Source organism: Bos grunniens, chromosome 5 (genome assembly GCF_055505025.1).
Source record: "Bos grunniens cultivar Pamir isolate PY7600 chromosome 5, Bosgru_T2T1.0, whole genome shotgun sequence".
Lineage (NCBI taxonomy): Eukaryota > Metazoa > Chordata > Mammalia > Artiodactyla > Bovidae > Bos > Bos grunniens.
Window position 1 is genome coordinate 1,556,082 of NC_141169.1, and position 72,089 is coordinate 1,628,170.

At 39.2% G+C, this 72,089-nt stretch overlaps 1 protein-coding gene across 1 annotated transcript; it reads right to left on the minus strand.

Moving 5' to 3' along the window:
* Nucleotides 1-12,681: 12,681 nt before the first annotated feature.
* Nucleotides 12,682-47,648, minus strand: TSPAN8 (tetraspanin 8). The gene is made up of 8 exons (XM_086403699.1): nt 47,589-47,648; nt 38,674-38,736; nt 31,503-31,640; nt 26,759-26,833; nt 26,552-26,659; nt 19,466-19,600; nt 16,067-16,150; nt 12,682-12,965 (listed from the first exon to the last, which is right to left on the minus strand). The coding sequence occupies exons 1-8, from the start codon at nt 47,646-47,648 to the stop codon at nt 12,912-12,914; spliced, it is 717 nt and encodes a 238-aa protein (XP_086259825.1). The 3' UTR covers nt 12,682-12,911.
* Nucleotides 47,649-72,089: the final 24,441 nt, after the last annotated feature.

Genomic DNA, 72,089 nt, shown 5'->3' on the forward strand with positions numbered 1-72,089 from the left:
TGTTTAACCAGGACACACATTACTACCATTTAACCATAAAGATATAGGATAATTATATATAAGAGTAATCTGAGCATAAGGAAGTAACATGTCTGCTTTATATGTCTTGAATATTTTTGTTTCCAAGATATTTTTAGACTATATATGGCTGGATGCTGCCCAGGAAAGTTGGTTATTCCATCAGAGATTTTCTCTTTCTATCTAAGTATTTTTAGATCTTTAGATCTTTGGAAAGTACTTTCCAAAATCCAGAATTTTAACCACTGGGGGATAATTAATGAGGATAAAAATGGTATTGGGATTTTAGCCAGCATCACACAAAGCCAGACCCACAGCCTGAGAGCTCCAGCTTCCAGACCCATGAGACTGTGCTTTTCCCAGGTCACCGAGTCTTCATATCTTAATGCCCTTTATACACATTTGATACTCATTTTAATTCTTAGTACTTATTGGGCTTAGTTTTCTTTGACTTGCCTGTCTCTAGATAAGATTTTCTCTTTTGGTTATGAAAAAAAAAAGATTTGATTGCCAATTATTATAGCTTCCAGGTTTGAGCTTATTAATGATTTCTTGCATGTTTATGACATTCCTGACCATTTCCATTTGCTGTGACCCTAACCTGTTTTCCAAATTGCAATTTCTTCAGAGAACAACATGTTCTGTTGGAATCACTTGAAATAATGTCACAAATTACTCTTGGAGGTATCCTGAGCCAGGTGCAATGTCATGTTCACCTCAGTTTGTTATTGCTCTTGGCTTTGCCACAACTGAGGCTCAGTTCAGTTCAGTTCATTTTCATCGCTCAGTCGTGTCCAACTCTTTGTGACCCCATGAATCGCAGCATGCCAGGACTCCCTGTCCATCACCAACTCCCAGAGGTCACTCAGACTCACATCCATCGACTCAGTGATGCCATCCAGCCATCTCATCCTCTGTCGCCCCCTTTTCCTCCTGCCCCCAATCCCTCCCAGCATCAGAGTCTTTTCCAATGAGTCAGCTCTTCGCATGAGGTGGCCAAAGTACTGGAGTTTCAGCTTTAGCATCATTCCTTCCAAAGAAATCCCAGGGCTGATCTCCTTCAGAATGGACTGGTTGGATCTCCTTGCAGTCCAAGGGACTCTCAAGAGTCTTCTCAAACATCACAATTCAAAAGCCTCAATTCTTTGGCGCTCAGCTTTCTTCACAGTCCAACTCTCACATCCATACATGACCACAAGAAAAACCATAGCCTTGACTAGACGGACCTTTGTTGGCAAAGTAATGTCCCTGCTTTTGAATACGCTATCTAGGTTGGTCATAACTTTTTTCCAAGGAGTAAGCGTCTTTCAATTTCATGGCTGCAGTTATCATCTGCAATGATCTTGGAACCCAAAAAAATAAAGTCTGACACTGTTTCCACTGTTTCCCCATCTATTTCCCATGAAGTGATGGGACCAGATGCCATGATCTTCATTTTCTGAATGTTGAGCTTTAAGCCAACTTTTTCACTCTCCTCTTTCACTTTCATCAAGAGGCTTTTTAATTCCTCTTCACTTTGTGCCATAAGGGTGGTGTCATCTGCATATCTGAAGTTATTGATATTTCTCCCAGCAATCTTGATTCCAGCCTGTGCTTCATCCAGCCCAGTGTTTCTCATGATGTACTCTGCATATAAGTCAAATAAGCAGGTGACAATATACAGCCTTGACATACTCCTTTTCCCATTTGGAACCAGTCTGTTGTTCCATGTCCAATTCTAACTGTTACTTCATGACCTGCATACAGGTTCCTCAAGAGGCAGGTCAGGTGGTCTGGTATTTCCATCTCCTTCAGAATTTTCCAGTTTCTTGTGATCCACACAGTCAAAGGCTTTGGCATAGTCAATAAAGCAGAAATAGATGTTTTTCTGGAACTCTCTTGCTTTTTCGATGGTCCAGTGGATGTTGGCAATTTGATCTCTGGTTTCTCTGCCTTTTCTAAAACCAGCTTGAACATCTCAGATCATATTAAATAGACACAACTTATTCACATCTCACCTTACTGGCAAAGCTAACTGACGTTTCTTTCCATTTGATGCATGCTGTTTAACATCACGATGAGCTCTGGATTACATCCGTTTTCATTCACTGTCTGTCATTCCATGCAGCTCGATTCCTGGCCTATTATTCCTTCCTTGTTTTCTTGGTTCTGTAACTTAACATGATCACTGGATAGCAGTCTTGGAAAAAGATTTTGAGCAAATTTATCATTCTGTGGAGGAGCTGGTGTCAAAATCCATTTCAAAAATTCAGATCTTTGAAGATGAATTCCATGATGGCTCCAAACTTTCTTTGAAGTGTAAATAAGCTTCATAATCAAAACCAAAAATTGGTAAGTATTTAATGATAATGCTAGGTCTGCTTTTCTTATAATGATGATATTATAGCTACTAACACTTATTGAGTAGTAACTGTAGCATACATTCTAAATATTTTGTATGCATTGATTGCCTCATTTAATCTCATAATAGCCATCTCCTTGGTTTTCAGATGAGGCACAGAGAAAGTAAGTAACATGTTCAAAATAACTCAATGACTAGACATTGAAGCCATGATTGGAACTTGGACATACCTGATTCCAGATTCTATAGTTCTTAATCACCACCCATTGTTATAATAAAGAGGAGATCAAAGTGATCAACTAAACAAATCTTCTCAGGAAAGAGGACAAGATATTTTAATCTCCAGGTATCTTTTGGAATCAAGTTAATTGGTTGTAAGTCATAGGATCTGTCAACTTTCATTTATGTATGTGGCAACTTTAATGTTTTTAAAAATGCAAACACTGTATCTTCTTTCATTTAATAAACATTAGTTGGGTAAGCTTCTGTCAGGAGGTACCATGCTATGTGTGGCTAAGGCATAAAGTTAAAAGACACATTCATTGCCTCAGTTCAGCTCAGTTCAGTCACTCAGTCGTGTCCGAGTCTTTGCAACCCTATGAACCGCAGCATGCTAGGCCTCCCTGTCCATCACCGACTCCCGGAGGTCACTCAGACTCACGTCCATCGACTCAGTGATGCCATCCAGCCATCTCATCCTCTGCCGTCCCCTTCCCCTCCTGCCCCCAATCCCTCCCAGCATCAGAGTCTTTTCCAATGAGTCAACTCTTCGCATGAGGTGGCCAAAGTACTGGAGTTTCAGCTTTAGCATCATTCCTTCCAAAGAAATCCCAGGGCTGATCACCTTCAGAATGGACTGGTTGGATCTCCTTGCAGTCCAAGGGACTCTCAAGAGTCTTCTCCAACACCACAGTTCAAAAGCATCAATTCTTCGGTGCTCAGCCTTCTTCACAGTCCAACTCTCACATCCATACGTGACCACTGGAGAAACCATAGCCTTGACTAGATGGACCTTTGTTGGCAAAGTAATGTCTCTGCTTTTCAATATGCTGTCTAGGTTGGCTCAGTTGCTCCCTATAAAATAAAAGCAGCAGGCACAGAAACAGAACCTTGAAATACAAAGTGGTAAATGTTATGATGGGGGTGTTCACAAAGCATAAGGCTGAAGGAAAGGAGACCACTCCCATTTGGGTTTGTGATAATATGTCAACATACTCTGATGTTCAGTTGTTACCCTCAACAATGTAAATACTCTGGAAAGAATCTAAAACTCTGTTTCTTAAATAAATAAGTTTTCCAAGAGATATACTATAGTGTCATAATTTAAGAATGTGCACTGTGGAGCCACGGTAGCTGGATTTGAATCCTAGTTCCATTAATTTTAAGGAACTTACTAAACCTCCGTGTGGTTCAGTTTCCTTATCTATAAAATGAGGATAACAATTTAAATAATGAAATTGTTGTGAGAATTGAATGAGTTTTAAATAATATGTGTGAATTCTTTAGAGCAGCAGACCCCAATCTTTCTGGCACAAGGGACTGGTTTCATGGGAGACACTTTTTCCAGGGACCAAGTTGGGGTTTCCAGGGACCATGGTTTCAGGATGATTCAAGTGCATTACATTTATTGTGCACTTTATTTCTATTATTATTATTACATTAGCTCCACCTCAGGTCATCAGGCATCAGATTCCAGAGATTGGGGACACTTGCCTTAGAGCATTACCTAACGTATAATAAGCACTATATTATTAACTATTTTTATTATAATCATAAATAAAATTGATAAATATAAAAATCTTTATAAAGTAAAAATGGATAATTTTCTCCAAATGGACAGGTGCTATTAGTGACAATATATACTTCAGTTCAGCTCAGCTCAGTCATGTCCAACTCTTTGCGACCCCACGGACTACAACACACCAGGTGTCCCTGTCCATCAGCAATTCCTGGAGTTTACTCAAACTCATGTCCATTGAGTCGGTGATGCCATCCAACCATCTCATCCTCTGTCATCCTCATCTCCTCCCACCTTCAATCTTTCCCAGCATCAGGGTCTTTTCAAATGAGTCGGTTCTTTGCATCAGGTGGCCAAAGTATTGGAGTTTCAGCTTCAACATCAGTCTTTCCAATGAATATTCAGGACTAATTTCCTTTAGGATGGACTGGTTGGATCTCCTTGCAGTCCAAGGGACTCTTAAGAGTCTTCTGCAATACCACAGTCCAAAAGCATCAATTCTTCATCACTCAGCTTTCTTTACAGTCCAACACTCACATCCATACATGACTACTGGAAAAACCATAGCTTTGACTAGACAAACCTTTGATGGTAAAGTAATGTCTCTGCTTTTTAATATTGAGCCTTTTATATATTCTAGGTATCTTGCCAGGGTCTGGGGGACAAATTCAACTCTGTAACTTGGGAATACTCAATAAGCTTATAATAAAAAGAAAGCAAAAAAAAAAAACTAGGTAAGTGATATATAAATATAATATGCAATGGGAAAACACAGATGAATGGAAAAATTAATTCAGTCCTGATAGATCCAGAAATGCTTCGCTGACATTTGAGCCAGACCTTGGAAGGAATCTGTGGGCTTCCCTGATAGCTCAGTGGTAAAGAATCTGCCTGCAGTTCAGAAGACCCCTGTCAAATTCCTGGGTCACGAAGATGTGCTGGAGAAGGGAAAGGCTACCCACTTCAGTATTCTTGGACTTCCCTTGTGGCTCAGCTGGTAGAGAATCCGCCTGCAGTGTGGGAGGCCTGGGTTCGATCCATGGGTTAGGACGATCCCCTAGAAAAGGGAAAGGCTACCCACTCCAGTATTCTGGCCTGGAGAATTCCATGGCCTGTGTACTCCATGGGGTTGCAAAGAGTTGGACACGACTGAGCCACTTTCACTTCACTTCACTTTGGAAGGAATCCAACCAAAGGGTACTGAGGTCATTCCAGGATTAGGGAGCAGCGTGGCAAAGAAATGAAAGGATAACAGAAGAACGAAGTTGAAGGCTTATGGGCTGCTAATGAAGCAGTGTCTGGAGATGAGCAGGGAAAAGGAGAATTAGTTTTGACCAAAAGACTTGTAGTCATGTCCAAACTAGGAAGAGTACGATGGAACATGATAACATCTGCATTTTAGAAATATTCCTGTGGTGCAATGGGGAACGTATTTGAAGACAGTAAAAGGTAGAAAAATTCATCAAGAGATTACTGCGATGATCTTAGTGAGAAATGATGATGACTTCAACCAGGGCCATGACTAAGGAAAGGGGAAGAGAGAAGATAGAATAAAAGTGTCAACAAGGCACAGGGACCGATTGGACATGGTAGATAAAGAGATGCACCGTAGGATGTCTAGAAGCATCCCTGTTTTCTGCCCACTAGATGCCAGTAACACTCCCCTTCCACCCCAGTTGGGACAGCCAAAAAATGTCTTCAGGCATTTACGCCCTGACGGGCAAATGGCCTCCAATTAAGAACAACTGCTCTAAAGTCTTCTCTGTCTCTAAAACACAATGAGTATTTATCGAAAGAGAAAGAAACCAGGAAACTTTGTGTAATTTCACATGAAAATTTTAAATCTTACTTATACTTTCCACAATTCTCATACCCTTTATCAGAAAGTTCAGCACCCATGTGCTTGCTTTTTAAATCTCCTATTGCTATGGCAGTCTTCTCAGTCCAATCCTTGCCTTGCAAAGACTAGGTTTGTATCAGTAGAAACTACAATTCCCAAGTTCCCTTGCTTTCTGGCTTCCGGTAAGGTCAGCCAATGGAAGGCACTGACAGAAGGCTAGCGAGAGAAAGAGGAAAGAAACCAGGGCACTTCCCTCTTTCTCTGTTCTGACAGCAGCTGCTGAGTCACCTTCATGTCTCCTACCAGACAGTCTCTTTTCTATGTCCCTGCCATGGTTCCATCTTCCACCAGGTGGCCCAAGATTCTGGCTTCTGGTTACAATTTCTCCATCCCTCTAGTTCTACAAGTGGTAGCAATATCCTACTGTTCTGAGTCTCTAGTTTACCTTACCATCCCATTTGACTTCTTCTTCTATCGCCCACTTGTGCAGGCAGTTGCTATGCATTAAATTGTATGCCCCTTCAACCCCAAATTCATATGTTTGTACCCTAACCCTCAGGGTGGCTCTATTTGTAATAACAAAGTAATTAAGGTTAAATGAGGGCTTCCCAGGTGGCACTAGTGGTAAAGAACCTGCCTGCCAATGCAGGAGATATAAGAGAAACAGTTCCAAACCCTGGATTGGGAAGATCCCTTGGAGTAGGAAATGGCAACCCATTCCAGAATGCTTGCTGGAGAATCCCATGGACAGAGGAGCCTTGCAAGATACAGTCCATGTGGTTGCAAAGAGTCGGACGCGACTGGAGCACCTTAGTGTGCATGCACAATGTTAAATGAGATCATAAAGGTGAAGCCCAAATCTGATAGGATTAGTGTCCTTTGATGATGAAACACTAGAGAGCTCACTCTCTCTTGCTGTCATGTGAGAAAAAGTGAACAGGTGGCCAATTGCAAGCTAGAAGAGAGCTCTCACCAGGAAAAGCATCTGCCAAGAATTTGATCTTGAACTTCCAGAATTGTGAGACTATTAATTTCTGCTGTTTAAGTCACTCAGTCTATAGTATTTTGTTGTGACAGCCTGAGTTAACTAAAACAGCAGTTCCCATATTATGTGACTATTTCCATTGTTTGAAATAGCTGTGCCTAACCTGACTGATTATACAGTGGAAGTGAGAAATAGATTTAATGGACTAGATCTGATAGACAGAGTGCCTGATGAACTATGCACGGAGGTTCGTGACATTGTACAGGAGACAGGGATCAAGACCAGCCCCCAAAAAAAGAAATGCAAAAAAGCCAAATTGCTGTCTGAAGCTGTCTGTGAAATTTCAAAAATAGCTGTGAAAAGAAGGGACACGAAAAGCAAAGGAGAAAAGGAAAGATATACCCATTTGAATGCAGAGTTCCAAAGAATAACAAGGAGAGATAAGAAAGCCTTCCTTAGCGATTAATGCAAAGAAATGGAGGAAAACAATAGAATGGAAAAGACTAGAGATCTCTTCAAGAAAATTAGAGATACCAAGGGAACATTTCGTGCAAAGATGGGCTCAATAAAAGACAGAAATGGTATGGACCTAACAGAAGCAGAAGATAATAAGAAGAGGTGGTAAGAATACACAGAAGAACTATACAAAAAAAATAGATCTTCATGACCCAGATAATCACAATAGTGTGATCATTCACCTGGAATGTGAAGTCAAGTGGGCTTTAGAAAGCATCACTACAAATAAAACTAGTGGAGGTGATGGAATTCCAGTGGAGCTATTTCAAATCCTGAAAGATGATGCTGTGAAAGTGCTTCACTCAATATGCCAGCAAACTGGAAAACTCAGCAGTGGCCACAGGACTGGAAAAGGGCAGTTTTCATTCCAGTCCCAAAGAAAGGCAATGCCAAAGAATGCTCAAACTACTGCACAATTGCACTCATCTCACATACTAGTAAAGTAATGCTCAAAATTCTCCAAGCCAGGCTTCAGCAATACGTGATCCATGAACTTCCTGATGTTCAAGCCGGTTTTAGACAACGCAGAGGAACCAGAGATCAAATTGCCAACATCCGCTGGATTATGGAAAAAACAAGAGAGTTCCAGAAAAATATCTATTTCTGCTTTATTGACTATGCCAAAACCTTTGTGTGGATCACAAGAAACTGTGGAAAATTCTTCAAGAGATGGGAATACCAGACCACCTGACCTGCCTCTGAGAAAACTATATGCAGGTCAGGAAGCAACAGTTAGAACTGGACATGGAACAACAGACTGGTTCCAAATAAGAAAAGGAGTATGTCAAGGCTGTATATTGTCACCCTACTTATTTAACTTATATGCAGAGTACATCATGAGAAACACTGGGCTGGATGAAGCACAAGCTGGAATCAAGATTGCTGGGAGAAATATCAATAACCTCAGATATGCAGATGACACCTGCCACTTAAGAAAGAGATAAAAAATGCCTGACACTTGTAGCCTGTTTCCTCTGTTTGGAGACCCCTAGCCTTCCTGCCTGTTACCCTCTCAGCAACGAGAATAAACTAAAGTGACATGAAACAATACAGATGAATCTCACAAAATGTTGAGCAAAAGAAGCTAGAATGCAGACTTTACTTTCTATTTGTAGAAAGTTCAAGAAGGAGCAAAATAAATCGATGGTCATAGAAATTAGAAGAATGGTTACCTTTAGGGAGGTATTTGCTGAAGGGTAGTGATGTATTGATAAATGTTTAACAACCAGTACTCCAAAAGAATGCCCTGATCTTACAGAATTTCTGTGATGTAAATACTTAAGTACTCCCACAATGGTGGATTTCAAGGTACTAATGTGTTGTCACTGAGCACGAAGATGGGAAGAGATGTATATGTACATGTATAGATTTTGCTCTGACAAGTGAGTTGTCTACTACAAACTGGCACATACCAAGAGCATTGGGGTAAGTTGAACTTCTAAGGGTTGTGCTTAACTAAATGTTGGAAGTGTATTGAATAGCTAAGTTATTGAAACATTTACTACTAAATACTGATTACCTCTTATAGAGACACTAAAGAGATTTGGGATTAAAAATAAGTGATGCTTGGTGTCATCCTAAAATGTTCTAAGAAAACCAAGATTTTAGAAATTATTACTGGTATTTATGCTCACCAATCTATAAAATGCTAAAATAAAAGTCAGTTTTTGGTTGCTTGAGGGAAGTAGGAAGTATGTTCCCGGTAAAGAGGGAGACCTTTAAAAGGGAGGAATTCACTTAGATCTTTCAGTCTGAGACTTTTACAGTCTCAGCAAAGCAAAAAAGTCTATGATCAATTATGGTTATGTAAATCATCAGGCCAAGTTTATTGCAACAAGACCTATATTACAAACAAGTCTTAATTTGGTTATATTTGGTAAAAATGATGGTGATTTTAGGGAGAAAAAGATGTTTCAATGAATGTTAAATCCCAGTCGGTTAATGGAGGATAGTTCTATGTTGTTAGCATATATTAATGTAAAATTTAATTGCACTATTAAAGGACACTCTAGGGCTGTTTCTGAAGCTTATCTTAGTAATCTGTCTTTGGATGAAGATCAGATGCCTCATACATGACCTGCAATCAAGACTGGAAGAGGTAATTTAAGGAACTGTCTCCAACCTGGATGGGAGGACCTTTCTATCAGGTTCTCTTAACTAGCTCATGCCCAGTGAAACTGAAGGAAAATTGACTCTTGGGTTAACTCCCACTTCCAAAGGCCCCTAAGCTGGACTGGTCTATAGAGAGGCCTGTTGACGTCAATCTCACCTTAAAACAAAGCTCTAACAAAGGAAACTAAACTACACAAGGACGAGAAGATGACATCAGAAGTAGACAGCTTTCCCAAGATGCTGGTCTGACTTTTATGATCATTTATAATGTTTTCTTGATTCCTTGGACCTGTGCCTATCAATCAAATGTTTTCTATCATGGACACGATTCTATCCTAGTATAAACTCAATCCAATTGTTTGGTTGTGGCCAATTACATATGTCTAGTACTTACGGGATTACCTTGGTGGATTTCTGTTCTCTAGGGATACCCACTAGCAAATTTATTTTAGATGAATGTTCAGTCCTGTTCTATTTTCATGATATTATTAGATGGGATTCTCTCACCTGGCCAGTTAATAATACCTGCTCTGGGAATGCTGGCCATAGATTTAACTTTTCTCTTACAGTCATTTAAACTTATTTGGAGTGATGAGCTAAGTCTCAATAAAAAATCAACTTCTCATCTATTTAAAGGAAAACTCCCACAACTATGGGGAGAATCTACATAATTAACACCAGGCTATGGTCATTTAGGTTTAAAGGTTCCTCTATGTTGGGAATGGTTAAATCATACTAAAAATGGTCAACCTGGTAATTATGAGACAAGGCTGGGTGCTTTATGAACTATACCTATTATTACCCTTAGAGTGGTTGGTATGGAACTCAGTGGATTTGTGGCCCTAATTCATGGCCTTCACATCTACAGGGATGGATATGAAACTGTAGCCTGGGAATTTATGTAGCATGAATTTAAGGTCATACGTGTTAACAAATTAGAGGTAACGCTAACCAATTTACCACTGGTATGATCCCAATGGGTCAAAGTTCTGTATTCTACCCATATGACCACTTAGCAGCTTGTGTGTGTGTGCCTTCAATGGGGTTGGAGAATGTAATTGACCATATCTAAGCCTTAACAACTTTCATAAGATTTAAATGATAGTAACTGGGCTATTAGCCTATTGAATTCTGTCTCTGTAATGAGAAAGGCAGTGCTACGCATTGCAAGGCCCTTGACACCTTAGAGCATCTTGGGGAGCTTTTTGTGCTATCATTCAAACTGAGTGCTGTACTTTCATACCTTATAAATCCTTGAATGTAACACATTTGAACCACATGAAAAATCAGATTTCTGCTTTAAGTGACCCATTCCCTAGTCTTGATGATCTTTTAAAAAAACTGGTGTGGGAGGCTCATTGCTAAAATAGTTATTTTTAATTCCACTAGTGTTATTAACTATACCATTTGTATTTTGCTTGTTTCACAAGATTATTATTTCTTGTATTACCAAGTATATGACTGAGCCTCCAACAAAAATGATAACTAGACTTGAAGCAGTTGATCAAATGTATAGCTTGATATATGATCCATGATTGTAACAGTGTAACTCTAGGTATGAAAAGATGCAACGAGAAGGAATACTTTCCTGGACCATAACTAGAAGACAGGTGTCCAGAGATCTTTGACTATTAAGACCTAAGCCAGTAATAATACACTGAGTGTCTTATCAACAAAAACCTTCTTCAGAACTGGGAACGAGCCTTCCCAGAAACGCGGGACAAAATGGTCATGAAATGCCCCCCAAAGTATGGTCGGATTTATGACTACAAGGGAGCTGTGTCGACTAGAAATTGGCACTTGCAAGAGCATTGCCAACGACTGAACAACAAGCCTTTGCCATCTGCCTCTATGGAGACTGAACCCCAAGCTGCTATAGCTGCTGGCCTTCAACAACCCCCGAGGGAGTCAGGGTGGAGTGAGGCGCTCTGTGCTCCAGGGAATCTGGTGGGACAGGTCTTTAGATGGTTGGATGTTTTTAGGAACAGATTTTATGATCTCAATCCTTGCATCTCCTCATATCTAGAGAAGCACTAAATCCCTTCATGGTGATATCAGATCATCATGACTAACAGAAAGCCTTTTGTAAAATGAGTGCTTCATGGTACTGAACTCCCCCTTCATCAAAACCTTATAAATTATCTTTCCCCCACTGCCAATTTGGAGCAGTCTCTCAGAGCTATCTGAGATGCTGCCTCCTGGGCTGCAGTCCTCATTTTGTCCCAAATAAAACTTAATTCACAACTCTCAAGTTGTACATCTTTTTTTAGTTGACATGGTGAAAGCCAGCTTTAGCATGCCCCACAGTGAAGGGTAGCATGAAGGGCCTCTGGTGTGCTGGAGATGCTCTGTATCTTCATCTGGACAGTGCATACTATCCAGGTAGTGAATACTTGAGATTTGTATACTTTATTGTATATACGTACATGTGCGTGCAGGCTAAGTCATTTCAGTTGTGTCCAATTCTTTGAAACCCCATGGACTGCAGCCTGCCAGGCTCCTCTGTCCATTGGATTCTGCAGGCAAGCATACTGGAGAGGGTTTCCAGGCCTCCTCAAGGAGATGTTCCTGACCCAAGGATCTAACCCACATCTCTCATGTCTCCTGTATTGGCAGGTGGGTTCTTTACCACTAGCACCACCTGAGAAGCCCTTATTGTGTGGATATTATGCCTCAGTATAAAGTAAAATGCAAAAATGCTCATGAGAATTAAAAAGATAAAAGCACTTATAACTATGTCCCAGAGGAAAATCCACGGACATACCAGCAATTCACTGGCTGGAAAGGAAGCATCTTCTTGTCCTCAACAGAGAGAAAAACAGACCCCATTAGTAAACCCTGGCAAGACTGGCAAACTAATGGCAAGACGCCACTAGTAAACATAGACAAGACGTGGTGACTTTTCACTAGGCCGCTCTCAGTCTTCCAACATGAGCCTTAATTCAATCTTATCACCAATGGTTGATACATCTCATGAGAGAGTATTGCTTCTGAAAAGACTAGACACACAGCCCTGACTAACTATGGCCCTGTTACTCAGAGATTATTATTCCACTGGGTGGCTCCAGATGAATCCTTTAAGCTGTGTTCAGTACCACCTGAACACAATAATCAGACAGGATCGCACCAAAGAAAAGACTATTGCTTTTATTTTGGGGGAAAATGCACAGTCATATAATTTCCTTGTGTCTCTGAAACTTTAAATATGTTCAATATGACAGGAAGATCTCTGTGATCCAGCTAAATGACACATTTTAATAGGAAAGCTGCTCTTAACATGGCACTCATATATTTAAAGTAACAACTCCAAAGTAAAACTTGAAAGGGGTTTGATTGATGATGGCTTGACACATCCACAGTTTTATTTCTTCCTCATCTGGCAGTACAGGACAATTGAAAATATCAGACCAAGTACCTAGAAAATAGAATGACAGGAGGAACGTGGAATTTAAGGGATACACTAGAGATATTATAAATAAAAAGAACATTATTTATGAAAAAATTCTGGCTATTGACAATTCTAATATTATTAATCTAAGCCATCTCTCTTACTGGGAGTCTAACATTGAGAAAGCTTCTGAGTATTTTTTGTCTTCATCAGGGTTTTCAGCTGGCAGTCTGCCTCCATCTGGCCCTATTTGATCGTGCAGTAGCACTGCCTCTGGAGCAACCCAACCTTCTGAAACACACACACCCTTCTGTAGGTCATGGCCCTGAACTCCAGGGAACTCAGGCCTCCGGGACTAAAGACACCGACTGCTTCTATCATCTGGTTTAGATCATCCACGTCAAAATCGAGGAGTCTAGAATTTCTCTTGCCATATTTTTAGGCATCTCCAAGAAGAATGGGGAAAAAAAGTAACTTTTTTTCTTAAAAATCTTCTAAATCTAAAGGGAATAGCAACATCCAGGAATTTCCTTTAAAGTGAGAATGTACAGCTGAAAATCTGCGGCATAATTTCCATCTCATTAGGTGGTTCCCCCAAGAATAAGGGACCTCAAAACAGTGCCTAATTGGCTCTGAAGTTGGTGAGTGGCATGCTGTGGCTTTGCAGAAATGACAGAAAGGACCTGTGTGTACTGTTGATGGAAAGTTTTGGCTCCACCAGCCTCCTCCAAGGAGAGGCAGAGAAAGGGTGAGACACCATTTATGCTGAGTCATGTCCAGTGCTCCCCCTGTACTAAGATGTCCTGCTCACTATTCCTTTCCTGGAAATGCCCTCCAGATGAGAACTTATGCCCAATATTTTTTTCCTACCAAAAAAAAAAAATATATATATATATATATACATATATATATCAACACCAATTCTCTGGAAGGATAACAACTTTCATTCAGAAAGTTCTAAAAGTCATCCTTTTAGAATGACTTGAGAAAATGTTACAATTTAGTCTTTTGCTTTGCTCCCAAGCCTTAAATCTGGGAGACCAGTACCAGGAAAGAAGAAAATGTCCAAAACAGTGGGATGAGGCAGCTATCACTTTTTGCTGTTGCAAACTTGAAATAGAAGCCCACCATGCATCAGCAAACTAGACAGTTAATATCACACTTTCCTGCATTTTACTGCCTCTGAAGAGAAAACGTATCATTGTTCACAAAAACAGGTAATAATTAGGAGATTCATCCTACAGTAATATACACTAAGACTCAGAATAATCTTGCTAAGTAATGTGCACAAGCTCCCATATTCTGAAGCCATCTAAAAAATGTAAAATTACTTTTTGCTCTTATTTAACTGCTCCATTCCTGAAACCTTCTGTTAGTATAACTTTTAGCCTACAAGTGGTTACTATCAGTGTCAATGGATTTTTTCTTTTCTTTTTTCTTTTCTTAATTAAAGTGAAGAGAGAAAGTACTGATCTTTTTTTGTGCTTTTAAGTTGCTATAGTCAAGTAAGGAGAGATATCATAGTTTGGCTGTTTAACTTAATAATGAGAATCCCAATGTCTATAGATAAAAAATCAATCATTTGGGGACTTCCCTGGTGATCCAGTGGCTAAGACTCGGGGCTCCCAAAGTAAGGGGCCCAGGTTCAATCCCTACTCAGGAAACTAGATCCCTCATGCAGCAACTAAGACCTGGTAAAACCAAAGAAATTAATTAAAAAAAAAAAAGAAACAAAGGAACTTTTACAATGGGCAGAATAGAGAGAAAGACTTATTGCCCAGCATCATTGATTTTGGTCATATATTGGATGTAAAGAAAGACAGCTACATATACCAACCAAGAATGCTTCATACCTGGACCTATTCATTTGGGCTAGAAGGAAGTATGGAGGAGGGTATGGCAACCCACTCCAGTATCTTGCCTGGAGAATCCCATGGACAGAGGAGCCTGACAGGATACAGTCCATAGAGTCACAAAGAGTCTTACACAACTGAAGTGATTTAGCATGCACAAGGAGGTCAGGTTTAACAGACCAATTTGCTAATCATAGTTTCAACCCTCTCTCTTATGCTTTGGCTGGGAAAGTCCACCAGTAACCTAAATGACAATCTAGGATACTAAATTGCTTCAATCTCTGCTAAAATTCCTCTCAGACAGTGATGTGGCACAAGAGAGGTAAAAGCTACCAGAAAACCCAAGGAGAACACTGGGCAGCATTTGTGAGAGTGAAGCAGAAGTTACTTCACTGAGCAAACCAGCCTACAGAGGTGTTAACTAGGGAGATGCCTTATACTGGTAGGATTCTTGCCAAGGCCCTGACGTGGGTTGTGAGTGAATTTGACTCACTTGATATCTAAATTAGCAAGATCCAATTATTGATTACAAAACACTTCCCTGAAAGTTTTATTTCATCTTTTTGCAAAGAATTTCAGGTCACATTAAAAAAAAAAAGAAAGAAAAAAACTTTCAGTTTCTGCAAAAGTCCTACCAGGAGGGCCCATCAAGATAAAAACCTATACAAAATTCTTGTTTTTCAAAGTCAATAATCAAATTGATGAGAGCAAATGCAGACATCTCAAGCAAAGCTTCCTCAAAAACTTCTCCAAGTGAGTCCATAGTTCTTACAGTGAGAAAATCAAAGTCAACTGTCTAATTTTTAGAACTTGTTAGATTTCTCTATAACAGAATAACAGGAAAATAGCTCTCCACACTTCTGAGCTCAGTTATTTTCTGTTTCAAAATCAGGAAGAGAGATAAAAAGTCGTAAAGTTTGTATTTTCATTTTGTTTGGTGCTGTTTCTTCAAATGAAGAAACATTAACTCTGTGCTAGTTTTCAATGGGAAAAGAATAGCTGGGACTAAAAATTGTATGGAAACTAATTCCATTTTCTCCCCCCAGGAGAGAAATCATTCAGAAAGAATAGCTTCAGCCCTGCTGAATTCCTAAGACTATAATCCCCTCCCCAGACCCAAGGACGATAGATGCAGCTGCTGGGCCTCAGGCACTTGGTACCCAGTGCTTTTCTGGAGTACCTGGTTTGTATTTTGCTTTTCATACATTTGTTAGAAAAATTAATGAACAAACAAGGGAATAAACAAAGAATAAATAATGCAAGATAATACTGTACCTCAATAGCCGCCAGTCCAAATGCTAGTGCAATAACTATGAAAAGACGTTTTGAAAACATTTGGCTAATCGAGGCAAAGCATGACTGTTAAAAACAAAATATAAAAAATTACTTTTTGCCAAATTTTGACCTTTTTGTAATATGTACAGATTTTTTTTCATTGGGTTGACTTTTTACGTGACTCAATATACTCAACAAAAAGGAATTGGATTATTCCTATTATTCCAGCTCCTACCTGGTGCCCCTAAAAGGTTGTAACTGTTGTGGTTTGTTCATACATTAGGAAGCATTTGAGGAACAAAGTTTTGCTTCAACTTCCTAATTGCTGAATCTAGGACTATTTAGCTATAAATATTCATTTTACCCTAACTTCTGATTGTTCATTTTAGAGCTATTATCACCTTGACTGTGTATCTTTTAGGTTTGTAACCTGCAGCAGAGAGTTCCCTAGTTGAGGTTTCAGCTAATTATAGTATAGATTTTCATTTTTAAAACAAGTTCTTTTTCAAAAATCCCTTAATATGTCTCAGGGTTATTTTTACCTTAAAAAGGAAAAAAAAAAATCATTCTATCTACTGTTACATTCTTACCTTAGACAAAAAAAGAATTTAGAAAATTGTCTCTCTGCTACATTTTTAAACATTTATTCAAAGCAGCATGAAATATTAAGCTCAAATTATTTTAGTATACTTTGAAGTCAGGTTGATTCCTCTAGCTCCACTCTTCTTTCTTAAGATTGCTTTGGCTACTCGGGGCCTTTTGTATTTCCATACAAATTGTGAACTTTATGTTCTAGATTTGTGAAAAATACCATTGATAGTTTGATAGGGATTGCATTGTAAAGCAATTATCCTACAATTAAAAATAAATTCATTAAAAATATTTTAGGCTATACCTAAAAATTTCAGCAACTGTAAATTATGTGGATATTTTTTTAAATGGAAAAAGAATATGCAATATAATAGTGGTATTGTCTGTACTGCCAGAAAATATATTATTCCTATGATAGTCTTATAAATGCAAAGGGTTAACAAAATATTGCTGTTTGTTAAATAAAATTCTCCATGTGGTTGAGTAAAACAGTTTTTTTCCCTGCATTCCTGCATGTAATAGGTTTCTCCATTCTCATCTGATTCAAAATGGTAAACTTTAGAGGGAATCATTATATCATTCAAGATAAACTATGAGATTAATGATATCTACTGAGTCACATTCATTATATTTTAGGTGTTTTCTCCCTTCTTCCCCTCTAGATAATCAGGTTATCTTGGCAAAAGGGAAGGGAAAAAATGTGAAATATGGACATTCCAGATTTCTTATTTTTCCAGACTTCTTTCAAATGACACAAGGCAGACAAAAGTATTTTGTGACTTTATGATCTTCCTTTTGGGAAACTGGTGCAACCAAAAGACTACCTTCAGCTGAACTATGTGTGAATTTGGAGGGAATATCTATTATTTTTCAGGATAATATTAGGGCTTTTCAAAATCTATTCTTAGGAAAGATATCTTTGAGTTGAATCTTTAACAAGACATAGATAGCAATTTGCAATTTAATTTACTAATTCCTTCAATAACCTAAGAGGAAACTGCATTTGTTAACATATTTATTCCCACTTTTCCTTGTGGAGATTGTGTCACTAAAATTATGTAGAGAGAAGGAGAACAGAGAGGAGTATAAAAATTAATAATGAAGTATTTTAGTCAGATCACTTTGGTAGCTCTGTAATCTGATGGATAATTTCTCCCCCAATATGTTACTTTAAATATTGGAACAGCAATTTCTCTTCAGAACAGTCTCCTTAATTTTGATAAAATTATTGGGTTGGCCAAAAAATTCATTTGGGTTTTTTCATAACATCTTGCAGATGTTACAGAAAAACTTGAATGAATATTTTTGCCAACCCATCAGTAAAAGGGCTGTGATAGTCAACAGGTGAGATGTCTCCCCTGAGATACTTTTTATTTCCCAATATATAATTAACCTCAGTAGCCAGTACTCAACCCATGCTAGATTGAAAATAAATCTTCAGGTATTATAGAAATTAACCCATTGAAATATCATATCTTTCATGTATCTCTTTCCCAACTAGACTATAATCTCCTAGAGGGTCCAAAAGCATGTCTAAGTCTAGCAAAGTCTATCTGACACATGGTGGTGGTAGTTTAGTCATTAAGTCCTGTCTGACCCTTGTGATCCCACAGACCATAACCTGCCAGGCTCCTCTGTCCATGGGATTTTCCAGGCAGGAATACTGGAGTGGGTTGTCAGTCCCTTCTCCAGGGGATCTTCCCAACCCAGGAACTGAACCTGGGTCTTCTGCACTGCAGGCAGATTCTTTACCAACTGAGCTACGAGGGAAGCCTATCTGACACATAGTAGGCACCAAAGAATAATAGCAAATAAGTGAAACAGTAATATCAACTGTCATTTTTGTACACATCCATCCAAAGTTTCTTCCAGGAAGAAGGAATAAATTATGTAAAACCCTACGGTAAGGGGTAGATATCATGTCCTCCAGGAAGCTGTATCTTGAACTCCGAAGACTGAGATAGATGGGGTTAGATATCTTGTGCCTGTCCCTATCCAAGAAATACCAGTAGTTCATTGAATTAAAGTTGCCTAATTATTTTTCTCTCTTCCCTAGGACAGCATTCACTTCATGAGTGCAGACACTGCAGCATATTCAGGAATGGATACCCAGCAGCTGATAAAAGGCCAGCACATAGAAAGTGGTCAGTAAATATTTGATGAATTAAGCAATAATAAGGAATACGACATCCACGTATTAACACCTGCAAGTAACATAAATATGTCGTCTATAACACATGAAACACAAACCCAAGTTTTCAGTGACTTTAAAGGTGTGAAGCAACTTCTCAACTGGAACAATAATTAGATAAACTGGTAGGTACACTTAACATTCAAAGCTGAAATCTCTAAAGCCCAAGTTATTTTTCTACATTCAATACAATTACTTGAGAAAAGCAAACTTTGATTTGAAAAAGAAAGCTTTACTTTGAAAATTAAAGTAAAAATATACATTTCTAAAGCATATGTTAAAATAGAAAAAAAAATAGTGGAGAAAAAATGATTAAAGTCACCAAAGAGAGGACAAAATAAATTTTATCTGTTAGTTTGTACTTGCCTCCCCTTGCAGCAGAATGATTCTTTGATCTAGTAAAGTTGAGTTTAAATGATGCCAAACTCATAGAAGAAATAAAATACTTTTATTCTTTTATATCTGCTTTTATCTTTTAAAAAGGATTTATTTTTTATTTCTCAGGGAAATTCCTGGGACTTTTTTTTGTAATTGCTGAAATTTAATATTTTGTAGAGATTTTCATTGTGAATAAAATAACAGAACCACTTACTGTGCCAAATTGGATTTGTTCTCACCTGTTTGTAAATAGTTTTTCCACTATACTTTGTACAAGAAGAATCTGATTCACTTGGACATTCACATGTCCTATAATAGTGTTGAAAATTACTTCCCCAATCAGAAGCTCCATTGACCAAACCACAACATTTTAACTGTTTGATGAAAAGTAGATGTGAAAAACAGTCACTAGAGAGGATAAAAACACTGTCAATACATTGAATCACATTCTTTTGAAATCACTATAAAGATGCTTCTTAAACCAGAATATTATGTGAGTAACCTCATCTACCTCCCTGAATGTAGAAACAAGAATCAAAGAATATTCCATTTTGGACTTCATATCAATGGAGGAAAAATAAAGTTTCAGGTGCAAAAGTCTGAAGAATTTGGAAAAAATATTAAGCACTCACCTTCTATTTTTTAATGACAAAAGAGAGGCAGAATCAGATTTATGTTTCTTATATCTTAGGAAATAAGCTTCTAGAGGGCTCATGAGAAAGTTAACATTCCTTTAAAGTACCTTTACTTAAAAAATATGAGAGGTTTATAAGGTGAACCTTATATCTCATGACCTTTGATCACTTTTGGAGGAAAGGGGGAGAAGAGTGAGAGGCATCTCAAAACCCAAAGAAGATGCTCAGCTGGCCTTCCATGAGATTGGATTTTACTTAGACATCTGTAAAACAACAAAGAGGGGGAAATTAAGAATGAAATTCTTAGAATAATGTCAGGAAGGTTAAGGCTTAAAATAAACCAAACATTTGGTTGTTGTTCAGTCACTCAGTCATGTTCAACTCTTTGCAATGCCGTGGGCTACAGCGCGACAGGCTTCCCTGCTCTTCACCAACTCCTGGAGCTTGCCCAAACTCATGTCCATTTAGTCAGTGATGCCATCCAACCATCTCATCCTCTGTCATCCCCTTCTCTTCCTACCTTCAAACTTTCCAAGCCTCAGGGTCTTTTCCAATGAGATAGCCACCTTCATATCAGGCTTCAGCTTTAGCATCAGTCCTTCCAGTGAATATTCAGGGTTGATTTCCTTTAGGACTGACTGGTTTGATCTCTTGTCGGAGAGTCTTCTCCAATACCACAGTTCAAAAGCATCAATTCTTCTGCGCTCAGCTTTCTTTATAGTCCAACTCTCATATCCATACATGACTACTGGAAAAACCATGGCCTTGACTAGACAGACATCTGTTGTCAAAGTAATTTCTCTGTTTTTTAATATGCTGTCTGCTTTGGTCATAACTTTCCTTCCAAGGAATAAGCGTCTTTTAATTTCATGGCTGCAGCACTATCTGCAGTGATTTTGGAGCCCCCTCAAAATAAAGTCTCTCACTGTTTCCATTGTTTCCCCATCTATTTACCATGAAGTGATGGGACCAGATGCCATCTTCATTTTTTGAATGTTCTGTTTAAAAAAAACTTTTTCACTCTCCTCTTTCACTTTCATCATCATTAGTTCCTCTTCGCTTCCTGGCATAAGGGTGGTGTCATCTGCACATCTGAGGTTATTGATAATTTTTCCAGCAATCTTGATTCCAGCTTATGCTTCATGCAGCCCAGCATTTCACATGATGTACTCTGCATGGAAGTTAAATAAGTAGGGTGGCAATATATAGCCTTGATGTACTCCTTTCCCAATTTTGAAACAGTCTGTTGTTCCATGTCCAGTTCTAACTGTTGCTTCTTGACCATACAGGTTTCTCTGGAGACAGGTAAGGTGGTCTGGTACTCCTGACTCTTGAAGAATTTTCCACAGTTTGTTGTGATCCACACAGTCAAAGGCTTTAGCATAGTCAATGAAGCAGAATAAGATGTTTTTCTAGGATTCTCTTGCTTTTCCTATGATCCAACAGATGTTGGCAATTTGATCTCTGGTTCCTCTTCCTTTTCTAAATTCAGCTTGCACATCTGGAAGTTCTTGGTTCATGTGCTGTTAAAGCCTAGCTTAGAGAATTTTGAGCATTACTTTGCTAGCATGTGAAATGAATATAATCATATGGTAGTTTGAACATTATTTGGCACTGCCTTTCTTTGGGATTGGAATGAAAACTGACCTTTTCCAGCCCTCTGGCCACTGCTGAGTTTTCCAAATTTGTTGGCATATTGAGTGCAGCACTTTACCAGCATCATCTTTTAGGATTTGAAATATCTCAGCTGGAATTCCATCATCTCCACTAGCTTTGTTTGAAGTGTTGCTTCCTATGGCAACTAAACATGGACAAACACTAAGGGAAGTTGCTGTCATGTTTGGGAAAGGAAAACAAGAAAGCAATAAGCCCAATGACTCAGAGTAATGGGTCATAGTATTATTAGATGAAAGTGAGAGGTAATTCTCTCTCATCTTGTCATATTTGCTCTAATTAGAGACAAAACTTTTCATGCAGAAAAGAAGAAAAATTGCTTAAGAAAATAGAACCCAGACTGGGTGGTTTTTAGGCTCAGATGCATTGCCATACAAGGATATTAAAAGGACTTTCACTTACTGAGTGACCTGTTACTCACGTTCCTTAAACCTCTCTATGCCACAATTTCTTCATCTGTAAAATACAGATAATGATAGTTTTTAATGATAGTATCATTCATTCCTTCATAGATTTGTTGCAAAGATAAAATTAGAATATCCATGTGAAGATATGAAGTGTTTAGCCCAATGCCGGGGCTAGAAAGTACTCAACATATATTGTCATCATTGTTGATTGTGTTTTGTGGTGGTGGTTGTTATTGCTTCCTTTATACTCTCACGTGAACAGGATCTGTTCAACACTGATATGAATACTTTAGATAACATTATGGAAAATACCTTTTCAACTCTATAGTTGATATAGAGATGGGAATGATGATTAATACACTTGAATACAAACTGGAGTTCCAAAGATATTTCACACAACGGCCTTCAGCAGGTCCAACTGTGGCGGAGATAAAGCCTTGTGATTTGGCTCAAAGATTCACTTGCTCAAATATATGATTCATTAGATAGTCACATGACAAACAGTTGGAGACTTCGGATGGTTTCAAGGTCAATCAATATTAGAAAAGAGAATAATCTTGAAACAACTTCTTTTCTTGCTTCCACAGTAGACACAATCAATTGCTCACTCTTTCTGATTAAATAAACTTGAATGACTGATACAGACACAGCAGATCAAAAAGAATATAAATCCCACTATATACTCTCACAGATCAATCCATTTTTGGAGTACAGTATCCCTTAGGACAGCCTAGAGATACACAGGAGACAGAGAAGGAGGTAGAAAGACTTAACTTGGTTTGGAAGCTAGTCACCAGATCAGGTGTGGGAGCAGCTGGGGAAGAAGTTGGCTGGGATGTATCGAAAGTGTGAGAGCATTGGATGAACTAGGCACTTCTCAGTGAATGATACAAATAATCATTTCCAAGAATCCAAGATGGGCATGTTCTAATAGTATATTAGCAGAGAATTTGTGTGGGAATTCCCTGAAAACCAAAAAGAAAGTCACTTAGTAACTACAAATTATCTCTGTATGATGGGACCCCAGGTCATCCAGCCAGAGTTTTCTTTTTCCAAAGAAGCATTACAAAAAAATAGAAAAGAACGTCCTGGTGGATATATATTATAAAACAAACAAAAACCAGAATAGACAATTCTGTAAAAAAGAACCATAGTCCTGTGAACCCAAGAAGCTTCAGGCACAGAATTCATGCACGGAAATAGGTCAGAATTGTGCCCCACACAGGGAGCTCAGCTCAGTGCTCTGTGGCGACCTAGAGGGCTAGGATGGGGGGTGTGAGGGAGGCGCAAGAGGAGAGGTATGCATACAAATAGCTGGTTCACTTCATTGTACAATAGAAACTAATGCAGCATTCTAAAGCAATTATTTGTTTTTGTTGTTGTTCAGTCATTAAGTCGTGTCCAACTCTTTGCAAGTCCATGGGCTGCAGCACCCCAGGCTTCCCTGTCCTTCACTATCTCCCAAACATGAGTTTGCATAATCTCATGTCCATTGAGTCAGTGATGCCATCCACCCATCTCATCCACTGTTGCCCCTTTCTCCTCCTGCCCCCAATCTTTCCAGCGTCAGGATCTTTTCCAATGAGTTGGCTCTTTACATCAGGTGGCTGAATTACTGAAGCTTCAGTATCAAAATATCTGACAGTGTGTATTGTCTTCAGAAGAAAAGTATAAATGTACATATATTAAAAAAAAGAATTGTGCTACAACAAACAGAACATTTAGAATCCCATGGATGACACTAAGACCTTGGATACCAGGGACAACTGCAGCAAGTGTGACTCAGGACCCCCAGAGACTCGTGGTTACCTGGAGTATATTTCGTCCTAGAGTAACAGGGAAAATCAAGGATGCTTGGCCCCTCCCAGTGGAAAAGCTGAGTTGCCTAAATTTTTCCTGCTTTTAAACCTGGATTAATCTGGACTCTAAAGTGGGAATGATCCAAGCAGAGAGAGGATCAAGGAATGCAGCTCTGGCTGAGCTAGGAGAAACACAACACAGAGGAAGTTAAACAGGGACTAGTGCATATCAGGTTTCAGCTCCTGGAAATGATGCTTTAAGCAGAATTTTTACAAGCTGGAGTCTATCCAAATAGGAACTGGGCTCTGGGGGAAATGTCATCTGATAAATAGTTCAAGTAACCAGGGATGTTAGGATGTTTTGACTTGAAAATCAAAGCTCTTAGAAGTCATACAAGAAGCCAGTTTCAAAGAAAAAGTTGCAATTGTAGAAGCAGATTTTCTCTTTCCTCTGAAACTCCGTAAGGAAGAACTAAAACTAAATTATATAAATTCTAGGGGAGAAAGATTTTGTTTCAAATTAAGAAAGGACACATTAATCATCAAACTTGGATGCAAAGGGAATGGGATGGGATGGGCAAAATGGGCAAACTGTTGGCTCTTCCATATTTAATTAGAAGGTGGATGAACATAAACATAAAGTACTTCAGTTAATGGCGTGTGTGCTAAGTCACTTAAGTCATGTGCGACTCTTCGTGTCCCTTATGGACTGTAGCCCAACAGGCTCCTCTGTCCATGGGATTCTCCAGGCAAGAAAACTAGGGTGGGTTGCCATTCCCTTCTCCAGGGGATCTTCCCAACCCAGGGATGAAACTCGCATCTCACACCTACATGCATTGACAGGCAGGTTCTTTACCACTAATACCACCTGGGAAGCCCCAGTTAATGATAAGTCAGGTTAAATGTCCTGTAAAATCCTGCTCTACTCTGAGATTCTGAGGATTTCTATGACATACATGAAATAAATGCTACATGTCTTTAATATGATGGAAATTCTGAGTAAATAATCTGTAGAGGGGAGGAGTTTCACAGAGCGATATTTCAGTCAAGTCTCAAAGTACAGGTAGTATTTGTAAAGAAAGAACAGACTTTTGGACTAAGTGGGAGAAGGAGAGGGTGGGATGACTTGAGAAAATAGCATTGAAACATACACATTAACATATGGAAAAGAGATAGCCAGTGGGAGTTTGGTGTATGACACAAGGCAGTCAAAACCAGTGCTCTGTGACAAGCTGGAGGGATAGAGGGAAGAGGGGGTTCTGAAGGGAGGGGACATATGTATGCCTATGGCCAATTCACACTGATGCATGGCAAAAACCATCACAATATTGTAATTATCTTCCAATTAAAATTTTTTTAAAAAAGAAAGCAAGTCAAAAAAAAGAAAAGTAGTAACTACATTCTAAGGATGAGGAATGATGCAAAGGCAGGAAGGCAGAATTATTTAAGACATCCTGAGTAGACACTGGTTGGACCAGAGTGCTTTATTCATGGAGTAGTCTTTAGTAAAATTAAAATATGAGGTAGGAGCCAAAGAGTGGAATACATTCAACCTATATCCAAATCTTGACTTTACCCTGAAGACAGTGAAGTAGCCAAAGTAAATACATACATGCATACATACATACCAAGGGGGACGGGGGCTAGTCTACTGATTAAAAAGAATTAGTGAGTCAGACAGACCTGCATTCAAATTCCAATCCCATCACTTGTTAGCTGTCATGCCTCTCTAAGTTGTAATCCCCTTATCTGTCTATTAAAGATAATGCTGCTGCTGTTGCTGCTAAGTCACTTCAGTTGTGTCCAACTCTGTGCGACCCCATAGACGGCAGCCCATCAGGCTCCCCCGTCCCCAGGATTCTCCAGGCAAGAACACTGGAGTGGGTTGCCATTTCTTTCTCCAATGCATGAAAGTGAAAAATGAAACTGAAGATGTTCAGTCGTATCTGACTTTTAGCATCCCCATGGACTGCAGCCTACCAGGCTCCTCCGTCCATGGGATTGTCCAGGCAAGAGTACTGGAGTGGGTTGCCATTGTCTTCTATGGATAAAGATAATGAGGGTAATGATATTATTCATCTCATAGACTTGTTTTCAGAATTAAGTGAGCTATTGAATGTAAATCTGATACATACTAAGCAGCAATAAACAATAGCTATAATTATTTTTCAGAGAAGGCAATGGCAACCCACTCCAGTACTCTTGCCTGGACAATCCCATGGACAGAGGAGCCTGGTAGACTGCAGTCCATGGGGACGCTAAAAGTCAGACACGACTGAACGTCTTCACTTTCATTTTTCATTTTCATACATTGGAGAAAGAAATGGCAGCCCAATCCAGTGTTCTTGCCTGGAGTATCCCGGAGACGGGGGAGCCTGATGGGCTGCCGTCTATGGGGTCGCACAGTCGGACATGACTGAAGCGACTTAGCAGCAGCAGCATAATTATTTTTGAAAGAAAAGTGGGGCATGGAGGCAGAGAAAGAGAGAAGGGAAATTCCAAGCATTCAAAACACACTATCCTTCTAAATGGTAAATATTAAAGCAATTATTGATTTGGCTCAATCAAGACTTAATCTATTGTAAACATATCCTCTTAATATCTGTCCTAAACTGCCTCAGAACTCCATAAGAAGCTGGGGAAAAAATTAGAAATAGTCCCGGATTCTTCCTGTTGCATAGTGACAGAATAATTGGTCAAAATATGCAAAAGGGAGATATTTTTCCAATTCTTAAGGAACACAGCTGTCAAAAACTAAGTAAAAGGAGAACTATGTCCAACTCTCCAGATAACCCACAAGTTCTAATTACCTCTTCTTGAAGTTCAGAAAAGGCTTTCTGGAATACTCTTTCATTTTCATCTGTTGAACTCAAAAGACGTGCATTAATCAAGAGAGTCTTATTCAGAGCTTGTTCAGTCTGAAAATTGAAAAGTGCTGTTAAATGATTCATGCCAGGAGGTAGCATGTCAATTTTTCACACTTTTCCAAAACTGTCAGGTATAATATGTGTACACACCTTAGATTTCCTAGTAGTTGCTACGATACCTGCCGCCACCTGCAGGAGTAGGATCATAAGCAGTCCTACGAAAAACTGAAAAAAAAGAAAAGGAAAATATATTCAATATTATCCCCAGTACATTCCTTAACCACCTGGGGACATTTTGGACATGGCACTTCTATCTGCAGTAGGGATCCTAATTACAGTAGGAGTATTAACCATGCTCTTCATTTATTCCACTCTCCGCCTCAAGAATCAAAGTTGGAGCCATTACTGCTCAGAAGCATTTGCTCCAGAGACTGACTAACTGCTACTGCTGCTGCTGCTAAGTCACTTCAGTCGTGTCTGACTCTGTGTGACCCCATAGACAGCAGCCCACCAGGCTCCCCAGTCCCTGGGATTCTCCAGGCAAGAACACTGGAGTGGGTTGCCGTTTCCTTCTCCAATGCATGAAAGTGAAAAGTGAAAGTGAAGTCACTCAGTCATGTCCGACCCTCAGCGACCCCATGGACTGCAGCCTACCAGGCTCCTCTGTCCATGGGATTTTCCAGGCAGAAGTACTGGAGTGGGGTGCCATTGCCTTCTCTGAGACTAAGGAAAATGATTAAAACTAAAATTGAATCATAGGATTGTAGGCATCAGTATGATGTTGAATGGAGGGAAGTTCAAAAACTTAAATGAAGTTGTTTGAATATGATTTTTTTCTTCATCAAATACAAACTCAAACTTCAAGACAAATTTCAGAACTGGCTTCAAAACAATGTCTCTACCACTATGAGAATAACCTGGAGTCTTTTACAAATGTAGTCCTGAAACCTGCCTCAGATATACTGAATTCTAATTTCAGAGGTTCCCACAAATTAATTTTCATAAAAACAAGCTCCTCAAGTAATTAAAGTCCCCAAAGTGCAAATGAGGCCTTATTAACAAAAACCAACCACCAGGGATGATATTAGAGTTCCATTAAAGCTCTCTTATTGAAAAAGCAAGAGGGTTCCAGAAAAACATCTACTTCTGCTTTATTGACTATGCCAAAGCCTTTGACTATGTGGATCACAACAAACTGTGGAAAGTTCTTCAAGAGATGGGAATACCAGACCACCTGACCTGCCTCCCGAGAAATCTATATGCGGGTCAAGAAGCAACAGTTAGAACTGGACATGGAACTACAGACTGGTTCCAAATCGGGAAAGGAGTACATCAAGGCTGTATATTATCACCCTGCTTATTTAACTTCTATGCAGAGTACATCATGAGAAATTCCAGGCTGGATAAAGCACAGCTGGAATCAAGATTGCTAGGAGAAATATCAATAACTTTAGATATGCCGATAACACCACCCTTATGGCAGAAAGTGAAGAAGAACTAAAGAGCCTCTTGATGAAAATGAAAGAAGAGAATGAAAAAGCTGGCTTAAAACTCAACATTCAGAAACTAAGATCATGGCATCCAGTCCTATCACTTGATGGCAAACAGATGGGGAACAATGGAAACAGTGAGAGACTTTATTTTGAGGGGGCTCCAAAATCACTGCAGATAGTGACTGCAGCCATGAAATTAAGAGACACTTGCTCCTTGGAAGAAAAGCTATGACAAACTTAGACAGAATATTAAAAAACAGAGACATTAATTTGACAACAAAGGTCCATGTAGTCAAAACTATGGTTTTTCCAGTAATCATGCATAGATGTGATAGTTGGACCATAAAGAAAGCTGATCACCAAAGAACTGATGCTTTTGAACTGTGGTGTTGGAGAAGACTCTTGAGAGTCCCTAGGACTGCAAGATCCAACCAGTCCATCCTAAAGGAAATCAGTCCTAAATGTTCATTGGAAGGACTGATGCTGAAGCTGAAACTACAATACTTTGGCCACCTGATGCAAAGAGCTGACTCATATGAAAAGACGCCGATGCTGGGAAAGATTGAGGGCAGGAGAAGGGGACGACAGAAGATGAGATGGTTGGATGGCATTACCGACTCGACGGACATGAGTTTGAGCAAGCTCCAGGAGTTGGTGACAGACAGGGAGGCCTGGCGTGCTGCAGTCCATGGGGTCACAAAGAGTCTGATATGACTGAGAGACTGAGCTGAACTGAACTGAAAGCTCTTTTACCTTGCCTCATAATAAACCATTAGTTAAAAACCATCAGGGACTGACACAATGCTTCTTTTATTAGAGAAGAAACAAGTTCAGATGAGCTCTGATAAACTCTTATGTCAGATTTCTATCTAATAAATACTTGAATTAAAAAAATTTTTTTTCTATATCCTCTTTATTATTTTCTACTATGTATGTGTTCAAAGTAAATTATCTGTCGGTTATCTCTACCCAAATTATCCTTGAAGATTTCTAAAAGACAAATCTGATTATCTCATGTCCTTACAATTTTCTTAGCATAGACTGTGGTTTGACTCTAGTCCACACTCAGACCCACCTTCCATCATTTACTGAAAATAGTCCTTACACACTCTAGCCATACCCAAAATTTTTCAGTCCCCAAAGATATACTGCCAGCCTCTCTCCCTGGAAAGCTCATCACACCCTTATACATACAAACACCTTATCCACTTCTGCTTCCAGCTTGAAGGTTCCCTCCTCTATCATTGCTCTTTTCTTCTTGGACCACCTTTGCTGTAGCTAATTGTTTACTTGTTAGTCTTCCTTATGGGTTCCATGACGTGATGGGAATGATTGCCACGATCTTAGTTTTCTGAATGTTGAGCTTTAAGCCAACTTTTTCACTCTCCACTTTCACTTTCATCAAGAGGCTCTTTAGTGCTTCTTCACTTTCTGCCATAATGGTGGTGACATCTGCATATCTGAGGTTATTGAGATTTCTCCCAGCAATCTTGATTCCAGCTTGTGCTTCTTCCAGCACAGCATTTCTCATGATGTACTCTGCATATAAGTTAAATAAGCAGGGTGACAATATACAGCCTTGACGTACTCCTTTCCCAATCTGGAACCAGTCTGTCATTCCATGTCCAGTTCTAGCTGTTGCTTCCTGACCTGCATAGAGATTTCTCAAGAGGCAGGTCAGGTGGTCTGATTTTCCCATCTCTTTCAGAATTCTCCACAGTTTATGATCCACATAATCAAAGGTTTTGGCATAGTCGATAAAGCAGAAGTAGACGTTTTTCTGGAACTCTCTTGCTTTTTCCATGATCCACTGGATGTTGGCAATTTGATCTCTGGTTCCTCCACTTTTTCTAAAACCAGCTTGAACATCTGGAAGTTCACAGTTCATGTATTGCTGAAGCCTGGCTTGGAGAATTTTAAGCATTACTTTACTAGCATGTGAGATGAGTGCAATTGTGCAGTAGTTTGAGCATTTTTTGGCATTGCCCTTCTTTGGGATTGGAATGAAAACTGACCTTTTCCAGTCCTGTGGCCTCTGCTGAGTTTTCCAAATTTGCTGGCACATTGAGTGTAGCACTTTCACAGCATCATCTTTTAGGCTTTGAAATAGCTCAACTGGAACTCCATCACCTCCACTAGCTTTGTTCGTAGTGATGCTTCCTAAGTCCCACTTGACTTTGCATTCCAGGATGTCTGGTTCTAGGTGAGTGATCACACCACTGCGATTATCTGGGTCATGAATATCTTTTTTGTACAGTTCTTCTGTGTATTCTTGCCATCTCTTCCTAGTATCTTCTGCTTCCATTAGGTCCATAACATTTCTGTCCTTTATTGAGCCCATCTTTGCATGAAATATTCCCTTGGTAGCTCTAATGTTCTTGAAGAGCTCTCTAGTCTTTCCTGTTAAATTGTTTTCCTGTCTATCTTTGCACTGGTCACTGAGGAAAGCTTTCTTATCTCCCCTTGCTATTCTTTGGAACTCTGCATTCAAATAGGTATATCTATCCTTTTTTCCTTTGCTTTTCACTTCTCTTCTTTTCACATCTATTTGTAAGGCCTCCTCAGACAGCCATTTTTCCTTTTTGCATTTTTCATTTTCTTTTTCTTGGGGATGGTCTTGATCACTGCCTCCCCCTGTACAATGAAACTGAGTTCTGTCCATAGTTCTTCAGGCACTCTGTCTATCAGATCTAGTCCCTTAAATCTATTTCTCACTTCCATGGTATAATCGTAAAGAATTTGACTTAGGTCATACCTGAATGGTCTAGTGGTTTTCCCTACTGTCTTCAATTTAAGTCTGAATTTGGCAATAAAGAGTTCATGATCTGAGCCACAGTCTCCTCCTGGTCTTGTTTTTGCTGACTGTATAGAGCTTCTTCATCTTTGGCTGCAAAGAATATAATCAATCTGATTTCAGTGTTGGCCATCTGGTGATGTCCATGTATAGAGCCTTCTCTTGTGTTGTTGAAGAGGGTGTTTGCTATGACCAGTGCATTTTCTTGGCAAAATTCTGTTAGCCTTTGCCCTGCTTCAATCTGTACTTCAAGGCCAAATTTGCCTGTTACTCCAGGTGTTTCTTGACTTCCTACTTTTGCATTCCAGTCCCCTATAATGAAAAAGATGTCTTTTTTGGGTGTTAGTACTAAAAGGTCTTGTAGGTCTTCATTAGAACCATTCAGCTTCAGCTTCTTCAGTGTTACTGGTTGGGGCATAGACTTGGATTACTTCTCTCATGGTACCCTCTAATTTGAGATAATTATATTAGCTTCCACAACCAAACCCTCTAAATTAAGTGAGAGACTTACATCAACCTTCACAAGTCCTTCTTACAGATAATCGGGATGGGAGATAATCCTCCAAAGTCTGAAGGTTGGGTATTGGGATGCATTGGGAAAACTCACCAAAATCATCATGAACTGGTTTTCTTTCATGGCACCACAGCATCCCAGGAAACCCAGAATCATGATGACAGCACCCACAAAAATTAATATATTCACAGCAATAAAGAGGTTAAGGTCAGCATCCCCAGGAGCGAGAATCTGAAAATGAAAAAGAGATTAATGACAGAAAATTCCTTTTCTTAATATTTACTATTCAACAAACATCCACTGGGGAACTGCTATGTGCCAAATCTTGTTCTAAGACACCAAGATGCCATAGTGACATAAACAAGCAGAAATTCCTGCCTTTAAGGAGCTTACCTTCTATTGAGATGTTACTTGTGCAATGTTCCAATTTTATGCCTTTTGAAGATTTATATTGGGTGGAAGAAATGCAATAGGCTTTCAAATAAAAATTTTTTAAAGTTTAGAAGGATCAGTTTTATCCATGATGTGATCTTTGATTGGCATATTTTGTGTTTTATACCTAAGTAGCATCATAAATATGTTTTTATGGTAGTCTAGTTAAATTATAAAGCCTAAATTCCTCAAACTACTGATTCAACAGTATGAGTAAATCTTTAAAACATTATGTTGAGATAAATGTACCATATTCAAAAGAGTGACTGCTGTATAATTCCATTTATATGGCAATCCAGAAAGATAAATCTATGAAAAAATAAACAAATGGGATCTCATCAAACTTACAAGCTTATGCATAGCAAAGGAAACCATAAACAAAACAAAAAGACAACCTACAAAATGGGAGAAAATATTTGCAAACAATGCGACCTACAAGGGATCAATTTACAAAAGATACAAATAACTCATGCTATCAACAGCAACAACAACAAAAACAACCCAATCAAAAAATGGGCAGAAGAACTAAATGGACATTTCTACAAGAACATAAAGATAGCTAACACACATGTAAAAGGTGCTCAATATAGCTTGCTATTAAAGAAATGCAAATCAAAACTATAATGAGATATCTCATATCAATTAGAATGGCCATCATGAAGTCTACAAAAAAGTGAGGGAGAGGGTGTGGAGAAAAGGGATCCCTCCTACATGGTTGGTGGGATGTAAGCTGGTGCAGTCACTATACGAAGCACTATGGAGGTTCCTCAAAAACTAAAAGTAGAGTAGCCATATTACCCAGCAATCCTAGTCCTAGGCATATATCTGGATAAAACTATAAGTCAAAAAAATATGCATCCTTATGTTCAAAGCAACACTATTCACAACAGCCAAGACATGGGAACAGCCTAAATGTCCATCAGTGGATGAATGGATAAAGAAGATATGCTACATATGCTATTTAAAATAGCTAGGACATAGAAGCAACCTAGATGTCCGTTGACAGATGAATGGATAAAGAAGTTGTGGTGTATATACAAAATGGAATGTTATTCAGCTATAAAAAGAAATGCATTTGAGTCAGTTCCAATGAGATGGATGGACCTAGAGCTTATTATACAGAGTGAAGTCAAAAAGAGAAAGACAAATATCATTATTAATGCATATAGAGAGAGTCTAGAAAGATGGTACTGACGGTCCTATTTACAGGGCAGCAAAAGAGATGCAGACATAAAGGACAGACTTTTGGTTACAGTAGACAGGGGAGAAGGTGGGATGACTGGAGAGAGTAGTAGTGAAACATATACATTACCATATGTAAAATGTAGTCAGTGGGAATTTGCTGTATGATGCAGGAAACCCAAAGCCAGTGCTCTGTGATAATCTAGAAGGGTGGGATGGAGAGGGAGGTGGGAGGGAGGTTTAAGAGAGATGGAACAGATGTATACCTATGGCTGATTCATGTTGATGTATGGCAGAAATCATCACAATATTGTAAAGTAATTATTCTCCAATTAAAAATAAAATAAAAAAATTTTTAAAGAAGATATGCTCTGCTATTCATACAAGGTCTGATACTCAACATTGTCTGATATTCATACAATGCTACACACACATACACACACACACATACTCACAATATGGAATACTACTCAGCCATTAAAAAGAATAAAGTAATGCCATTTGCAGTAATATCAAAGACCCCAGAGATTATCATAGTAAATAAAGTAAGTCAGAAAGAGAAAGATAAATACCATATCATATAACTTATATGCAGAATCTAAAATATGACACAAATGAACTTTTATGAAACAGACTCACAGACATAGAGCACAGACTTGTGGTTGCCAAGGGGGAGGTGGGGTGGGAGGGGATGGAGTGGGAATTTGAGGTTAACAGATGAAAACTATTATATACAGAATGAGTAAACAACAAGGCCCTACTGTATAGCACAGGGAACTGTATTCAATATTCTGTGATAAACCTAATGGAAAAGAATATTTTAAAAGAATGTATATATATATATATGTACAGTATAATTAAATCACTTTTCTGTACAGCAGAAGTTAACATAACATTGTAAATCAACTATATTTTTATTTTTAAAAAATATCCAGATGGGGAATTAAAAAAAGAGTAGATAAATCTAAGCTATGGTGATAGGAATCAGAGCAGTGGTGGACTTTGAGCAGAGTATCAAGTAAAGAGGGAACAGACTGCAAAGGGATATGAGGAAACTTTCATGAGTTAATAAAAATTCTTCTCATTTTGATTGTAATAGTGATTACAGAGGTCTATACATTTGCCAAAACAAGCCAACCGTATTTTAAACTAAGAAAATAAGTCTAGCTCCTGATATTCCATATCAAGTCTATCTTGTTCCCAGGAAATATAGTCTATAGTCTTCCAGAAACTCTTCATTTTGCCTGACTATTTAGAAATGGGATATTGAGGAAAACATCTTAGGTCTCTTTATGATGGGCTGGACAAGCAACCCTGCATAATTTGGTTCTTCTCTTCCCCACATACATAACCTTCATCACCATCATAACACCTAGCCTCAATCTATCTCTTGCTCTACAGATATGACCAGAAGCAAATCACAATGAAACAATGAAACCTTGTGCCTGCGTGATATATGAATGCTGTGAGCAACCCATTCATCTCTCAGGAGCTTTATCTACTGGATTATTTCTAGGCAGACCACTAGTTCTTACACTAGCTAAGAAGGTGCCTTCTGGCATCTGCGGCACAGCATGCAGATGTGTGCCTTTAAAAGGAAATACCAAAACACAGACTACTACTACTACTCACTACTACTCATGACCTTTACATTTGTAAAGACTTTTAAAATCAATTCATAGCCTAGACAAAGCCTTTGTTTGACAATCAGAAGGAAGGAATGTGCCAAAGATGTAAGTGCACTAAAAACAAAATCTATATTCTATATATATTCAGAGTCTTTATAAATTAGTTTCTAAACATGAAAGTCAACTAACTTTACTGGGCTCCAGTTTCCCACTTATGAAAGGAATTAGGTCAGCCTCTGTGAATACCCAATGCTTCTTTTGTCTTTAAGAGTTGATGCTTACAGATAGTGTTTCAATTGCATATTTAGAAAGCTTGGTTATGTCCTAAAGATTTTTTTGCCTCTTTTTCAGGCTTTTCTGGGTTCTTTTTTTTTTTTTTTAATTGGTTTGCTTGTTAAGATTGGAGCTAAGAAATCAGTTTTGTTAGTAACCAGGCATGGCATCTGAGTAAAGACAGATAACAATCCAAAAAAGCAGCATCAGGAAACCTGGTCTACCCACTCACCATCAAGGTGGTTTCATGACATCGTAGCCAGTCAGGAAAACCCTAAGATATCCAAGACAGTTGAAGCTTCACCAGCTGAGTTATCAGTACTTTGGTCAGACAACCCAGATATAGAAACAGTAGGTCAAATAGCTACCAGTGAGACATGAACAGCATGTTGTTGCTGTTATTTAGTTACTCAGTTGTGTCTGAATCTTTGTGACTCCACAGACTGTAACCTGCCAGGTTCCTCTGTCCATGGGATTTTCTGGGCAGGAATACTGGAATGGGTTGCCATTTCCTTTTCCAGGGGATCTTCCCAACCCAGGGATGGAACTCTTATCTCTTGAGTTTCCTGCATTGGCAGGCGGGTTCTTTACCACTGAGCCACCTGGGAGGTCCCTGGAGTGTGGCCAGCACTTATTTGGCAGGTAATGAAGCACTTCTAGGAGAAGGCAATGGCACCCCACTCCAGTACTGTTGCCCGGAAAATCCCATGGACGGAGGAGCCTGGTAGGCTGCAGTCCATGGGGCCCTTAAGAATCAGACACGACTGAGTGACTTCACTTTCACTTTCCACTTTCATGCATTGGAGAAGGAAATGGCAACCCACTCCAGTGTTCTTGCCTGGAGAATCCCATGGACGGAGAAGCCTGGTGGGCTGCAGTCCATGGGGTCGCACAGAGTCAGACACGACTGAAGCGACTTGGCGGCGGTGGCGGCGGAAGCACTTCTATGAGACTGATCTGGGCATAGCGACCCTCTACCAACGTGGCCAGAAAGCAATGTGCTGGCTACCTGACGATCACTGTTTTAAGACCAGCCCAACAAGTGGCTATTCTTATTTAGAAACAAAATGAAAATTTGAGTTCAGGTATTTGTTTCAGGGGATAGATGTGTGTGCATGGTGGCTTAGTCATGTCCGACTCTTTGCAACCCCATGGACTGTAGCCCGCCAGGCTCCCCTGTCCATAGGATTCTCCAGGCGAGAATACTGGAGTGGGTTGCCTTTTCCTTCTATAAGGGATCTTCCTGACCCAGGGATTGAACCCGCATCTCCTGCGTTGATTGGCAGGCAGATTCTTACCACTGTGCCACCTGGGAAGCCCTCGGGGGAGAGACAGCAGAGTTTTAAAAGCTGTCTTGGAAGAACACTGTCTCTATGTGTCTTCGGATGAGGGGGGAATTTCTATAGGAAAGGACAGAACCTTGAAGAAGAAGGCTCAGGGTCCTCTTTGGATTATAAGGGATCTCCTAGGATGGCTGCACATACACTTTGCCTCCTGCAGGGCTGAGTTCATCCTGAGGGAGAACAAGGCATCTCTAGGGGACACTTTAGCACCCATGGCTTTGCTAAAAGCTGTGCACAAAGACATCCTGGCATCCTTTTTTTCTGTGTTTGCTCTCAGGTCTCCTTCTAAAACTTCTCCTGTTTTTCCAGTAGTAAAATTTGGTTCTCTGCACAGTCTTGATTCTTTGTCACTGACTTTGAATAAATATGTCAATTTCTCATCTGTCAAGCTGGTTAAAGTTGTCCTGGAAAATACTGCCTTTTGTTTAGGGATAGAGACAGAGTAAAAGAGTCAAAATATAACTCAAGATGATGTCTAGCTCTATTAACTCATTCTTATCCCCAGATTTGGAGTAATTATCTCAAGGACAGCTCTTTAATACATTCAATGTGTGTGATTTCTGAGACTAAACACCAAGTTTGTTTACCAGAAGCACTGAGGGGAAATACAGCATTCCCATATCTACCAGAAACATAATAAAATTTTAAAATGAAATACAGGTGGCACACCCATCTTAAAAAAGGCCAAAGTACCCTCTAAATCAATGGCTGTTCATCTCTGTGCTTATTTATGAGTTCCCAAGTCAGACACCAGTTTCTCAATGATTCTATACATTTTTGAATACTGTTCTTGGCTCAAATTTCAGAATCCAAGGACATCAAGAAGTCACAGTTATATTTATCAGTATAAAACAACAAAGTCCAGATGGAATAGACTGTTATCAACTCATTGTCACACCTGTCTCCGACTCAGTGTCCTCACCATGGCGAGGCTCAGAATGAAGATGTGCTTAATCACCACTGTGATTTTCTGGGTTCTCTAATGGTAGAAAGCAAATTTTAAAGGAAAGGAAAGAAAGGGAAAAGAAAGAAAGAGGGAAGGAGGAAAGAAAAGGAGGGAAAGAAAGAAGGAAAAACAGGAAAGAAACAGTGAGAGAGAGAGAAGGTGAGGGGAAAAAAAAAAAAAGAAAGGTCCAGAAAACCCACCCATTTTAGGAAAAAGAATCAGAAGAGATGTCAGCTTGTTTTTTCTTTCAACTAGGTTATTATGTCTAATAGCATATAATTGCGCCATGGTCAAATAAGTTTTAATAGATAATACATTACCTGAATTTTTGTTTTAAGAATATCTTAATACTTATTAGATAGGAACTGATATTCCTATTAAAGAGGAAACTTTACTTGGGCAAACACTTTGAAATGGCCCTAGAAGTAGATAGAATATGTGAGCCTGAACAGTGGCGAGAATCCAGATAACAGAGTACAAGGTAACTGCCCTGCAAGAGGTAAGAATCATAATCTCGAGGGTGGAACATCCCTGAGAAGAAGGGAGACAGGAGAAAGGAAACAGGGAAGTCAGGAAATGGTGCCAGGCACCTGTGCTTACTAAAATTGACAGAACAACCCCCCACACACACCCTCCCCACCCCCACCCCCACCCCCACACTCTTTCCACACTGTGACACTGTGGTATGGAACAGAAACCATGTGTATGGAAATAAAGACTAGAGACAGAATTAACTGTATGAACTAAACTTCCTCCAGACCTGCAGAAATCCTGATAAGTGCTTTGGCAGCCATGGAATGGCATGTGGTGGGAGAAATGGGATCCTGCTAATCTTATCTTGATGTCAGGAAGTTGGACATCACCAGTCAACTGCTGAGTTACATGGCTATGACCAGCCTTTTACTGTTACAGGGGATTACCCTCAACACCAGCTGCCCAAGTCATTACAGCTATCTTTGAATTTTGCTGCCTTTAAAACAGTTAAAAAAACAAAACAGATTCAAGAAATTATTCTCCAAGAGAACATCTTACCGTCTTTCCTTTTGGAGTACCACCTCACCTGGGAATCAGCCAAATTAATTGTCAATGTCTTGTACAAAAATTTCTCTTGGTTGGAGAGACAAAGCAGTCTATATCCTGTAGATAATTTCAGGCTATACTTTAACAAATAATGAAGAAGGCTAATTTCTGCTTTGGCCCCTTCTCACCTCTACTTTAAATGCAATCTTCCTATTTGGGGAATAACATCCTCTCCGTTCTCCAGAAGGACTCATTAATGCCTAACACAGTGCCAGGCACAGAGTGAGTAACCTTGATTAATTAAATTATAAAATCACTTAGCACAAATAATTATGTGAGGCAGTTAGGAAAATACTATAAAAACATTTTATTATTATCATTACTTTCATCGCTGTAAGAGAAATAAACTACTTTGTCAGTGGAATAACATATTTATTTACCTCTTGACCAATTTTCCCTGCTCGTATTGAAATAGCTACAGAAAGGATAATGGCACCACATAGCTGCAGAAAAAAGGAAAAAAAAAAGTTAGAGTGTGCCTAAGATAAACTAAAACTCTAATTCCATACAACCCTAGCCATCTGCTTACAATGGTTTATCATTAATTCTACCATTATAACCTAAAATACATAAATGAGGAATATTCATGTATAGATAATTGCTTGAATGTTCCACTGTAGTTGGAAAGTTTGATAAGAATAATCTGTTTCCCATTCACAGTCATTCATAAGTCTAGGACAAGAAGTCATCTTCACTATCGAGGACAGGAAAGATGGTTTTCCATATTTCAACTCTGTTTTTGCTAGATTTAAGCATGCAAAGGGCTTCCAGGTGGTGCAGTGGTAAAAAATCCACCTGCCAACACAGGAGACACAAGAGACCTGGGTTCGATCCCTGGATTGGGAAGATCCCCTGGAGTAAGAAATGGTAACCTGCTCCAGTATTCTTGCCTGGAAAATTCCATGGACAGAGGAGACTCGTGGACTAGAGTCCACGGGGTCACAGAGAGTCAGACACGACTGAGCACACACATGCACACTCACACAACATACAAAAGTAATGTCATAACAGTTTTAAGAAAAAATATCCTTATCAGGCCTCTGGGCTTGTCTCTCAGAAGCTGTCTTAAACCTAAAAGGAAGGGTGTAACTGATAATCACCAAACATTCCTACAAGATTCAAGTCAGATACATGTTCTACAGGCAATAGTAGAACGTTTGACAAAATTTGCAATTAAACAACAATGGTTTACAACACTTTTTGTGCCCAAAGAAACTCTTTAAAATAAGGTCTTTTAGGTAGTAAAGCTTACCCAGAGAAGAGGAACGATGAGGAACAGTATCTAAAGTCTTAAGTTCCTGTAAGGACTGTACCAGATTATTTAATTTGGACCAAGGCCAACACATAAAATGTGAAACACATTTTACTTTAGTGTAAGAAAAAACCTTGTCTTTTAGGTTTGGGTTTTTTGTTTTGTTTGTTTATGATATAAATGTTGTAGCCTTAAAAAAAATCAAAGATCTATTATTAGACAGAGATGCTGAGAACAAGCCTGGTAACCGACAGACACAGCATAGACCTTAGAGGAGTTTCCAGACTATTCTGGCCTCATGGTGCTCTGACAGAGAAATGTCTGAGTCCTCCAAACCCCGTGACCTGGTGGCATCCTTGCTTTCATGCATGCTTGGGCTGTATGCTCCAAACCCCCAAAGAGCTGTTTCGCTGAGTGGCTTCTCATTACATTTGGTGTGGAAGCAGACTCAGGGCTTTGTGAAAGCAATAGTAAGTGCAATGAGTGGCTAAACCTATGCTCCCTAATAGATCTCAGAAACCACCTAAATTCAAACACTTCATTTCAATAAAGAAACTGGAATCTCCCAAGAGATAACTGTCACATGGCGAAAATCCAGCACCACTCCAAATTTAGCCCTGCCCTTACTTCAACCCGACACACACAACGGAAAACCAAAGCTTTCTACCAGAGAACTCCTAGCCAAAGCACCAAATAACCTATATAATTTAGTAATCTTATGGGTGTGCACATACACACTGTAAAACACAAAACATTGAAAAAAACAGACTTTAGAGTCTGAAAACCCTTCTTACTTCTTTTTCTTCTTTCTGCTAAATCCTAATTTCATTTGCAGATGGAGATCAATGCTCATTTTAGCGGTTCTTGTTAATAAATAAATCTGTAAGAATTTATGTCAAATGATAATGAGACCCTCTGGGATTTTTAGTAATTTTATAACAGTTGGATTTTTATTTGTTATTTCAATTTGTTGACTGACATTTTTCTTTCTTTCTCTTTTTCTCCCTTTCACAGGTAGATTTAGGTTAATTGTCTTAATAGTCACTCTGACTTTCAGCTTTAACTGAAAATAACATTAATTATATGAATAGTTATTATGATTATATTTACTTGACTTTTTAATGAAATTATGCATGAGACAATTTTAAGAAATGCATAATTTATTAATTAAATTAATTAAATAACTTTTATATCAAGAATAATCAATCTAGAGTCATGATTGATACTAATTTGTTTTATCCCAATTGTTGTAACACTGACCTTCATAATGGTTCTTGGAGCCCTTTCTCCAGTTTGACTTAAAGCATTCACTCTTGATCTTTTTATAATGTCTTAAATAATTTGGAGTATTAATTAAAAAATAAGCATCCAGGTCTGTCCTCCTCTCTGTTGTTAAGGTTGTGAAAGGAAATGAAGTGATATATTGGGCCCCCAGGTCCCCACAGTGGATACTGCAGAACTTACTAGGCCTTCTTCATCCACTTCACCCCCCTTTCTGGTTTCTCTTTGAAGAAAGTCATTTTTGTTGCCACTCAGCTCTCCTGAGACATCTTTCTTTCTATGAAATTAGGATGCAGTTGGTCTGAACCAGCATTCTACGTAATTAGGTAATTGACACTTGCTTAAGAGTATGCTATGGACTGAGTTATGTGGCCCCTAACTTTCTACGTTGAAACCCTAATCCCCAACATGACTATATTTGGGGTATGTACCCAAAGTGGAGTGAGCACCTCCCTCTAGCCCCACAGATTTCTTGTTCCAGGAGGTTGAAAAAGGATAAGAGTAGGGCTAAAATACTATCACATAAGATTCCAGTATTTTTAAATTAAAAAGCAATTTGATTGTTGGAACTGGAAAAATAGCATTAATTGAATTATTGTGTGTCAGTCCTTAGTCACAAGCTTCCATAAAGTAAATTAGTTAATCTTCACCATTGATCCTACCACATAAAATTACCATCATTGAACAAGTGCAGAGACTGAGGCAAAGAAAAGTCAAGGAACATAGGTCTTTACAACTGTTGCTCTTACACAAGATATCTCATCTATAGATTGTAGGTCCCACCACTATGCTGATGGGAAGAACAAGCCCTTTTCAGGGAAGTTAGAAATATCTAACTGAAATCCATAACATCAGAAAGACTTCATTATCAGGAAAACAGGTCACAAAAGCAATGTAGATTCAGGATTTGCATCTCAGTCTGTTAGTTTCTTCAAAATCCACTTTCTTTCCATTCTTCTAATTTATGCTAAAAGAATTTGCCTTATCATAATTCTTGCCTTCTTATTTCTTCTTCTGTTTCAAAATCCAACATTGGAATTTACTTCTCACTATGCAGAATGGTTTCATATTGCTATCTCATAAAACTCCCTATACAATGATGGCTGAAATACCTGTTTCTTAAATATTTATTCAGCATTATTCTGAGTTCCTTGTATGTATGAACCCATCTAAACTTCACAACAGCCCATAAAGTTAAAACTATTACTAGTCCCATTTTATAGATAAGGAACTGTAAAGCTCAGAGAGGTTAACCAATTTCCCCAGAGTCACACAACTGGTGATGAAAAAACTGAGGTTCAGCTCTTGACCTCTGGGCTCCAGGACTTTTGTCATTGTTATAGTTCCAAGCTAACTGCATAGTGGTAGGAAACCATTATATTTACAAAGTTCACACATTTTCGTCATGGTCAAGTTTTAACTTGGGGGACTTCATCAATCAGAATGAAATATAATCACGCCTTATTTTTCAGGGATCTCATCTCATAGTTATGTCTACTCTGCTTTGTTGTTGTTTAGTTACTAGTCATGACTGACTCTTTGAGATCCCATGGCCTATAGCCCACCAGGCTCCTCTGTCTATGGGATTTCCCAGGCAAGAATACTGGAGTGGGTTACCATTTCCTTTTCCAGGGGATCTTCCCAACACAAGGATCAAACCTGCACCTCCTGCATTGGCAGGCAGATTCTTTACCACTGAGCCACCAAAAGCCCCTACTCTGCTTTAACTGTTTTAACTGCTCTCAGCACATCCAATCTAGAGGCCCAGGTACCATATAAAATGCAACGATGACATTGAAATGTTGGTTTCTGAACTCTCTCAATTCCTGACATTCTTCTGCTCTTTTCAAAACTTTTCATGTGTCAACTTCCTTCAGCTGTTAACACATTTGGTTTTATAACCTGGCTCCTCCTTCTCACCTTCCCCCATTTGGGTTTAGTAAAGTTACTTCACTCTGCTTTCTTTCATGAAAAGCCGGCCTTTACACAATCTCTGCCTCTGGCAATGATTTCACCGTATCTGTGTGCTACAGGCCTTGTGTTCCATGCTTGTTGTCATTATCATTGTTTAGTCACTAAGTCGTGTCCAACTCTTTTGTGACCTTGTGGACTGCAACCTGCCAGGTTTCTTCAGCACCAGACCCCTAAGATACTCCAAGCATCCAAAACACTCCTAAACCAGACTTATCTAAGAGGACCATAAGAAAATGTGGGTAGTTTATCTGTTTCAACACAATAGGAGAAATAGGTTTTATACCTATCATTTACCTATTCTCTACCATACCTCTCATTCACTCTAATTTGCATCAAACTCTAGCATGAGTGATTAAAAATGATTTTTAGTTTCACTTATTTTTCTTCAATTGCTTATTCTAACCAATAGAAATGACTGCCCACTTATGTGACATGTCTCAAGTTCTCTCACAAAAGAAAGTGGTATGTTAGCTTAAATGACCATATGCATATGTTGGAGCTATTTCAACATCTGGCCCTGCTTTACAAAGGCTTAGCTTCTCGAAAGTTACAGCAGAAAGAATGCATTTGAAAACACAAGGTCATGGATATCTACAAGAAAACCACATCAGTGGGACTGTAAAATATTTGCTTAAGTAAACATTAGAAATGTGACAAATTGCTAATTTCCTATGAAGGATTGTAAAACTCCAGCTGAGAACTCTGGGTTGGGAGTACAGGGAAGAATAGAATAGGAATAGTTCCCTAACCTCACAGACTCCTCCTGCTCTAACTTTTGAATGAAAATATTGATGTCACCTGTTGGCTGAGAAGTTATTATCAGCCTTTATGACTGTTGGGAAGATCCCCTGGAGAAGGGAAAGTCTACCCACTCCAGTATTCTGGCCTGAAGAACTCAACGGACTACAGTCCATGGGGTCGCAAAGAGTCGGGCATGACTGAGCGACTTTCACTTGCATTTTTCATGACAATTGCTCTTACTCAAGATACCTAAAGATTGTAAATCCCACCACTATGCTGAAGGGAAGAACAAGGCCTTTTGAGGGAAGTTAGAAACATCTAACTGAAATCCATACCATCAGAAAGACTTGATTATCAGGAAAGCAGAGGTAGAGGTAAACATAAAATAATCTCAGCTTCCCAGGAAAGCAGTGACAGTGTTCGGGTACAGCATGTGCAGATGTCTACAGCTCACCTTGTACGCTCATTGTAAATTTATAATCCCGAAACTGTAACATACCTGTTTCCTAGACTGTCCTTTTCATTTCAGTTTAAAATTCAGATCTCTTTCAAATTCCTGATAAGCAATTTAATGAAACACTGACCTCTTATGTATTTACACTAGTCATCAAAATTTTGTGTGCTGTTTTTATACAACAGGGATATATTTTGACTATTTTATAATTTGAGGACTGTTACTAGTTTGAAGACTCTGAGACATGTTATTAAAATAGAAGTATATTTATTAGCATATTTCTATTTCAGTTTGTTTAAATGGCTGGTATATATTGTGTATCATAAAAAGACAATGGTTGCAGCTTTTTAAAAACAGGTATCAGGACTTCTTGGAGAAATAGCCGATTCCAGGGCTGGGGTAGGAAACAAGAAAGTGAGCCTGGAACATCTTATTATCCTAAATAGTGAAGAAGTTATCAAAGTTATTAGGGCCATGTAAAAAGAACTCAGGAGCCAAACTGAAGATGCTCCCATTGCCAAAAATGGAATAAATTACACATCAGTGAGGATAAGAATGGTGATAGTATTATTTTTTAAGGATATTTTAAAAACTACTTGCTTATTACTGCTGTATGATAACAGAAAATTAACTCATCATTTTGAAATCTGTTGAGTAAAGAGTAAAAACATTTATGCTTCTTTCTTAAAATATAAAAACTGGCACTAATGTTAACCAATCAGTAAATGCTAAATCTCTCCTTGTTGAAAGTATTCCAGCTAATAAATGAAGGGAATGATAAATATAGGATATCACTGCTCTGAGACCCTTAATGAACTGACAGGTTTAGGTTCTTAAGCACCAATAGCTACTAAGATCACAAAAAGAGAGATGGTCAGAGAGTATATACCTTTTGATGAAAGAACAAAATATCACTTATAAATTAGTTATCCCCTATATACCGCAAATAATAACCTGAATCTTATTAAATTGCCAAATGCAATTACTAAGTTAGAGATAATATAGAAAACAAGGGAACACATTAAACTATCCATGGATCAGTTCAGTTCAGTTCAGTCGCTCAGTTGTGTCCGACTCTTTGCGACCCCATGAATCGCAGCACACCAGGCCTCCCTGTCCATCACAAACTCCCGGAGTTCACTCAGACTCATGTCCATCGAGTCAATGATGCCATCCAGCCATCTCATCCTCTGTCGTCCCCTTCTCCTCCTGCCCCCAATCCCTCCCAGCATCAGAGTCTTTTCCAATGAGTCAACTCTTCGCATGAGGTGGCCAATGTACTGGAGTTTCAGCTTTAGCATCATTCCTTCCAAAGAAATCCCAGGGCTGATCTCCTTCAGAATGGACTGGTTGGATCTTCTTGCAGTCCAAGGGGACTCACAAGAGTCTTCTCCAACACCACAGTTCAAAACCATCAATTCTTCGGCGCTCAGCCTTCTTCACAGTCCAACTCTCACATCCATACATGACCACAGGAAAACCATAGCCTTGACTAGACGGACCTTTGTTGGCAAGGTAATACCTCTGCTTTTGAATATGCTATCTAGCTTGGTCATAGCTTTCCTTCCAAGGAGTAAGCGTCTTTTAATTTCATGGCTGCAGTCACCATCTGCAGTGATTTTGGAGCCCAGAAAAATAAAGTCTGACACTGTTTCCACTGTTTCCCCATCTATTTCCCATGAAGTGATGGGACCGGATGCCATGATCTTCGTTTTCTGGGTGTTGAGCTTTAAGCCAACTTTTTCACTGTCCACTTTCACTTTCATCAAGAGGCTTTTTAGTTACCATGGACTATGATATGCAAACAGAAAAATCCAGATCATGGAAAATATATGACAAACCAAACATGCAACTATATGAAGTTTCTGGGGGAGGAGTGGGGAGATGAACCTAGATGGAGAACCTAAAGATGAAAACTGACATAAAAGATATATAAACGCATCACAGTGTTTGGACTTTGTTTGTATTCAGATTCAAAGAGGAACATTTGTGAGGCAACTGGAAATTTGAATCTTGAATAGATACTTGATAAGCAATTTAAAAATTGTCATTAGTTTAGTGTGATGGTTGCATTGTTTAAAAAGAGAATTCTTTATCTTTTAGAGATATACATTAAAGTATTTACAGATGAAATGGTATATCCAGGATTTGCTTCAAAATAATATGCAGGGTGGGGGAAGGTATATGAGAATATCGATACGGAAAGACTGGCCATGGTTTCATGGCTCTTGGGCTTGGCTGATGGGATTGATTACCCTTTTATATTTTGTGAATGTTTGAGATTCTCCATAATAAAAACTTAAAAGCAAAGCCAACCAAAGCACATAGGCATTTCTTTGTTTATATTCTACTCTCAGTGTTTAATCAATTTTAAATATTTCAAAGGGGAGAAATTGCTCAGAACAAACTTCTAAAATCTGGCATTGTATTCATGTGCCTCATTTAATATTTGCAAAAGCAGCCCATTTTTCTAAAGAAAAGAGGAAGCACAAAGAACAAAACTTCTTTATTTTATTTATCTATATTCTCTCTTATTTACTTTACCAATATATCACTTGTACTCATAGGACTACTGACATTGAAAGTCTTTCTGGGCAGTAAGACGGTATACATCTACTTAAGTTTGATTAAGAATATTATTATTTTAATAGGAAATAGAAATTTACCAACATGTAGATACCAGCTGCCTATTTGCCAGGTGGAAAAAAAAAAAAACAGAACTTTCTTCTGCTTATACTGTATAAGTCATTTTTCAATATAGTACACAAAATAATTTTTTCATTTAAGCATTTTGAGCTATTCCTACTGACTTACTTTTAAACAGTCTTTAATGGCACCACTTATATTACAAATGACAACATCAATTTTCCAACATCCCAATCGATATCTCATTTTTCCATTTTTCAGTGTTAGATGCTGTTTATCAATCTGTTATTTCTTATGTCAGTAGACTTTCAAGAGAAATGTAAGAGTTGGCTAAAACACAAACTTTATTGATTAAAAGATGAGGTGATAATACATCAAAATACGAGCTTTAAATTTCTGATTCAAAAGTAGTGGCTTAGTTTAATCTTTCCATGATTAAATAATTTTATTGTTTCTCTCTCAAGTTTAGAATGACCATTGTTTCTTCTTTGGACCTTTGAAAATAAATGATCCTCTTCTGATGTCTTTACACTTGACCATTCATCTGTTTCAAACCCAGGTGTAAAGATTAGAATTATGGAATTGGGCTCCAGGTGGAATCAGATCAGATTTTTCAGAGTCCTTAAACTAAGGAAAACTATGTGATATACAACTAAGAACTGTCCTTTAGTTAAGGGATATTTTTTCCTCTGTGATTGTTTTATAACAATACCAAAATATTTATGAAATGCCTATCCCCACAGAACCTGAGGTGCACTTTTGGGGGTCGTTGTCTCATTTTCAATACTGAAATAACCAAAGAAAGAACAAACACGTTCTAACAAGTCAATGGAAAATATATTCTCCTCCTCCTCCTATTTCTCTAGTGCAGTCTGTTCTCATTTATGCTATTTGTATCAAGATCCCCTTTCTTGCATAAAATTGATAATTACAAGAAAAACACTTACCCAGAACACAAAGTTGAAGATAAACATAGAACATTTTATACAGACGTTTACACCTGCCATGTTGGGAAAGGATCAGGAATCCTGATACTGTGAGTTTAACTGTTCCTTCTAGGATTGTTCTGTGATGGCTCTGGAGTAATTTGCCTGCAGAGATTTCTGCATTCACACCTTCAGAGCAAAAATAGAAAGCAAAGAAGTGGAGGGGGGAGAGTGATAATCTGGTTATTAAAGTGGATAAAAAAATTAACCTACACATTTAAATATCACAAGGACTATCTCTAGGCAGGTGTGTTCTTTTGCTTGCCATGGCTCCTGGGGTATTGGGTCAGAATATTTATGATCCTTTCTCCAAAACTGCCTCCCCTAAAGTAACTACTAGGTTAAGGGAGAGGGGCTGGAGCAGGGAGAGAAGGGCATAGCCGTAATACAACGTTGTTGGATTCAGATAACACAAACTGACTTGCCCTGCTTCTACTTCTACTACAGGGAAATAAGATTGTTTTGCCCTAAGATAAAGGGACATTGTGTGTCACCTCATTTTTGCACTGCCTTTTCTCAAGAGTACAAAATTTGTTCTCGATGCAACAAAATGCATTTAGAAATCTGCAAAGTCTTCAGGCTTAGCTACAGCAATCGTTTATCCTTAACCCCAGAAGAGTGAGAACAACCATTACCTAGACCTGCCTTCCAAAGCTTCGAAATTTAATTCAAAACAATCCCATGAAGCTGCCTTAAATGCATTGCAGCTAAGGGAAGTGGGGAGGGAGAAGCTGCCCTGTCCATCCTAAGACTGTTCAGCTTTTTAATTTTTATTTCTTTGTGAAGTAAAAGGGGAAAAGTTCTCAAGAGTTACTCTCTGTCACTACTGCGGTCATTTTCCAACATGTAGCCATTCTGATAGCTCAGTTGGTTTTAAAGGTGGGCACTGTACTTCTCTTCCTCTGAAAAACTGTATCTAACAACACTTCTCTCCACTGACTCTGTTTCTGTATACCCTGGTCCTCTTGAACACAAAATTGAGAATAAGAAGGTAGTCATAGTTCAGTGATCATAGATTGTACAATTTGTTTCCAGTACTAATAAAAGGCAGCTGTCACAGGTAAAGGCAAAATTGCCTGCCCTAATCAGGGAGGTGTAGACTGCTTTTGTGTAAACAGTTTGGGTCATGCTAATTTCCACATCCTGCTTCTAAAGGGGAGTTCCTTTTCCCCCCAGTCGAAGAACTCTATACTTCAAAAGATTGTTGGGGAAAATTATTCTTTTAAATCTTTGTGAAGTTCTATACACTAAATAAGCATGGACTTCTTAAAAATTTGATGAGTTAAAAGAATATTTTTCTAATTTTTCAATGACATACAAAGATGACTTTGAAAAATCCCATTCCCTAAATATTAAATTTTTAATGTAATAGTGGCAATAATATTTGGAGTTAAGGCCAAATTTAGGGTTACTTAAAAAATAATGAGGGCTTCCCAGGTCTTCCAGTAATAAAGAATCTTCCTGCCAATGCAGGAGATACAAAAGATGTGGGTTCAATCCCTGGGTTGGGGAGATCCCCTGGAGGAGGAAATAGCAACCCACTTCAGTATTTTTGCCTGAGAAATCCCATGGACAGAGGAGCCTGGCGGGCTATGGTACATGAGGTTGCACAGAGTAGAACACGACTGAGTGACTGAGCACACACACACAAAAATCTGGCTTAACATTTGAATAATCACAAAATTATTGGTGTCCTGAGCAGTTTCCTCCTAGAAAATAAAAATAATTTCACAAACTTCTACTGAGATATTAATGTATACAGAACTATCCATGGCTGAAAGAGAGTTGCTGACTGAATGAAAAACAAATGGATTTATAGTCCTAGAAATGATTATCGATCATTTAGAGGTAAAATCAAAAGAAATGTATAGATTTAAAATGCTGTTTTGTTGACAAGAATGTACTGAGAGTACCTATCAAACTTAAGTTTGAAATAGATTTTTCTGTAGATACTGAATCTCCTTTAATATGTATATGTATATATAGTCTTTGATTAAATTATTATTGAACCCTGAAACAAAAAGAAAATTTATGTGTTTTTACAGGAAAATTATTCTGTGTAATAGAATCCTCAGTCCAATACAAAATCTATATGAAATGTCTCACTGTTTCTGTCTTAGTAAATTTTATAATCACCAACATTTGCCCAGGCCAAATGCTACACAGTCATTTTGTATTTCTCTCTTTTGCCTCATATCCAAGCATTTCCCATGGTCTGTTGAGCTCCTAAATTGCCTTCAAACCTGTTTCTTACTTCTCATCCTTTGACACTGTCATTCAACTCTTTATCATCTCTTACTTGAGACATTTTAATAAAATCATAATTTGTTTTCCTACCAGTCTCATCCCTCTCCTATCTGTCTTACCATGCCAGAATTTTCTCTCTTGTCTTTCCATAATTCCCTCTGTAAAATACTTATTGCCATATACTTCCCCTGATTAAAAACCATTCTAAGGACAGCTTCCTATTACCTACAGGATAAATTTCAGACTTCACAGAAGGGGACTTAAAACATCTCCCAGAACTTTCTCCTGCTCCTCTCTCCCTAGGTAACCTCCACTCTTAGACTCCATAACCTCAGAATTATTTCACAGGCCTAGAATATACCTGGGGATTTTATGCCTCTGTGCATGTTGCTCCTTCTGCCTGGAATATTCTTTCCTACCTCCTCTACTTGGTGAGGGCTTCCCTGATGGCTCAGATAGTAAAGAATCTGCCTGCAATGCAGGAGATTCAGGTTGGATCCCTGGATCAGGAAGATGCCCTGGAGGAGGCATGGCAACCCACTGCAGTATTCTTGCCTGGAGAATCCCCATGGACAGAGGAGAATAGTGGGCTACAGTCCATGGTGTCACAAAAGAGTCAGACATGACTGAAGCAACAGCATGCAGCACACCCTACTTGGTGAGTTATTGCAACCACCTCTTGGTGCTCAGCTCAAATGGCATTTCACCTGTGGAAACCTGTTCTTCTTTACCCACTGCCCCTACTCTGGGAAGACCTCCTTGCTTCTCAGTTGTTATGCCACTAAAATTTGAACAAATTTTTAGTCTAAAATCACTGTCCTTTATAACATTGATTTTTATGCATGAAAGGCCAAGATCCTGACTTATTTATTTATCTCTATGCCCGCAGCAACTAGCATGGAAAACAAAGGGATGTGCAATTACAGCCAAGACTTCTTGGCCAAGATCCTGACTTATTTATTTATCTCTATGCCCGCAGCAACTAGCATGGAAAACAAAGGGATGTGCAATTACAGCCAAGACTTCTAGAAAGTTCAACTGAGACTCCTTCATAAATTTCAAAGGAACTACCAAGATGTTTCCTCTCCCCACAATAAAAGTCAATTACCAAGTAAATTATTTCCTTTGTTTCAGGACTTGTCAGCATCTTAACTTGCTAATGTTCAAGTAGGTGATAAAGTGTGTGTGTGTGTGGTGGGGGTAGGTGGGTGTGTCGGGGTGTCTGTGGGTTTGCTCAGTTGCTCAGTTGTGTCCCACTCTTTTCAACCCCCTTCTCTGTCCATGGGATTTCCCAGGTAAGAAATTGGAGCGGGTTGCCATTCTCTTCTCCAGGGGATCTTCCCAACCCAGGGATTGAACTCTTAGTCTCCATCATCTACTGCACTGGCAGGTGGGTTCTTTACCACTAAGCCACCTGGGAAGCTCCACAAAGTATATGCATAGCAATTCCCAAATTAATGTGACCTCAGAACATATTTTTGAAAGACATATACATGGATCTATGTAGAAACAATGATCTAGACAAATCCTCACATGAGAAAAGGGAATCTCAGGTAGACTGAGTACCCCAAGCTCACAAAACTGGCAGAGCTCTTTCTAGAAATGAGGTCTCATGATGATCATATCAGTATTCTGTCCACTTGCATAAACCATCTCTTGGGTTACATAGAGTGATTATGAGTTAGTTAGCACCTTAGACCTGGAGAAATTGTCATATAACATAGTTAACAGTGACAAACAGCAGGTGCAGGAGGGGCGTGGAAAGTGTCACTAGTAACTCTTAGACCCAGTGAAAGCCCAGGTCTGAAAGGAGAAACAATGAAGAGTGGGATATCACAGGAAATGACAGCTGTAGAGCAGAAGGAAAAGTCTCAGTAAATTTAGATAAAGTTTTCCTAATGCTCTAATCATGTCAAGTATTATCTCATACAGTGACTGCATAGAGTAAAGCAGGATGAGGACTGAAATCTGAATAATCATGAAGTCTCTCCACCAAGCAGTTGTATTAACCTAGGTTTTCATACCAGTATGGGAACCCTGGCACAGAAAAAAGAAAGATTCCCTGTGTTCAAAACAGAGGAAAGGTCATGAATAGAACAGTCAGATACCCTACACAGCATTTCCTCTAGGTCATCAAGCAAATTAGGCCTACATTTGGGGTGTAAATCAGAAAACAGACATTGATAAGAGGTCCATAATTTTATCACTATGTTTCCTCTACAACATATGCCTAATAATTCATTCAACCAATGTTTTGAATGTCTTCTATGTCCCATGCATGATACTAGGAGCTGGAAGCACTGCAGCTTACTAAAAAAGATAAAAATCCCTCCCTTCATGGAAGATTATATAGATATATGTGTGTATATGTAGATACACATATACACACACATATGTATATAATCTAGTATTATATATATAATATATATATTAGTATATATATTCATATATATATATATATATACTAACTAGATATTTTGAGTAACCAGATATTTTGGTAACAATAGTTTAAAAAGGAAGTTTTTTCCTCATTACTATGTGAACAAAAACAAATGCTCTTTGTTATTATTTTTTAAAAATAAATTAACATATTCAGATAACTTACTATTTAGTAGACTATTCTTTCAGCAAATATCTATTGAATATCCACTATATCCTGGGGGTATGGCACTGAATAATACAAAAATGCTCAGATCTCTTGAATTTTACACAACCAGAGAGGAAGACAACTTCTTGTTTCTATTCTTGCTTCAAAAATCTAGTTAACCAATACATCTGTCAGTGGAAAGTGTGAAAGCGTTAGTTGCTCGGTCATATCTGATTCTTTGGGACTCCATGGACTGTAACCCCAGGCTCCTCTGTCCATGGGATTTTCCAGGCAAAAATACTGGAGCGGGTTGCCATTTCCTACTCCAGAGAATCTTTGCTACTCGGTGATCGAACCTGGGTTTCCTGCATTGCTGGCAGATTCTTTACCATCTGAGCTACCAGGGAAGCGCCTGTCAGTGGAGTGGGTCCTGAAAAACCAAACCACGTGTTTTAGAGAAAAGATTACATTTTTTTTTCATCTTTTATATAGCCTCCCATTATCACCATCACTCTATACTAGAAGGCCATTTTTGGCATTTTGAGTATTCAGTTCATTTTTCAAAGGCTGATAACAGTAGCAAGAAAACGATGCTGCATTTTCTCTTCCTTATGACTGTGCTCAGGTGCGAACGTGCAAGTGCATGAGGGGATGAGGTCATGCATTCTAAAAGGAGTGAAGAGAAAGTTTGGGTACTCTTTAGCACTTCGTTTATAAAACTTTTTTCTTATTTTTGGAAAATCGAGGTTGCTCGTTTATGGGTTTTACGATCCGTTTTATAGGAGCAGAAGCTTGGCTCTTGTCCTCCGATCCGATTCCAGCATTCTAGAGACCAACATTCCTCTTATGCTTTCATCTGAACACAATGCTCTGTGCTTCCTATCCTGTGTGCTTATGGAGCCTGGCTTATAAAAACATTCTGCATATTCTCACCAGGAACAAGAAGCATCTGGTATGAGAATGATCCCTGTTCTCCTTTGTAGGACATTTTGAAACCACCATATCTACTTTCAGTATTAGTTCTAGCTCAAAAAAAAAAAAAAAAATGTGAGTGAAACTGTCAATGTGAAGTAGCAATATGGTTTATGAAGAATGGGTACTAATATTCTTCCTCTTTTATGAGTATTTTTATTCTAAAATATTCTGGATTTTCACCTGGACATAAAGTTAATAACCAATAAAGGTCACATAAAGAAAATATGAAAGTATGTACTAGAATACAGACTTTGGATCACCAAAATCTATCGTGTTTTTAAGATTGAAGCAAAATGGTATGGTAATTAAAAATCTGTTTTTTGACCATGATGGATTAGAAATACCTAAGAAATATAGATACCTCTAATCCTCTTATTCACAGAGGATGAGATGATTGGATAGCATCACCAACTCAATGGACATGAGTTTGGGCAAACTCCAGGAGACAGTGAAGGACAGGGAAGCCTGGCGTGCTGCAGTCCATGGGGTCGTGGACATGACTTAGCAACTGAACAACAACAGTGAATTCTTATTAGTCCTCACTGTAGTGTTTATATTCCTTTTATATTTGTAAAAATTACAGCACATTGAGAAAAAGGCCAGCTACTGCATGGGCTTGGGGTCTGGTCCTTGGCCTGGCAGCTCCCTAAATTCAGCTTTGCCAGCCTTTCCTTCAGAGAAGGCAATGACATCCCACTCCAGTACTTTTGCCTGGAAAATCCCATGGATGGAAGAGCCTGGTGGGCTGCAGTCCATGGGGTCGCTAGAGTGGGACACGACTGAGCGACTTCACTTTCACTTTTCACTTTCATGCATTGGAGAAGGAAATGGCAACCCACTCCAGTGTTCTTGACTGGAGAATCCCAGGGACAGGGAAGCCTGGTGGGCTGCCGTCTCTGGGGTCACACAGAGTCGGACATGACTGAAGCGACTTAGCAGCAGCAGCAGCAGCCTTTCCTTAAGTGATCTGCTTCTTAGAACAGATTCCCTTTAAATTATCTCACAGGAGCTAGAATGTCAATTTTTTAGTTTATCATAAGAAATAGCCCCCATTAAGCCATCTAGCAAGAGATACAGGATGATCATAAAATCCTCTCCCATAAAGAAACAGACTTACAGATATAGAGAACAAACTGGTAGTTACCAGTGGGGAGAGGGAAGGGAGAGGGGCAGTATATGAGTAGGGGATTAAGTAAAAACTATCATACATAAAATAAATAAGCTACAAGGATATATATACAGCATAAAAATTATAGCCAATAGTTTATAATAACTATAAATGAAATATGACTTTTAAAAATTGTGAATTGCTATATTCTTCACCTTAAACATATAATATTGTACATCAACTATTGTTTGCTGTTTAGTTGGTAAGTCATGTCTGCCTCTTCTGTGATGCCATGGACTGTAACCTGCCAGGCTCCTCTGTCCATGGGATTTCCCAGGCAAGAATACTGGGGTGGGTTGCCATTTCCTTCAGAAAGCAACAGAGAAGCCAGAGCACACACAGGGGTTTTCATGGTGGAAGGAGGGAACAGTAAATTCAGTAAAGGAGGAAGTAGACATATTGCCAAGATTTGGTTGGCTGATGGTGAGTCTAGAATCATCCCGGGAATCCAAAAACTAAATCCACCAAAAGACACTCTTCTTCCACAATATGACAGTAATGCACCACTGTATTCTTTCTCCTCCAGGTGGCTTGCCCTGTACTCTCTTCAGTTCATGCCCTGTCTTGTGATCACAGTCTATCCCTAGATAAGAATACATCAAAATTGACTAGGTATCCATTTACCAAACTGCCTTCTCAGGTCACACTAGTGGTAAAGAACCCACTTGCCAATGTAGGAGACATGAGACTTGGTTTTGATCCCTGGATGGAAAAGATCCCCTGGAGGAGAAAATGGCAACCCACTACAGTATTCTTCCCTGGAGAATCACATGGACATAGGAGCCTGGTAGGCTAAAATCCATAGGGTAGCAAAAAGTTGGATATGACTGAAGCAAATTAGCACTCACTCACTCAATTACAATTCAGTCCTGCTTCCAAGATCGCCTTTTCATTGCATTTTAGATATTTCAAAAATTCTTCATTTAAACATGACTGCTTTCTTGTTCCATTTATATAGATTTTACTAGCTGATTTCTCAGAGGTCAATCTTATTCTTCTCTCCAAACTGGGATGTGGGCCCTTGTATGGATGACACTCAAGAAGAGAATGAAGAATGCAAAACACAGCTGTGTAATCACCAGCCCAGGATCACTGGATACTCCATATTTTGTGCTGAATATTTGGTTGGTTGTTTGCTTTTTAAATGTACAGTTTAAATGCCAATGTACTTTCCCATGAGTTCTTCCTGAATCAGCCTTTGTGTGGACAGTTCACAGGTACACATTAGCTGCCTGTATAATTAGGCTCTTGGGGTATCAGGGGTTAAGAGGTAGGGAAGTTACTGGAGGCCACCAACACAGAATTTAAAAAGAAAGATATATATATCATAGGGTAGGGATTAAAAAAAAAAAAAAGAATAGGCTGTCTGATACAAGCATATTTAATGTTTGTATCAGACACAAGATTCTCAAACTAAAGGAGCCAAGAAAATGTGACACAGGCTCTTTGCGACCCAATGGTCTGTAGCCTACCAGGCTCCTCAGTCTAGGGGATTTTCCAGGCAAGAATACTGGAGTGGGTTGCCATTTCCTTCTCCAGGGGATATTCCTGACCCAGGGATCAAACCCGGGTCTCCAGCATTGTAGGCAGACACTTTACCCTCTGAGCCACCAGAGAAGCCCTCTTCCATGACTAGTCAGAAATAAACACAGGCATTTTACCTCATTAGGATCTCACAAGTGACTAATTCCAAATTAGAAATGTTTATTCAACCTCACATAGTGGAATAAATTGCATGTCTATTCTGCTTCCCAGAAGACAATACATAACATGAAATAATTATAAGAAGTCATTTATCAGGGAATCTCAAACTTCCATTTCACATCTTTGTAAGAGGCAACAGCATATATCCCTTATAAGCTCAGGTAGAAAAGAACTCAGACTCTGGTTTGAATTTTTTTTAATCATGGAGAGTCCTATTTAGATTTTCCTTGTACACTTGGAAAGCCTTTCTTAATGTAAGAAAGCAAACAAAATAAATATCCCAGGAATTCTATGACCTAACACCTAGAAACAACAGGGCCTGGCTACGTTTTCCTTACTCTTGGCCCGTATGAATGGATCACCCTAATTTCAATCCATATCAAATAAAAGTACACTATTCAAATGCAATCTTTAAGGATACAATAACCAAATGAAATCTTTCCAGAAATGAGCATGGAATACACCATTTCTCCTAGAAATCTCCTCTAGCTCCTTTTTTCATTTATACTCAGCCTGTACTGTGTCCTTCCTTGAACTTCCAAGTAATTCTCTTATGTATTAACAACGTGATTGATTCAAAAAATACTTTAGTCATAGGCCAACCATGTGAGGAGGTCAAAACTTTTTAAAATAAGCTATTCTTGGGGTCATGTAAGTGCCTGTGGGTAAAACAAAATCAAGGGATTGTTTCACTTTATGTGAAGTCATCATGCTTGTGCTCAGTCTCTAAGTCATGTCTGATTTTCTGTAGCCCGCTGGGCGCCTCTGTCCATGGATTTCCCCAGGCAAGAATACTGGAGTGGATAACCATTCCCTTCTCCATGGAATCTTCCTGACCTAGGGGTCAAACCTGCATCTCCTGCATTGGCAGGTAGATTTTTATCACTGAGCCACCAGGGAAGCCCTACATGGAGTCATATTGACTCCTAATTCTACCTACATTAATCATTAAACTTCCAGAAAATATTCCAAAGGAAAGGGTACTGATTGTTTTTAATTGTGGAAAGGACCCAAACCTTCTCTGCATTTTCTTCTTGAAGCTTTAGCGAGCCAAAGAATTACTGTAAGTGTTCTGCTCTCTTTCCTCTTCACTCTTCATGCTTTCTTGGATACACAAGTGCGAAGAGGTATTGTTAAGCCAAAAATCCAGGCCTAGCTAAGGCCCATCTGAAAGGAATGTGCAAATCTGGGAACATATTCCAGTATTTCTAGCTACCAGTACAGGACCTGATGTATATGCAGTATCAGCCAGAAATATCAAGTTTCTCAAGAACCACTGAGTCTCAGCCAATCCCCTAAAGAGCTTTCAGGAAATAGTTCATAAAGCACTTCTCTGTGCAGTAAAAGATTATGTCACCCCCAGGCTTTGAACCCTCTAATGGATCCCATCACAACTAAGATGAAATCCAAAGCCACACAAGATGGGCCCTTGGCTGCCTCGCTGACCCCATTTCCTCCTCCCCTTCTCCCTCGCTCAGGCTGCTCCAGCCACAGTGGATTCCCTGCTGGTCCTTGGACTTGCCAAATGTGCTCCCAACTGGGTGCCTTCCCATTTCCTCTCCCCTCTGGGGAATCCTCTTCATCTGCAGAGTGAGATGGCTCATCCTCTCTACTCATTGGATTACATATTTCTTTGTCCGATTGAAATTTTCCTTTCTGGAATGGAAACTTCAGAATATTGGGAACATTTTCTGTATGTATTGTTTATTACCTGTCCCTGGGGCTCAGGATACAGTTCAGTTCAGTTCAGTCTCTCAGTGGTATCCGACTCTTTGCAACCCCATGGACTGCAGCACACCAGGCTTCACTGTAATCACCAACTCCCGAAGCTTGCTCAAACTCATGTCCATTGAGTCGGTGATGCCATCCAATCATTTCATCCTCTGTGGTCCCCTTCTCCTCCCACCTTCAATCTTTTCCAGCATTAGAGTCTTTCCAAATGAGTCAGTTCTTCACACAGGGCTTCCCTTTTGGCTTAGCTAGTAAAGAATCCGCCTGCAGTGTGGGAGACCTGGGTTCAATCCCTGGTCTAGAAAGATTCCCCTGGAGAAGGGAAAGGCTACCCACTCTGGTATTCTGGCTTGGAGAATTCCATGCACAGCATAGTTCATGGGATCACAAAGAGTTGGACACGACTGAGTGACTTTCACTTTCAGAATGTTGTAGGTGTTCAGTAAATATTTATTGAGTGAATGACTAAATAGTAAGTTACCTGAACACATTAACTTATTTTTTAATAATAACAAAGAGCTATTCACCATTACCTTCTTATTGCTTAGCACAGTGACTGGAGCATTTTAATACCCATATGTGCCAGGATACAACACTGCAAAAGGAAAATGAGGCTGCTCTTATGAACCTTGTATTCCACCAACTTGTGGCTGCAAACAAACACACAAATACCCCCAGGGGTCAAACCAGTGTTTCCTGCATAGGCAGGAGGATTCTTTATGGCTGAACCACCAAAGAAGTCCCCTTTAAAGAGGTAGTTAAGGTAAAATGGGGTCACTAAATTGGACTTTAATCCAATATGATTAATGTCCTTGTAAGAACAGGAAATTAGGACACATACATGGAGGAAAGACCACATGAAGATGCAAAGAGAAGACCACCTACCAGCCAAGGAGAGAAGCCTCAGAAGAAATCAACATACCAATATCTTGATCTTAGAATTCTATCCTCTAGAATTGTGAGAAGATTAATGTCTCCTAAGTCACTCAGTCTATAGTACTTTGGTATCATAGCCCTAGCAAACTAACACAGCAAGTTTTAAGCAGTTAAGTGACATGATACAGTGATCCAGGAAGAAGATGATGGTGGTTTGTCTAGGTTGAACGTGCAGAGGAAGAGAAGCAATTGGATTCAAGATACGCTTTAGAGCTAAAATCGATGTTGAAGGTGAGAGAAAGAAAGGATCCTGGATGCCACTCAGATCCTACTGTGAACAACAGGGTACTAGTGACGTCACCAAGACAGAGAAAACCCCTGACCCCACCAGTTCCCCTATTAACAGCATCTTGCTTTAGTGTGGTACATTTATTACAGTTGATGTGTTACCTATTAACACATTGCTAATAACTAAAGCCCATAGTTCACAGTAAGGTTCACTCTGTGTTGTACATTCTATGGATATTGGTGAAAGTATGACATAAACCCAACCCACAGTTCAAGTATCACGCACAATAGTTTCATGGCCCTAAAATCTATACTCCACTGACCCATCCTCTTTCCCTCCCCCACTCCAACTCCTGGCAACCACTAATTTTTTTACTGTATGTATAGTCTTGCCATTTTCAAAATGCTGCAGAGTTGGAACTATACCATTTGATCCTGTGGCATAATAAGAAATATATGCTTAACTTTTGTCCCAATTCCTGGCAGACAGCTTCCAAAACCCCTAGAACCTTCAGAAGAATAACAATGTCTTTTGTATGCTGATAAAATGACTGGTGACTGGAGGACCCTAAATAACTGCAGGATGGTAGCTGGTTGCCTGAGAGACTAAGGCTTGATTGCAACTTTCAGCCCCACCCCTGACCTCTGGGAGGGAAGAGAGGCTGGACATTGAATTGATCATCAATAGCTAAGGATTTAACCCATCATGTATATCTTATGACACCTGCGTAAAAACCCCTAACTAATGATATTGAGAGAGCTTCTAAGTTGCTGAACACATTGAGGGGCTGGGTGGGTGGCACGACTAGAGCAGGCCTGGAAGCTCTGTGCACAGCACTCCCCTAGCACCTTCTACTGTATATCTCTCCCATTTGGTTGTTCCTGGGTTGTATCCTTTATAACAAACCAGCAGTTTTAAGGAACGTGCCTTCCTAAGTTCTGTGAGTCACATAAGCAAATTATAGAACCTGAAGACGGCATATGGGGACTTCTGAAGCCAGTCCCTCAGAAGTGACCAGCATTTGAAGTGGGGGGTGGGGGTGGGCACACCGTGAGACTGAGTCCTTAACCCCTGGAGTTTGTGCTAACTTTGAGTAGTTAATGTCAGAACTGAACAGAGTTGTAGGATATCTCTGGTGTCGGGAAATTGGAGAATTGGTTGGTGTGGGGAGGAAAAAAAACCGTTATTTGGTAACAGAAGTGTTGTGAATAAAAGCAGTTCAGAGTTCCCTTTTCAGAATGACCTCTTTCACTTAAGAATGTGCATGTATATTTCCTCCATGACTTTTCATGGCTCAATAATTAATTTCCTTTTAATGGTAACTAATATTCCATTGTATAGATATACCAGCTTATTTATCCATTTACCTATCGAAAGACATTTTGATTGTGTCCAAATTTTGGCAACATGAATGGAGCTGCTATCAACCTTTATATACAAGTGTTCATATGGACAGGAGTTTTCAACTCAATTAGCTAAATACCAAGGAGCATGATTGCTGGATCATATGGTAAGAGTATGTTTAGTTTTGAAAGAAACTGCCAACTATCCTCCATAGTAGATCTACCATTTTACATTCTCAGCAGCAATGAATGAGAATTGCTGATTCTCCACATCCTTGCCAGCGTTTGGTGCTGTTAGTATTCTGGATTTTGGCCATTCTAATAAGTGTGTTGTGGTATCTCACTGTGTTTTAATGTCCAATTCTTTAATAACATATGAGTCCTTTTTCATACCTTTATTTACCATCTATAGATCTGTTGTGAAGTGTTTTTCAGATCTTTTGCTCAGTTGTTCTTTGAGTTGTTTGTTTTCTTATTTGCTAGGGTTTTAGAGACACTCATTTGACAGAAAATGTGTTTTGCAAATACTTTCTCCCATTCTATGGCTTTTGTTTTCATTCCCTTAATCCCATTTGCTGTTTTTAATGAAACAAGCATCCTTACATGGGAAACTGAGACTCAAAAATATTATTCTTAATTCTTTCTTCCAATTTACTGACCCATTTTGTTAATTCCATCTCTGAAAACTTCTAGCCTCAAGTCCACTGCCAAAACCATATTGTACATTATTAAATTACTACATTAACTATCTCCTGGGATCTTAACATTTCAGTCTGTCAAGAACTGTGAAGGTTCTGATGTTTTACCCTACTTTCAAACTAACAAACTAGCCTATTGGAATTGACAACAATGAGACTCCTAATCAAAGACAAATGTCTTTATAACTTATGGCACAGCAACCTCTATGAGCCTCTTTTTCATTGGTTCTTTTGGATCCCCAGGTCCCAAAGGAGAAATGCCCAGCAGTCTAGGTGGATGTTGAGGATAATTAATTTATATCACACTGAGAGACTCAGGTTAGGAAACGCCAATTTCTTAAAATCGTCCTCTTTAAAATCCCTCCGCCACAAGGGAAATGCAGTATCTATTTTCTAAGGACATTCTTGAAAACCTATCCAAAATAAAAGTTTTCAATGTCTGCTCAGAAGATATGCGGCAGTGTGAGAGACCCATGGAGAATTTTCCCTCAATGTAATCTTCATCTCTCTACTTTCTGGTGGACAGTCAGAACAAGTAATCAATTAAAAACTCTTACATTTAACAAAAATACCTTTGGTAGTTCTGTTTCCTAAACAAAATATAAATTCCTCATATTCGAGGCCTTTCAACACCTTGAAGAGCATTCGAAACCCTTCAACACCAGTCTCCCAATCTCCCCTTCTAACCTTAATTCCTAAGACTTCCCAATGTGTCCCATCCATGCCAATGAATAAGGACTTTGTCTGACTTTACCAGCTCTATATATCCTTTTATTCCTTCCATTCTTCCTGCCTCAAATATTCTCCCCATATCAATAATCACTGATAGAGTCAGGTCTGTTCAACTCTTAACTCATGACATGTTTTTAAAATAGATCTCTTCCTCTGAGGATGTGGAGTAAAGGGAACCCTCTTGTACTGTTGGTGGAAATGTAAACTGATACAGTCACTATAGAAAACAGTATGGATATTTCTTTGAAAACTAGGAATAAAACTACCATATGACCCAGCAAACCCACTACTAGGCATATACTTTGAGAAAACCATAATTCAAAAAGGCACATGTACCCCAAAGTTCTCTGCAGCACCATATACAATAGCCAGGACATGGAAGCAACCTAAATGTCCATTGACAGATGAATGGATAAAAAAGTTGTGGTACATATTAATATATACAATGGAATACTCAGTCAGTTCAGTTCAGTCACTCAGTCGTGTCTGACTCTTTGCAACCCCATGAACCGCAGCACACCAGGCCTCCCTGTCCATCACAAACTCCCGGAGTTCACTCAGACTCACGTCCATCGAGTCGATGATGCCATCCAGCCATCTCATCCTCTGTCGTCCCCTTCTCCTCCTGCCCCCAATCCCTCCCAGCATCAGAGTCCAATGAGTCAACTCTTCGCATGAGGTGGCCAAAGTACTGGAATTTCAGCTTCAGCATCATTACTTCCAAAGAAATCCCAGGGCTGATCTCCTTCAGAATGGACTGGTTGGATCTCCTTGCAGTCCAAGGGACTCTCAAGAGTCTTCTCCAACACCACAGTTTAAAAGCATCAGTTCTTTGGCGCTCAGCTTTCTTCACAGTCCAACTCTCACATCCATACATGACCACTGGAAAAACCATAGCCTTGACTAGACGGACCTTTGTTGGCAAAGTAATGTCTCTGCCATAAAAAGGAATGAATTTGAGTCAGCTGAACTGAGGTGGATGAACCTAGAGCCTATCATACAGAGTGAAGTCAGAAAAAGCAGAAAACAAATATCATATATTAACACATATTTATGGAATCTGGCTTCCCTTGTGGCTTAGAGCACAAAGAATCTGCCTGTAATGCAGGAGACGTGGATTCAATCCCTGGGTCAGGAAGATCTCCTGGAGAAAGGAATGGCAACCCACTCCAGTTTTCTTGCCTGGAAAATTCCATGGACAGAGGATCCTGGTGGGCTAAAGAGTTAGACATGACTGAGTGACTAACACTTTGTGGAATCTAGAAAAATGGTACTGAAGAATCTATTTGCAGGGCAAGAATAGAGACACAAATGTAGAGAACAGACTTGTGGACCCAGCAGGAGAGGGAGAGGGTGGGATAAATTGAAATAGAAGCATTGACATATATACACGACCACATGTAAACTAGATAGCTAGTGGGAAGTTGCCTTAAAAATAGGGAGTTCAGTCCATTTCTCTTTGACAATCTAGAAGGGTGGGTTGGGATAGGTGGGGGAGGCTTAAGAGGGAGCCAATAACCATATACTTATGGCTGATACACATTATTATACAGCAGAAACCAATACAACATTGTAAAGCAATTCTCTTCCTTCTCATCTCTTACGGCGTTTTTTCCCCATAACTCAATTTAAGTATTCTCTATTAGTAGTCTATTTGCATTTTCTTTCTACTAGTGTGCATGCAGCTAGGGTTTATATTCTTCAACTTTATGTCTCTCATACTATGATCCATATCTAGTGAATATTGAATGTTAATCAATAAATAGATATTATGATTTTTGCTTTTCCCTAAGTAAATGCTTCCCCTGTGGCTCAGATGGTAAAGAATATGCTGCAATGTCAAAGACCTAGGTTCAGTTCCAGGGTCAGGAGGATCCCCTGGAGAAGGGAATGGCAACCCTCTCCATTATTCTTGCCTGGAGATTTTCATGGACAGAGAAGCCTGGCAGGCTACAGTCCATGGGGTCTCAAGAGTCAGACACAACTTAGCAACTCAACAATAACAATGAAAGAAAAGGACAAGTTATCAAGAATGTCAATGATAGTAAGAATCTACTTTGAAGATACTCTTTGGGAGGTAGTGTTTTAGCTGATGTGAAGAAATAAGGAGTCAGTCATACAAAGAGTTGACGGGGGGATTATTCAGGAAAAGGAAAGGTATTTTACTTCTTTCACAAGATAGCTACATATAAAGCACTCAGCACAAGACTGCATTTTGTAAATTCTCAATAAGTGATCATATTTGTAATTGCTATGACTGTTGACCTTATTCTCTTGGTAGCCAGTCCGTAAAGACCTGCAGAACACTGACTAATCTTCTAAACCCTAACAGATACTCAAAAAATAAGCACTGGCAGTTACATCTTTAAACAAGAGGGAAATACACAGAAAATTTTACAAAACAGAAAATCTCATGAGAAATTCAGCTTCCTTCCTCTCTTTTTCCCTTCATTAATCATTCTCTAGATTTCCATATTATGAAAAACCTCACTAATTAATATAATGATAATTAAGGAATTCACATTTGTTCTGTAAAGCAAATGAATAATGTAATCAAAATATAAGGAGGTAGAATGTTTAATTAAGGAAACCTTTTGTTTCTGAACATTTGCAACCACATACATTTGCATACAATCAATGTGTTGATTACAAATGATGGACTTTTTCATTAAAGCAAGATACATTAAGATCTTACTCTTTAACTCTTGACCTTCTTAAACTTATCTTTCTTGTCAAAGTTTGCCATAAATAAGGTATATCACTGAGACAGATTCTTTTCTTTGGTTAGTCCAAATTAAAGTTCTTTGTGTGGCCAGTCCTAAATTGACCTGCTTTCCTTTCATAGATTTTTAAAATTCATACTTTGTCATTTTCCAGAAGTTAGTGGATCTAATTAAGTTATACTCTTTTATGGTTAAATGATTTTTTAAATTGTTATAATTTGATAAAGATTGAAAGGGTGTTCAAGATGTAATTTTCCTTCCTTTATTATTCTGCCAAATCTTCCTTTCTATAATCCTCAGGACTATTTCCACATCTCTAATTCCATATGCCCAGAGCCCCATAAGGGCCCCATATGGTCCTCTACATACCTTTAAAAAAAAATTGTCTTTGTTCTCAGCCTCATGGCAGGAGATGAACTGTTAAGTTTTAGCCTGAAGTCAGGCCTCTCCTTAGACAAAAGGTTTTAAACTTGACCCTGAATGACTAATGTGTTCTATTAATCTTAAATGATAATATTGATATCCCATAGGAAGGACAGTTTCAGATCATCTCTAGAGTATATCTTATTCAGACCATCACGTAAGGTATTTTAAAATATCCAAGATAAGACAATCATCCAAGACAACTTTTGGTTACTGTTAAAGCATTTTTAAAAAAATAATAATGTCATGACATTCATGTAGATATCAAATAAGCATGCATTTAGATTTTAATTAATCATTAATCAAGGAGTTGGTAAGAGGTTACAAGCAACTTAAAAAAGACTCCAAAGACCATACGTAGGTCAAGAGCACTGAAATGAATGTGCAAATGGAGGCAACGTTAGCTACTTTCACAGTGAAGGACAGGAAGGTAAGAAAAAACAGTTTTGGAGGAAAGATAAGCTTAGTCATGAAAATTTTAAAGTTGAGGCTAAAAACAAAGAACAGAAAGTTGGATACCAAAAACTAAAACTCAAGAGAAAAGTCAGCAGTGATAGAGATTCATGAATCTCTCATTGTAAGGAGATAATCAAAACCATGAGAAAAAATAAAATGACCCCAGATAGGCAAAAAGTCAAAAGAGAAAAGACAGAGGTAAGAATGTTGGGATACTTTAGCGTTAAAAGTACGGACTAGGAAAAAGGACCCTATGAAGGGATGAGGAATGAGGAGAAGTGGGGGATTCAAGAGTGAGAGAGTTGCAAATCCTAGGGAAAGGAATGGTTTCAAGGATGATGCCTGCATGCATGCTAAGTCACTTCAGTCGTGTCCAGTTTTTTGCGGCACTATGGACTATAGCCCGCCAGGCTCCTCTGTCCAAGGGATTCTCCAGGCAAGAATACTGGAGTGGGTTGCCATGCCCTCCTCCAGGGGATCTTCTTGACCCGGAGATCAAACCCATGTCAGTTCTCCCTCATTGCCAGGTGGGTTCTTTACCACTAGCACCACCTGGGAAGCCCTTCAAGGATGATAAAATGGCTCATTTCAAATGCCATTTGTAAGACAAATCCTGTGGAGGTCTCGTCATCACTTTCCTTACCAGAGACCTTTTGGTAGTGAAAAGTGTGGTTAAAGAAGTTACTTGAAAGGTGAATAGGGGACTTCCCTGGTTGTCCAGTGGTTAAGACTCTGTGCTTCCACTGCAGGGGGTGCACGGCTTTTGACCCCTGGTCAAGGAACTACGATCCCGCATGCTGTATGCCATGAGGCTCAGCCAAAATAAAAAATAAATAAAATAATTTTTTTAAAAGAAAGATGAGTAGGAATACCTGGTTAAAGATAGCAAATAGAAAATATTCATGTACTCTTGTTCTTTCTTGAATTCACCAAGATAACAGTAAAGAAATTTTGAAACCCATTAACCTGTGGAGACAAACCCAACAAGCGAGGAGGCAACAAAAAAATTTGGAATCTGGAAAACTGATGGATGAGTGGCAAATGACTACATGATATCAAGAACGCTGAATCCTAAATCAACAGTGAAGACAGTTAAGAAGCCAATCATTTCTTCCCACAGATCCCCTATCCAAGTATTCTGGAGGTAGTGGCACCAGGTTCTGATGCTGCTGAAGTTTGTCTCTTCCCGGCTGGTGCTAGTGGTAAAGAACCTGCCAATTCAGGAGACATAATAGACATGGGTTCAATCCCTGGGTCCAGTCTGGAAGATCCCCTGGAAAAGGAAATGGCAACCCACTCCAGTATTCCTACCTGGAAGACTCCATGGACAGAGAAGCCTGATGGACTACAGTCCATGGAATTGCGAAGAGTCGGACACAGCCGAAGTGACTAGCATGCACAAGGGGTTCAAAAGAGAAGAATCATTTGAGGATTTGTACAGAACAGACTCCAAAATGGCTGCCTTCTCCAGTAGAAAGACTTCACCACTTACAGAAGACTAGAAGTTTATCGTCTGTAGAGGGTGAAAAAGTTCTCGCACTAGAAGATGCCAACACGGTCACTGGAAGTGTACCCAGAGTGAATTCCAGGTGAGTGGGAATTGGGATTTAAAGGAGGACTTTTGAATACCAAATATTGAAATCTTCAGCCCTCTTCGACAAGTCTGTCCCCATAAAACTGGCAGCTAGAATTATAACTTCCATGCAGGAGATTAGAAACATCTTTCCTAGAGACTCCAGCCAGCACAAGGGAAAAGTCCTAAAATATGGACATCAGGAATTCCTGAGGAAACAGGCAGCTGCATCTCCACCATTAAGCTTATTGTCCATGATGCAGAATGCACACTACCCTCTCAGATATTTTCATCAGCTTTTAAGTTCTTCAACTTAAACATAAACATATAGTCGAGGATCCCCAAACAACTAAAGAAAGCCACTAACATGAAAGGCAGAAAACAAAACAAGCAGCAAATAAATCAACTGTGCAGGGAGGTGAAAACCTCAAAACACTAATATTTATATGTCAGAAAAATAAGACATGTTACCTTTGAAACATAAACAGAAATGCTGCAGATAAGGGAAACAAAGAATAAGAAAGAACTCTTGGAAAAATAGAAATATGCTTGCAGAAATGAAAAAAGGGAAATCTTAGAAAAGGAAAAACTAAGAAAAGTGATGAAATCTCCTAATAAGTAGATCAAAAGATAACAAGAAAATAAATTGGAAAAGCAACAAGGGAAGTTCAACATTCAAATAATAGAAGTTTCAGAAAGAATGAATAAAGAAAATGGAGGAAAGTAATCATCAAATAACAAATTCAAGACCCCGTCCTACATTGAAAGCATCCACAGAGTGTCCCCCCAAAATACAACAGATAAAATATTCCATGTCAAGGTACATCCTGAGAAATTTCAGGACACTGTTCACAAATATATTCCTAAAAAAATGGCTGTAGAGAAAAAGAAAATATAAGTAAGGAAGACGAAGAGGGCACAGTAGGAGGATGCTGAGCTCACCTCCCCTGAAAATACATAAAAAATATGACCATGTAAGGAGCAATTCTCACTGAAAACATCTAGACATTGGAAGAAACTATTCTAGGCTGTAAGGAAAGATCCAAATGGAGTCTGATGGGAAGCATGGAGAAGTGACCTAGTCAGAACCCACACACCTAACAGGGGACATGGAAGAGGAGAGAAGTATGATGGTCTCAGATATCCAGATATCCTTCCTTGTGAGTGAGAAGTTTGAGTCACTTTTTCAGTTCAGTTGGTCAGTCGTGTCTGACCTTGCGACCCCATAGACTGCGGCACACCAGGCCTCCCTGTGCATCATCAACTCCCGGCGTTAACTGAAACTCATGTTCATTGAGTCAGTTCATCAACCGTCTCATCCTCTGTCGACCCATTCTCTTCCCGCCTTCAATCTTTCCCAGCATCAAGGTCTTTTCCAGTGAGTCAGTTCTTTGCATCAGGTGGCCAAAGTATTGGAGTTTCAGCTTTAGCATCAGTCCTTCCAATGAATATTCAGAACTGATTTCCTTTAGGATGGACTGGTTGAATCTCCTTGCAGTCCAAGGGACTCCCAATAGTCTTCTCCAACACCACAGTTCAAAAACATCAATTTTTTGGCACTCAGCTTTCTTTATAGTCCAACTCTCACATACATACAGGACTATTGGAAAAACCATAGTTTTGACTAGATGGACCTTTTTTGGCAAAGTCATGTCTCTGCTTTTGAATATGCTGTCTAGTTTGGTCACAACTTTTCTTCCAAGGAGTAAGAGTCTTTTAATTTCATGGCTGCAATCACCATCTGCAGTGATTTTGGAGCCCCCCATAATAAAGTCTGTCACTGTTTCCACTGTTTCCACATCTATTTGCCATGAAGTGATAGGACCGGATGCCATGATCCTAGTTTTCTGAATGTTGAGTTTTAAGCCAGCTTTTGCACACTCCTCTTTCACTTTCATCAAAAGGCTCTTCAGTTCTTCTTCTCTCTCTGCCATAAGGGTGGTGTTATCTGCATATCTGAGGTTATTGATATTTCTCCCAGCAATCTTGATTCCAGCTTGTGCTTCATCCAGCCCAGCATTTCAAATGATGTACTCTGCATATAAGTTAAATAAGCAGGGTGACAGTATACAGTCTTGACAAATTCCTTTCCTGATTTGGAACCAGTCTGTTGGTCCATGCCCAGTTCTAACTGTTGCTTCTTGACCTGCATACAGATTTCTCAGGGGGCAGGTCAGGTGGTCTGGTTTTCCCATGTCTTGAAGAATTTTTCACAGTTTGTTGTGATCACATAGTCAAAGGCTTTGGCATAGTCAATAAAACAGAAGTAGATGTTTTCCTGGAACTCTCTTGCTTTTTTGATGATCCAGCAGATGTTGGCAATTTGATCTCTGGTCCCTCTGTCTTTTCTAAATCCAACTTGAACTTCTGGAATTCACTCTTCACGTATTGCTGAAGCCTGTCTTGGAGAATTTTGAACATCACTTTACTAGCGTGTGAGATGAGTTCAATTGCACAGTAGTTTGAGCATTCTTTGGCATTGCCTTTCTTTGGGATTGGAATGAAAACTGACCTTCTCCAGTCCTGTGGCCACTGTTGAGTTTTCCAAATTCACTGGCATATTGAGTGTAGCACTTTCACAGCATCATCTTTTAGGCTTTGAAATAGCTCAGTTGGAATTCCATCACCTTCGCTAGCTTTGTTCGTAGTGATGCTTCCTAAGGCCCACTTGACTTTGAACTCCAGGATGTCTGGCTCTAGATGAGTTATCACATTATCTGGGTTATCTGGGTCGTTAAGATCTTTTTTGTATGGTTCTTCGGTGTATTGTTGCCACCTTTTATTATCTTCTGCTTCTGTTAGGTCCATACAATTTCTGTCCTTTATTGTGCCCATCTTTGCATGAAATTTTCCCTTTGTATCTCTAATTTTCTTGAAGAGATCTCTAGTCTTTCCCATTTTATTGCTTTCCTCTAGTTCTTTGCACTGATCACGAAGGAAGGCTTTCTTATCTCTCCTTGCTATTCTTTGGAACTCTGCATTCAAATGAGTATATCTTTCCTTTTCTCCTTTGCCTTTCACTTCTCTTCTTTTCATAGCCATTTGTAAGCCCTCCTCAGACAACCATTTTTCCTTTTTCATTTCTTTTTCTTGGCGATGGTCTTGATACCTGCCTCCTGTACAGTTTCATGTACCTCAGTGCATAGTTCTTCAGGCACTAGCAGATCTAATCCCTTGAATCTATTTGTCACTTCCACTGTATAATCATAAGGGATTGGATTTAGGTCATACCTGAATGGTCTAGTGGTTTTCCCTACTTTCTTCAATGTAAGTCTGAATTTGGCATTAAGGAATTTATCATCTGAACCACAGTCAGCTTCTGGTCTTGTTTTTGCTGACTGTATAGAGCTTCTTTATCTTTGCCTGCAAAGAATATAATCATCTGGTGATGTCCATGTGTAGAGTCTTCTCTTGTGTTGTTGGAAGAGGGTATTTGCTATAACTTTGCTATGCCAAGTGTATTCTCTTGGCAAAACTCTATTAGCCTTTTCCCTGCTTCATTCTGTACTCCAAGGCCAAACTTGCCTGTTAGTCCAGGTATTTCTTGACTTCCTACTTTTGCATTCCAGTTCCCTATAATGAAAAGGACATCTTTTGTGGGTGTTAGTTCTAGAAGGTCTTGTAGGTCTTCATAGAACTGTTAATGTCAGCTTCTTCAGCATTACTGGTCAGGGCATAGACTTGGATTACCATGATATTGAATGGTTGCCCTGGAAACGAACAGAGATCATCCTGTCATTTTTGAGATTGCATCCAAGTATTGCATTTCAGACTTTTGTTGACCATCATGGCTACTTCATTTCTTCTAAGGGATTCCTGCCCACAGTAGTAGATATAATGGTCATCTGAGTTAAATTCACCCATTCCAGTCCATTTTAGTCTGCTGATTCCTAAAATGTTGATGTTCACTCTTGCCATCTCCTGTTTAACCACTTCCAATTTGCCTTGATTCATGGACCTATCATTCCAGGTTCCTATGAAATATTGCTCTTTACAGCATCGGACTTTACTTCCATCACCAGTCATATCCACAACTGGGTATTGTTTTTGCTTTGGCTCCATCTCTTCATTCTTTCCGAAGTTATTTCTCCACTGGTCTCCAGTAGCATATTGGGCACCTACCGACCCAGGGAGTTCATCTTTCAGTGTCCTATCTTTGTCTTTTCATACTGTTCATGGGTTTCTCAAAGCAAGAATACTGAAGTGGTTTGCCCCTCCCTTCTCCAGTGGACCACGTTTTGCCAGAACTCTCCACCATGACCCATATGTCTTGGGTGGCCCTACACAGCATGGCTCATAGTTTCACTGAGTTAGACAAGGCTGTGGTCCATGTGATCAAATTGGTTAGTTTTCTGTGATTGTGGCTTTCAGTCTGTCTGCCCTCTGATGGAGAAGGATAAGAGGCTTAAGGAAGCTTCTTGATGGGAGAGACTGAGGGGAAACTGGGTCTTGTTCTGATGGGCGGGGCCATGCTCAGTAAATCTTTAATCCAATTTTCTGTTGATGGGTGGGGCTGTGTTCTCTCCCTGTTATTTACCTGAGGCCAAACTGTGGTGGAGGTAATGAAGATAATAGCGACCTCCTGCAAAAGGTCCCATGCAGACACTGCTACATTCAGTACCCTCAAGCCTGCAGCAGGCCACAGCTGACCCACGCCTCCACTGGAAACTCCTGGACACTCACGGGAAAGTCTGGGTCAGTCTCTTGGGTGGTCACTACTCCTTTCTCCTGGGCCCTGGTGCACATAAGGTTCTATTTGTGCCTTCCAAGGGTCTGTTTCCCCAGTCCTATGTGAGTTCTGGCAGTTCTGTGGTGGGGTTAATGGCAGCCAAGAGGATTTATGCCATACCCAGGTCTGCTGCACCCAGAGCTCCTGCCCCTGCGGCAGTCCACTGCTGACCCATACCTTTTCAGGAGACACACAAACACAGTTCTGT

What these genes read in the sequence shown, in the direction of transcription:
- TSPAN8 (XM_086403699.1), bottom strand. Translation starts at nt 47,648, where the DNA reads ATGGCAGGTGTAAACGTCTGTATAAAATGTTCTATGTTTATCTTCAAC. An exon ending in CAGGGAAAATTGGTCAAGAG is followed by an intron (nt 31,641 to 38,673) that starts GTAAATAAATAT and finishes TTTCATTTTCAG; the next exon opens with ATTCTCGCTCCTGGGGATGC. An exon ending in ACCAGTTCATGATGATTTTG is followed by an intron (nt 26,834 to 31,502) that starts GTGAGTTTTCCC and finishes CTTTTTTTTCAG; the next exon opens with TTTTTCGTAGGACTGCTTAT.